The sequence below is a fragment of the Cryptomeria japonica genome, chromosome 5 (genome assembly GCF_030272615.1).
Source record: "Cryptomeria japonica chromosome 5, Sugi_1.0, whole genome shotgun sequence".
NCBI classification, from domain to species: Eukaryota; Viridiplantae; Streptophyta; class Pinopsida; order Cupressales; family Cupressaceae; genus Cryptomeria; species Cryptomeria japonica.
In genome coordinates, this window is record NC_081409.1 from 764,739,118 (window position 1) to 764,811,206 (window position 72,089).

The following is a 72,089-nucleotide window of genomic DNA, read 5'->3' on the forward strand; positions in this document are numbered from 1 at the left end:
ACAACTTTGAATATGGATTGTACAAGGCCATGTCAACTCCTTAAGCTAGACAGCACTATCTTTCTCACTCTCCTAATCAACACATTGACTATCTCATAACTATAATAAAGTTGAATTCATTTGTGACTATCTTGAAATCCATAAAACAGTTGCTAAAACATCCACTTGAATTATTAAGACTCTTTCTTTTATTAGCCTTTGTATTGAAAATATTAAATTAATGTTTAAAATATTATTCTAATAGTCAATTCATTTTGGAATGATGATGATTTTTTACTATTTTATGCTTCTAATGCCATTTATGATGATAATTTTTTAGTTTTTAAATCTTTCTAGATGGATAACATAGCCTAAATGTGGACCAAATATGGAAAAGAGATACTAAGGACAACAGTCTCTCCACATATAAGAGGTGCACGACTCGCATAAAAAGAAAGTATTAAAGATGTTAACTATGTCATTGCATAACTAATTGAGACATTAGTGTAAGTGAATGTAACTATAAGAACAAAGATGTTTCCGTAGTGAGAAAGGACCAAATATGATTTGGAAGGAGCTCTAAAATATTTTGAGGGTAAAAGATTCTCAATAAGGCTTGTAGCAAAGAAATAACCAGTTGGCCAAATGATATAACTTTCATTTCAAAGAAAGGTCCTTCTATTGTCTCATATGTAGAGGACAATAAAAATATTATAGAATAGTGTAAAGAGATGGTTGTAGTGGACCATGGTCTTGAGATTATCAAATGTAAAAGTTTCCCAAATTTATCAAACATGTTGAAACCCATTTAAAGAAGGGATAGTAAATAAATCTTGGGGGAAGGTTTAAAAGGTGTCATCTTGACTAAATGTCTTAATAGAAATAGAGCACTAAGAATAAAGTATATAGTTGCATTTTTATTTTACATGATATTGCTAAAATATCATGATGGCAATCCTTATTTTCCTCATATAATATGAGATTATAATGAGAGAATCATTTAAGCTAGGATAAATGAAGCCATGTATCTTGGATTAATTAGAACATTTTCTAATTAGTAATTAATTAGCTATTTTAATTACTTCATCCACTTTCAAGATAAACTTAGGTACTTTTTACCTTTTATTCAGTTAGGCTAAAAATAGCTTAGGTTGTCTTATTCATTATAGTTGTGACACTAGGCACTAGCTAACTTAATCTTGTTTTAGCTTCTAGACTAGAATTTCACTCATCCTTGTATTAATTCATTCATTTGTATCATATCTTTTTGTGCAAGAAATATAGATTTTTAATGTTTTTATTGAGCAAATTATTCTTGTTTAATCTCTCTGTAAGACAGGTGGTGTGCTTGTAGCTAAGTCTTGGGATTTTTAGGTTGAATTGTCAACTTCTACATGGTATCATATAGATCTACTAAGTTCCTATCATATTTTTGAGGGATCTAACCTTGAGGGAATTTTTGTGCACTTTGGGTTGAAATGAAGGTTTTCATCACATTCACAGTATCCCAAAACCTATAGATTAGTTGTTGTTTCATCAAATATGAGTGGTTGAAGTTTTGATTGTTTTTTAATTGAGGGTACAGAAATCGAGGCAAGATCCAGCATCCAAAAAAAATATGGGCACATTGGAGCAAAATAAACCTCACCATTACATTTATAATGTCCTAAAACCTACAAATGGATATTTTTTTGCCAAAATCCAAGCAACTGATTTTTTAAGTCATTTTTTCCCAAGGGTACATTTTTCAAGGTAATATCTAGGGGTTAATAAAAAATCTGAGCACTTTGGGGTAAAAAATGTTGGAAGAATGCTGCAAATATGTGCTTAAGAGATATTTGAGATATGTGTTGCCATTGATGTCAACATATTTCTTAGTCTGTGACAATGATGCAGTGTAGCTCAGTAAGTTAGTTTGTTCAGCATGATAAAGATCAAAGTTTGTGGATTAAAGGGTTTGTAGAGGGTTGTCTATAGTTGATTCAGTTCAAGTTTCATAGGTTCACAAGGATATTTGATTGAGTTATTGGTATCTGAGTTGTGGTTGGTTTTTCAGTTGTTCAGTGGTGACAGAGTGTAAGTATTTTGATCAACATTGCTCCGCATTGTAATATCTTGATTTGCAAATTTGTAGGAATGTTTGGGATATTGGTGTGTGTCCTCAATTCAAGTGGTTCATAGTTTGGAGGTTTGCAAGTGATTTTTTCAGGTTGACAGTCATTGTAGTTAGTGTTCCTAAGGTTTGATATGAAGATGTTTATGTTGTTGCGGTAATTCATGATGCTTGTGGATGTTTCTGGATTGTGTGTCTTTTGTGTTTGTGGTCCGCATTGATCATTGTGCTTGCAATTGATATTTTTCTCTAGTATATTGATGACATTCATGTTCTTGGTTGATTGGATGCTTGTAGCATGTTGTGGATGTTCGTGGCATAATTTTTGGAGGTGTAACATGTTTGAGGCAAAAGATTTGGGTCTGTGCTATATCTTGACCGACATTGTTTGGTTCGCATATTATATTGTGTTGAGTGTGGTTGTATTTTTATAATTAGGTGATGACTATTGAACTGACCTTGGAGAAATAAGGTTGATGTCATGTATAAATAATTGTAATATCTTTGTATTTAAGCAAGGTGGTAATTGAGAGTGAGTGGATGAGTGTGTATGTGCATTGAATGTATAGATCTTTCGGAGGCAGAGAAGAAGTGCAAAGAAGAAAGTTTTTTTGTGCTTCAAAGGGATTGAACTAGGCATTAAGGAGATCTTATTTCTTAGTTCATGATCCCCCCCCCCCCCTCTCAGTTGTCTACCCTATTTTCATCATTTAGTGTCAGAGAAGGTTCCTTCGAAGAAGCTTAACTGCTTGAGGTGATTCGAGATGGTGACTTACAAGAAGAACAGTTTGAGATTTGATGGTATTAATTACTCTCTTTGGAAGAATCGCATGGAGTATCATCTGAGATGAATTGGTGGACCTTATTGGTATATTACAAAAGACAAGTATACTTTTCCTGCTAATGGACCTTCAACATCGGATGAGATCAAAAGTGTTGAATAAACTATAAGGGATAAGGAAGCATTGTTGAGTGCTCTAACTAATTCTGAGATGACAAATGTTATGGAATTGTAGACTACTCATGAGATTTGGAAGAAGTTGGAAACCTTGTATGAAGGTGACAGTTATGTGAAGATTTCCAAGTTGTAGAGCCTAAAGGGAAAATTTGAGATGTTGAGGATGGGCAAAAATGAGAACATCATTTTTTTCATACAAAAAGTGAATGAGCTTATGTGCAATATCAGATGTGTCGGTGGAAAGTTAGAAGAATCAAAGATTGTTGCTAAAGTGCTCAGATATTTACCTACATCCTGCAAGCATAAAGTTGTTGCTATTGAGGAGATCAGAACTGTGACAGATGTAACTAGGGACATGTTGATTGGTAAGCTTTCAACCTTTGAGATGGGTGAGTTTGGTGATTCACTTCCTAAGGTAGAATCTGCATTCAAAGCTACTGTCTCCAGAAAAGACAAGTAGAGATATGATCTAGGAGAAAGTTCTTCAAGGTGGATGTCTAGATATGAGAACGAGAGGAAGTAAATTGAAGAAGAAGAGAAAGATCTTGAGGAGCTTGAAGCCCTTATTTCCAAGAGATAACCCAAAGGAGCTGGTAAGTATGAAGGAAATTTGCCTCTTAAATGTTTCTCTTGCAATAAGATAGGTCATTTTGCCTCAAGGTGTCCGGAAAGAGTTCCTAGGAAACCCTATAAGCCTAAATTTCAGAAGAGATATTAGTATGCTATTGATGAAGGTGTGTCAAATGAAGAATCTAATAAAGGAAATACAAGTGATAATGAATGGGTATTTATTGCTATCAAGGAAGATGATCTAATGCCTATTGATTCTACTAGCTGCATGAATGTGGAAAGAGCTTGGGTTGCACAAGTTCAAGAGAAAGATGAATGGGTGATTGATAGCGGATGTTCTCATCATATGGCAGGTGATAAGAGTAAGTTTGAGAGTTTGGAGAAATATGAAGGTGGTGTTGTGAAGTTTGGTGATGATAAAGCTGGTATAATCCATGCAAGAGGTTCCATTTCTCTTGATGGTAAGCACAATACTGACGATGTCTTGTATGTAGAAGGACTAAAGCATAATCTATTGAGTGTTGGACAGATGATTGATAAGGGTTATGATCTTCAATTCAAGAATGGCAAGTGTAGAATCTTGGGGAGTTCTAAAATTAAGATTGCATCAAGTACAAAGACTAAAGGTAATATCTTTCATTTAAATAGTGCTGGTAAAAGATGTTTGATTGCTCAGGTTGATGAAAGTTGTTTGTGGCATAGAAGGATGTGTCGTGTGAATTTTGATAACATTGTTAAGGTAATTTCTACTCAGGCTGTGAGAGATCTTCCTAAGTTGATGAAACCTACTAACACTATATGCAAGGAATGGCAGTTAGGAAAACAAACTAGAGTTTCTTTCAAGAGTAAGAAGCATTATTCAAATGGATTATTGGATCTTGTACATATTGATTTGTGTGGTCCTTCTAGAATTAGAAGTTTTTAAGGTGACATATATTTCATGTTGTTGATTGATGACTATTCTAGGATGATGTGGGTTACTTTCTTGAGGGAGAAATCTGAAGCTCTAGATAAGTTCAATATTTTCAAAGCTTTGGTTGAAGCAGAGATAGGTTTGAAGCTAAAGTGTCTGAGATCTTCCAGTGAATTTAATATATTTTGTGAAGAACATGGGATAAGAAGACAGTTGTCTGCTCTAAGAACCCCTCAGCCAAATGGAGTAGTCGAAAGGAAGAACAAAACCATTCAAGAAACTGCCAGGACAATGATGTTAGAAGGAAATGTGTTGCATGTCTATTGAAGAGAAGTTATGATTACTATTATGTACACTCTTAACTGGGTGCATATCAAAGGTGATACCGGTGAGACTCCTTATGAATTATGGTTTGGTCATGCTCCTACCATTAAATATTTCAGAATTTTTGGAAGTAAATGTTATATCAAGAAAGATGACGATCTAGGAAATTTTGATGCTAGATCTGATGAAGGAATATTTCTTGGTTATTTTACTAAAAGCAAGGCCTACTTGTGTTATAATAAGAGATTGAGAAAGATAGTTGAGAGTGCAAATATCAAGGTTGATGACTGCAATGAGAGACAATACAGATCTTGTAGATATGATTCAGATAATCAGAATGATAGAAAAAATAAAGGGAAGCAACATCAAACCCAGAATCAAGTCCAGATCATTCCAGTGAATCCAATGCCTCAAAGAGAGGGAACTAGTGCACATGTTGAAGAAAGAACACAAGAGCCTGAAGCTCAAGAAAATCCTAAGACTCCCAGGTATGTAAGATTGAATCATTCTGAAAATTAGATCATAGGAGATAGGAGTAAAGGTGTTCAAACAAGAAGAAGAATTGTTGAAGATCAAGTTGAGTATTGTTTGATTTCAAAGATTGAACCTAAGTATGTTAATGAATCATGTAAAGATGAACATTGGGTAAAATAAATGGAAGAAGAATTGATGCAAATTAAAAAGAATAATACATGGGTTCTTGTTCCCATACCTAAGGACAAAAATGTAACTGGAATCAAATGGGTCTTTCGGAACAAATTGAATGAGCAAGGTGAAGTTGCTAGGAACAAAGCAAGACTTGTTTGTAAAGGATATTCACAAATGGAAGGAATTGATTTTGAAGAAACTTTTTCTCCTGGAGAAAGAATTGAAGCTATTAGGAATCCCACAAATACTGAGAGGGGGGAGTGAATCAGTATCTAACTGGTGAGCAGAATTTCTTGAATTAAAACATGCAGAACATTTTATAATAGTGTACCGGTATGCAAGAAATAATGCAATAAACAGAATCAAGAACATCCACATGAAAACCACACCATAACACAAGGTTTTAACGAGGAAACCCAGTGTGGGAAAAACCTCAGTGGGATTTGTGACCCACAATATTCACTCACTGGCCAATAAGAGAATATTACTTACAATAGGGGCCTACACATGCAGGAAGGCCAACTGCCTAGAGCTCACTGCTCAATGGGAAGTCTCATTGACTTACAATGAGGATTATACAAATCCAATATCTTGTACTGCTTTACAATAGTATCTATAATGCCTGATCTAGTACCGGTTACTGCTCTGCTTCTTACATAAACCCTTAGCCTATATTTCGCATAATAGGTCTACCTAATATTTTTCCTTAATGGTTCCTCACTCATTACCAAATGTCTACAATGATCTCTTTTATATATAAGAGTCATTTTACAATTTTCCAAGTTGGCTTACAAAGTTTTTACAATAATAAACAAAATATAATATAACAAAATCTTGTCGGCCTCTGTGATGGTATACTTCTTTTCTTTGTGCCGGTGTCGATGTCCTGAGTGCTGGTGTAGAGTGTGATTTGCTGATGTCGGTATAATGCCTTTGCCGGTGCCATAGGATTGCAAGGTTGCCATCAATGACAAAACCTTCAATCACATACAATGTCTCATTGGAGTGTGCATATGCCAACAATTAGATTGTTTCTTGCCTTTGCTACTTACAAGGATTTCAAAGTCTATCAGATGGATGTCAAGTTAGCATTCCTGAATGGTAATTTGAAATAAGAGGTGTATATTGAACAACCAGATGGATTTCAATTGTCTGATCAAGGAGATACGGTTTAACGGTTAAAGAAAGCTTTGTATGAATTGAAGCAAGCCCCTAGAGCATGGTATGCCAGAATGGATAAGTATATGTTGAAGCTAGGATTTAACAAAGATATTTCTAATAGTAATCTATACTTCGAGATTGATCAAAGAAGTTTTTGTTGATGATATTATCTTTGGAGAGACTAATAGTGATGGTATGATGACAGAATAAGTATCTGGTAGATTACGGAGAGGGGGGGTGAATCAATAAACTAAAAAACTAATACAAACTTCCCAATCTCAAATTCAATCACACAAAGTAAACTTTCACTGTCAAGATCAATACTCATAAGAATACTCAACATCAACCAGTTAACTGTTATAACAACTTAACAGTAAACAACTTCAATGTTGTAAACATCAAAATGCTTAATCATATATCAATGTATTTCATCTCTCAATGCTTTCAGTTATAATGCCTTATCAAAATAATTAAGTAGTCAATCAAATCAACAAATAAAATCATAACCACAAAAACATTCACCACATGACACAAATATTTATACGTGGAAAACCCAAATAGGTAAAAAACACGATGAGATGAGACTCACAAGATAGCTATCTGAACTCCTTTGAAGTTCGCCCTATTAGGAGCCAAGCATGTTAAATATTTTTCAATAAGTCATTTTAAGAACTGATCCTATTACGAATCACCCGGTTAAGGGATTTATAAAATGCCTTGATGAAAAGCAAATACCCTATTAGAAGTAACCTAGGTAGAGGATTTGAGAATCCAAGCTAATCGACCGTCTTGTTAGAGGATTTAAGAAGTAACCAAGCTTGTTAGAGCTTACCCGGTTAGGGGATTTCAGTTCTGTTGTAATTGTTAGAAAACAACAGGTTTTCTTGATCTGTCTAAATATCACTACATTTGCTTGATCGGATCCTTTTAAGCTTCAATCTGCCTTTACACAAACTGCAGATCCATTCTTCAGGTAGGCAACCACACACTCAACTAATTTCTACCAACTTTGCCAACAACAAACAAAATAACTTCATCGACCTTAAATACAAATCAATTAGGTCGGTAACACAGCAAAAACCTAATTATTTCATAGAGATTACAAACAAATCAGTTCAAGTGTGACCATTGGATTTACATAGCAATCTATACACATTATTCAAGAAAATTCCAACCGCTCCATGATCACCACTTCATCTGACTTTGTAACTCATCATGCGTTATGCATTAGATGCAATCCACTTTGTGCATTCCCTAGACAATCAAACAAACACGTCAAAACAATCTGAACTTATCCTCATACAATGATCACACATGTCACTATCATTACCGCTCATCATTAGATCTTAAACCAACAAACTTTATCGGTTAGGTTTTAACAAAAAATAATTGGTGGGGTTTACCAGTTACATTGCATAGAAAGAGTTTAACCTTATACATCAGTTTACTGGTTCAACTCATAAACTTACATGCCGGTTTACAACATCTTCCTCAAAGCTCTTCCTACCGGTTACAAGATAATATCAATAACAACAACAATATTAGCAATATCATAAATACCATCACTGGTTCAATTGACATCAATGACAACATAACATATCATTAATGCAATCTTCATGCAAATGCCAACAATCTCCCCCTTTGGCATTGATGGCAATACAAATATCAAAGTCTCTGATTGTTGTTGTGATTGGTGAATAGGAATCCTCGTTTACATTACCAAGTATTCACCATCACATAATTGTTCTCCCCCTTTGACAACAATGCCAAATTGAAACTAAAACATGTAATTGCAAATTTTCACTGTGTGTTAACAACATACTGCAACTTGATGCTCCCCTTGTGGAATACATCCACTTCTTCATCAATCCATGTAAAATTTTGCAAGTGATTTAGGGACTGATGTAATTAGCATCATGCTCAACTAACTTCATGAAGAAGGACAACGCCTAGTTGTCTTCTAAGACACTCAAATTTAGTCTTAGGTAGAGGTTTGGTAAAGATATATGCAAGTTGCTCCTTGGTAGAAACATGCTCTAAGATAACATCTTTACTTTGAACTTTTACCCTCAAAAAGTGATACTTCAATTCAATGTACTTGGTGCGAGCGTGCAAAACAAGATTCTTAGAAATATTTATGGCACTTGTATTATCACATAAAATCTTTATAGGTTCTGAGATTTTCATCTTAAAACCTTCCAAAATGTGCCTCGTCTAAATAGCCTATGTGCAATTCATATAAGCTACAACATACTCAGCTCAGTAGTAGATTGTGAAGTACAACTCTGCTTCTTACTACTCCATGAAACAAGCCTTCCTTCTAGAAAGAAGCTCCACTGGTAGTACTTTTTTGGTCATTAATATTTCCTGCCCAATCAGCATTTGTGTACACCTTCAAATCAAAGTTTCCTCCATAGGGATCTACCATAATCCATAGTCAACTATACTTTTCAAATATCTAAATATTCTCTTGGTTGCTATGAGATGTGCTTCCTTTGGATTCTTTTGAAATCTAGCAACTATACCAACTGCATGGGCAATATTCGGTCTACTGTGAACAACATAATGTAATTTTCTAATCATTGACATGTATTCCTTTTCATCAACAGACTTAGATTCATCTTTCTTGGATAACTTACAACCTATAACCATTGGTGTTCCAACTGGTTTACAGTCATTCATGCCAAAAAATTTCAAAACCTCTTTCACATACTTAGATTATGTAATGAAAATACCATTCTTCATTTGTTGTATCTACAAGCCTAGGAAAAATTGTATTTCCCCTACTAAAGACATTTCAAACTCATTTTTCATTTCATCTACAAAACTGTTTCTCATGACATCATTACCTCCAAAAATAACATCATCAACAAATACTTCACTGACCAGTATTTCATCTTCTTCAAACTTGAGATAAATATTACTATCATCATTGGTTCTTGGAAAGCCTATCTTCATCAGATGTGTATGAAGCCATTCATACCATGCTCTGGGTGCTTGCTTTAATCCATACAAAGCTTTATGCAATCTACATACCATATCTTTCTCATCTGTCAAAGCATAACCATCTGGTTTCTCTATGTATACCTCTTCTTCCAATATCTCATTCAAAAATGTAGACTTAGCATCCATCTGGTATACCTTGAACTTCTTATGGGCTGCAAATGCAAGTAAAGTTATGACACCTTCCATTCTTTCTACTGGTGCAAAATTTTCACCACAATCTTCTCCTTCTTCTTGAGCATAACCCTTGCAAACTAATCTTGCCTTGTTGCGAAATAAAACACCATCTTCATTTAACTTGTTTTTTAATACCCATTTAGTACCTATAACATTCTTGTTTACCGGTCAGGCTGCCAGAGTCCAAGTGTTGTTCTTCTCAATTTGATCTAATTCCTCCTCCATAGCTTTAACCCAATGATCATCACCAAATGCCTTCTTAGCACTTCTTGGTTCAATGATGGAGATCATGCAAGAGTTCTCTCTTATTCTCCTTCTAGTTAGTACTCCACCATACTTATCCCCAATAATCTTCTTAGGACTGTGGTTCAATCTTACATACCTAGGAATAACATGATCATTCTCTTCAGGTTCATCTTCTTCATTATCATCTTCTGCTGAATTTATTTGTTTCGGTTGAACAAGTACATTAGAATTTTCTTTACCGATTTCTGATTTAACAGTTTCAGGTTCTAAAAGCAAAATGCAAGGATCTTCATCCTTTTTCTTTGAACTGGTTCCTTCTGAGACTTCACATTCATCTACTCGAACATCAGCACTCTCAACAATTCTTTGTGTCTGATTGTTGAAGCATTTGTAGGCCTTACTCTTGGTGGAATAGCCAAGAAATATGCCTTCATCACTCTTACCTTCAAACTTGCTAACGCAATCACCTCTTTTAATAAAACTTTTGATACCAAATATCTTAAAAGAGCTAACATCAGGTGATCTTCCATACCAATATTCATAAGGGGTCTTGTCCTTACCTCTTTTCACTAGAGCTCGGTTCATTGTGTAGACAGTTGTACTTACAGCTTCTTTCTAAAATGTTTTCACTACACCTCCTTGTATCGACATTGTCCTAGCAGCTTCAACCACTGACCGATTGTTCCTCTCTGCTATACCATTCTCTTGTGGTGTCCTTGGTGCAGAAAGTTGTCGCTTGATACCATTCTCATCACAGTACTTAGTGAATTCCTCATAATTAAATTCACCGCCTCGATCTGTTTTCAGACATTTTATCTTTTTGCCACTCTCTTTCTCAGCTAAGGCTCTAAATGCCTTGAGCTTGCCAAAATCTTCATTCTTATCCTTCAAGAATATGACCCACATCATCCTTGAACAATCATCACTGAAGATCATGAAATATCTATCACCTTGAATGTTTCTTGTTCTTATTGCTCCACATAGATCTGTATGAACCAAATCTAACAAGTGCTTAGCTGAGAAGGACTTGCTCTTGAAAGTTGAAGAATTCATCTTTCCTAACTGGCATTCTTTGCAAAGAGCATTAACTAGTTTGTCTAGTTGAGGCAGACCTCTTACTATCTTGGACTTTCTCACTTTAAAAATGTTATCAAAGTTTATACGACAAAATCTCCTATGCCAAAGATAGCTATCATCTATCTGTGCAATCAAATAGTTGCTAACTTTAGGATTAAGATGAAATAGATTACCTCTGGTTTGTTTTTCGATTGCAATCAATTCACCTTTGTTGTCAAAGATTTTGCACATACCATTTCTAAACTCCAGTGGGTATCCTTTGTCATTAAGTTGTGCCACACTCAGAAGATTGTGTTTTAGACCTTTAACCCAATAGACATCATCGGCACTGCTCTTCCCATTAAGAGAAATAACTCCCTTACCTTTAACCATACAGGGTGAGTCATTGCCAAATCTGACAACACTGCCATCAAATTCCTTCAAGGAAATAAATTTTCTTTGATCACCGGTCATGTCATGTGAACAACCACTATGAATTTTCCAATCATCAGAGTTATCCATCTTGGACACTAGTGCCTTCTGATCTGATATCTCTTCCTTAATAGCTACAAACACAATATCTTCACTACCATCATCATCAGATTCTTCATCAGTAATACCATTGTCAACCGCTATAAGACAATCTCTCTTGCCTTTGCCCTTATACTTCTCGAATTTGTCTCTCTTGTATTCATTTTCACCATTAGGATAGTTAGTTGCTATATGACCAATCTTGTTGCATGCAAAATATTTTAAAGGTAGTTTACCTTTGTATTTTCTAGTGCCTCTAGGCAGACATTTTTCAAACAATGCATTAAGTTTCACTAGGTTGTCTTCATCATCGGCATCTCTGCTAGATCTAGATTCTTAACCATGATAAGTATCTCTACTTTTTCTCACAGATGGGTTAGAGATAGAAGCTCTGAATGTAGATTCTGATTTCTATACACTACCATCATAGCTGTTTAATTCAAAAGCAGTAATTTTGCTAATGATAGAGTCAAGAGTTACCTTATTTTTGTAAATGGACTTCAACTCCTGAATAGCTGCAACTCAAATAGCATAGACTGGTAGCAGGGTTCTCAGTACCTTACTGATCACTATGGCATCTTCCACTTTCCCTCCTGAACTCTTTATTTCACCAACTATCTCTTTTATCCTTTGACCATACTATTGGATATTCTCACCTTCAGACATTCTCATGTCATCAAACTTTCCTCTTAGGCTCTCCTCTTTAGCAATCTTAACATGTTCATCACCACTATAAATCTCTTCAAGTTTTTTTCCATACTTCATATGCAGTTTCAAGACCATGAACATCTACATATTTAGCATCATACAAGAACTGATAATAGCCTCCAATGCTTGATTATTTTCTTGTTGTTCTTTCTTCTGATCATCAGTCAGAGTTCCAGTAGGTGTAACATACTGAGTTTCTACATGATCCCAATACTGACTTCCCAGACTCTTAATGTAAATATTTATTCTATTGCTCCATATCCTATAATTATCTTTGTTGAACTTTGGACCTTCCTTCTTCATCATGATCTACAAGATCTTTTCCTCAAGTTTTTAGGCTTTTAGATTTAAGAGGACCTAAGATTCTCTGATACCAATTGATGGTATGATTAGAGAAAAACTGAAAAACTGATACAAACTTCCCAATCTCAAATTCAATCACACAAAGTAAACTTTCACTGTCAAGATCAATACTCATAAGAATACTCAACATGAACCGGTTAACTGTTATAACAACTTAACAGTAAACAACTTCAATGTTGTAAACATCAAAATTCTTAATCATATATCAACATATTTCATCTCTCAATGCTTCTAGTTATCATGCCTTATCAGAATAGTTAAGTAGCCAATCAAATCAACAAATAAGATCATAACCACAAAAAAATTCACCACATGACACAAATATTTATACGTGGAAAACCCACATAGGTAAAAACAATGGTGAGATGAGACTCGCAAGATAGTTATCTAAACTCTTCTGAAGTTTGCCCTGTTAGGAGCCAAGTCTGTTAAAGCTTTTACAATAAGTCCTGTTAGGAATCACCTGGTTAAGGGATTTACAAAATGCCTTGATGAAAAGAAAATACCCTGTTAGGAGTAACCTCGGTAGAGGATTTGAGAATCCAAGCTAATGGACCACCTTGTTAGAGGATTTAAGAAGTAACCATGCTTGTTAGAGCTTACCCAATTAGGGGATTTCAGTTCTACTGTAATTGTTAGAAAACAACAGGTTTTCTTGATCTATCTGAATAGCACTACATTTGCTTGATCAGATCATTTTAAGCTTCAATCTGCCTTTACACAAACTGCAAATCCATTTTCTAGTTAGGCAACCACACACTCAACTAATTTCTCCCAACAACAAATAAAACAACTTCATCGACCTTAAATACAAATCAAGTAGATTGGTAACACAGCAAAAACCTAATTCTCTCATAGAGATTACAAATAAATCGGTTCAAGTGTGACCATTGGATTTACATAGCAATCTATACACACTCTTCAATAAAATTCCAACCACTCGATGATCACCGCTTCATCAAACTTTGTAACTCATCATGCACTATGCATTAGATGCAATACACTTTGCTCATTCCCTAGACAATCAAACAAACATGTCAAAACAATCTGAACTTATCCTCATACAATGATCATACATGTCACTATCATTACCGCTCATCATTAGATCTTAAACCAACAAATTTGATCGGTTAGATTTTAACAAAAAACAACTGGTAGGGTTTACCGGTTACATTGCATAGAAAGGGTTTAACCTTATACACTGGTTTACCGGTTCAACTCACAAACTTACATACCGGTTTATAACATCTTCCTCAAATCTCTTCCTACCGATTACAAGACAATATCAGCAATATCATAAATACCATCATCGGTTCAATTGACATCAATGACAATATAACATATCATTAATGCAATCTTCATGCAAATTCTGACAAATAGTTTTTCCAAAAGGTTTGCTAATGTAGAATGAATTTGACATGTCCATGATTGGAGAAATGAAATTCTATTTAGGTTTTCAAATCACATAGTCAGAAAAAGGGATCTTTATATCTCATTCCAAGTATGTAAAAAAATTATTGAAGTGTGGTTTGGAAGATTCAAAACTGGTTGGTACTCTTATGATGACTGGATGTAAGTTGACTAAAGATGATGATTCTCCTAAGGCAAATAAGACTAGATACAGATCTGTGATTGGTGGATTTCTCTATTTGACTCAAACTAGAACTAATATCTTGAATTTTGTTTGTCATGTTGCTAGATTTCAAGTTGATCCTAAGGAATCTCATGTTGTAGCTATTAAAGGAATTTTCTAGATATTTGGAAGGAACTGTTGACTTTGGTTTATGGTATCCTGAAGATGATGATTTTACTTTGAGTGCTTTTATTGATGTTGATTGGGTAGGAGATGTGGATGACAGGAAAAGTAATAGTGGTGGTGCATTTTTCTTGGGAAAAAGATTGGTTTCATGGTTGAGAAAAAAACATAACTATATTTCTTTAGCTACTGCAGGGGCAGAATATATTGTTGCTACAAACAATTGTACTTAGGTGGTATGGATGAAGTAGATGCTAAAAGATATCAAAGTAGTGTATGATGAGCCTATTGCTATCTACTCTGACAATTCAAGTGCAAATAAAATTTCTAAGAATCTGGTGTTGCATTCAAAGTAAGCATATATCAATCAAGTTTCACTTTTTGAGAGAAAAGGTAAATTAGAAGGAAGTCAAATTGGAGTATGTGTCTACTAAGAAACGGAATGAAGACATATTCACAAAGCATTTGCCTAAGGATAATTTTGAGTATCTCATATGGAAGTTAGGGGTGATTGCCCCTCTTGATCAGAACTAAGATGCATTCGTATGCATCAGTCTGGTGCATTTCATAGTCATATCTTGTGATTTGGATTGATTAGTGGTGGCTGCTACTCAATGGGAGTAGTCAATTTTTATGAGTTAGTGTTGTGGTTTGATTGCAAATATGTGCCTTTGCCATTGATGTCAAAGGGAGAGAGTCATGTGAAAAATTGTAAAGATATAAAAAAGGAGAAGAGTGGCATGCAAGGTCTAAGGGGGAGTTGTTGATTTATTTGTCATTGATTGTTTTTCACATCATATGTTGCCATCAATGCCAAAGGGGGAGATTGTTGGAAGAATGTTGAAAATGTGTGATTAAGAGATATTTGAGAGATGTGTTGTCATTGATGTCAACATATATATCTGTTTGTCACAATGATGCAGTGTAGCTCAATAAGTTAGCTTGTTCATCATGATGAAGATAAAAGCTTGTAGATTAAAGGGTTTGTAGAGGGTTGTCTATGGTTGATTCAGTTCAAGTTTCAGACGTCCACATGGAGATTTGATTGACTTACTAGTATCTAAGTTGTGGCTGGTTTTTCAGTTGTTCAATGGTGACAGAGTGTCAGTATTTTGATTTGCATTGCTCTGCATTGTAATATCTTGATCTACAGATTTGGAGGAATGTTTGGGATGTTGGTGTGTGTCCTCAATTCAAATGGTTCATGGTTTGGAGGTCCTCAAGTGATTTTTCCAGGTTGACAGTCATTGCAGTTAATGTTCCTGAGGTTCGGTATGAAGATGCTAATTGTAATGCCCCGCCAGGAAACCCCGAAGGGATAAGCCGAAACACAAGAATAGAGTGCAATAATTTTTTATTTTTTTAAAAGTTACACCACATTAAGATACAACAAGATAACAAAGATTCAGATTACATAGCGGAAGACATCAACTAACACCTAAAGAGTTTCCCAACGAGATTACTTAAATTTCACAATTCACTTAACTCACACAATTAATCCAATAAGCTGATTATCTTAATAATGAGATAATTCTTAATCAAGATAATTTCTTTCAGAAGATGGAAATATAAATCACAAGCAAAGATTCATCCATTAAGATCTATTCATAATCTTCAATCAAGCTTTTCATTAAAATACAAGCCATACATCTAATATTCTAACACACTAGAATTTCATCATAAACATATGAGATCTTTTCAAGCATACTTAATTTCCTTAACAACAACTGAATATATTCCATTACTCTAAGTTACATTCTTTCATATTCCAATTTATTGCATTTTAAAGGACGATTGCATACATGCATCTACAATAAATCTCATCTAAACCACTTATGCATTCGATCAAATGGCATTCAAGAAAGGACTGAATATAAGCATTTAAAGTTAATTCCATCTTATCCACTTATACATTCTAACATAAATTATTCATACATGATAAAGTTGAATAAGGGAAACATAAGAGAATAACATCACATAACACCATAATGATCTCGGAGTTCACCCCTAAAGGGCTACATCTCCGGGTCTGCTCAACTGCAAGACCCCTTTGATAATTAATAAAGTTAAGAATACAAGAGGTTACACCATTTACAATCCTGCCATCAAGGCGAAATATAAACAATATACAAATGACCACATCGGTCAATTAATACATAAACGATCCTTGAAAAGGAAAGGATCCAGCTGAACATAATCAAAGCTAAAACAAAGGTCCAGGAGAGCATCCACAAAACTGAGTCATCACCACCCAAGGTCTAACATGAAACCAAGTACTCACAAGGGCATAGACAATAGGGCGACCCACAAAAGTGCTCCTAACAGGACAAAACGACAACACACTAGTGAACGTAGGGACAAGTGTCATCACACAACCTGGTATGGTTACCATGGCAAGTCTTCATAGGTCCCGGCCCCATACACTGGGTTACCCTGGCAACCTAATCCGAGCTTCCGGCCCATCCAAGCCTCATGTGGACCCACACATCCTCTCGTGAAGACAAGGATGATGGATTGCCATTTCAGGCCTTCTCACAGCATGGCGGGTCTATGTTAGCACTCGTCCCATGTGTGAGGCACATTTTATCTTACTTAGAGATTACATTCTAATCTACTGATAGGTTATCACTTATTAGACTCACTTTCGACGGGTTACCCAACAGCCACTTTGGGCGCGGCCCCCAATCGAAAGCCACTTTCCCATACGACACTAGACTAAACTCGAACAAACTCAAAACCTAGGAATAGACATGGTCAGATGAACGGAGTTCAAGAAGGAGGGAACAACCATCTTTTCAAACATGACTCAAAAGAGGTACACTACTGACAGTACTCTAACCAGAGACCTGACCAACTATGGTCCACCACGAATCATCATTCGACACCCACACAAAGGATATGACCAACTATGACACCACCACAATACAACAGTCAACTCGGGACCGAGGACTGATACAGGTACCCCAAATCAATCCATACGACAGGGTCCTATCAAACAAAGCATGACTTGCCATTACATAAGCAAAAGCGAATACAGAAATTAAACTCGCATAGGTAATATTCAGCAGATACAATCTTTTCCGAATGGATCTAAACATTAAAAGTCGATCAAGTTTTCTACATGATCTATAATAGATTGTAGTTATCTACCTCATTAAGATACATGTTGTCCTTGGTTTTCTAACTCTCTAAGGTTCATTGCATCGAACATACAAAAATACGCCATAACGAGTTCTTTAACCAATTTCACAAGAATATAATTTAAACAACCATTAACCAATTAATTAAGATATTTAATCTTCAATTAAAACATCATTGACGTACTGATTCAAAATAAATCCTACATATTTGTCTTTTCCAGAACCAATTTACACTATACAAATCAAGGAAATATACATATTTAGGGAAGCCAAATAAAGGAAATCCATTCCCAGATTAACAAATTGTTTCCTTGAGCATATAAAGGAAATTACTAAAATTAACTATTAATTAATGAATATATTTAATAATCCACGATTAATTAAATATAACAAATTAATAATTAATAACGGAATTAACAAATTAAGTATTTTATTACAAAAAAAATATGCATTAATAATAAGATAAGATTTGAATATTAATTATTGTATATTTAACCTTATACAATTAATTAACAACAATTTATACTTGAATTATTAATTAATGCCAATATTTAATCATAATAAAAAAAAACTTAATTAAAATTTACCATTAAATAATACTAAAATATTATATATTTTATTTTTTGAATTAAAAAAAAACATACAAAAAAAAAACATTTTTTTTTAAACTAACAAAAAAAAAACATTGAAATGGGGGAGGGTACCCACGTGGACCCCCACGTGGGCCCCCCCCTTGGGAGCTCACGCTGCCTCCCAATGGGAGCACGCAGCCCCCATGGGAGCGTTGTTGTTCCCAAAGGGAGCACGCAGCCCCCATGGGAAGCGTTGTTGCCCATTGGACACGCAGCACCCCTCCACGTGGTGGGGTACTCTCCCACGTGGTTGGGGTTTCCATTTTTTTAATTTTATTTTATTTTTTTTTTAAAATTGATCACTGTGCAACACAGTTAAAAAAAAACAGTCTCCCAGAGACTAAAGAATAATAAATTTTTATTTTAATCACCCATTTGCAATCCTTTTTTTTTTTTAAATACCCAGATCAGGAAAGGGGAAAATTTCTCCAAAACCAACAGCATATTGGTCAAGCAAGATTGATCTTCACAAATTTAACATCTAATCTGCCAAACCCCCAACTAAATCTCAATTTTATTTATTTTAAATCATTCTTAGCAAACCAGAAATTGATTTGAAAACAAAGAATGAAATCAAGGAGGGATAATTCAAGATCTTATTTCCATTCTACTCTATTAATCAATCAAACCGATTCTTCAATAACAAATTCATTTCTTTCAACCAGAACAGTAAATTATTTTGGCAACAAGAAAACAATTTAGAATCCTACCTTCATACGCAATCCTGGAAGAGATTTACTGAAGAGCCCAACCTGCAAGCTCAAGAATTCCTCCTCCTTCCAAAATCCCCAAATTTCATCCCAAAAATCTTTTTTCAACAAAGCATTTTTCCAAAAATATCCATCCTCCAAAAATTTCCAAAAAGTCTAGGTTATAAGGAAGAGTTGACCAAAATTTTATTTTTTTGGAATTAAAATTTTTATTTAAAATAATTCTTTTCTAACTATATCAATAAATTGAATTGCTTTTCCCATTTAAAATTGATTTTCTCACTCAACTGAAATCTAACCTTTCCATTTCAAAAATGCCAAAAGATTAAATTAATTCTATTGCAATTAAATTTAAATCTTTCTTTTTCAACAACATATACAAAATGCATTTAATATTCAAAATCAACCATTTAATTGAACTTACTCCCAATTTAAGATGAGCAATCCAATATCAACGATAATCACATAACGAAATCCCAATTAATTTAGTCCATAATCTTTAATGCACAAACACATATTTAATCAAATTAAATACTAAGGACTAATTAATCAATTAACCAACACACCAAGCACGCAAACCAAGAAAGTCAACCAGACAGGCGACTCGCAAACCCAACCAAAAGGGAATGCCGACGACGACTGACGATGCTCACTTGAGCATGACTATGGTCAACTAGGGTCCTCCGACCACCTAATCCAACTCTAAGGATAAAAGAGGTACACTCAAACCTGCAAATCCAGGTGAAGACAAACCTCGCACTCATGCGGCATTGTACCTGAAATCTCCTGCAACCAAGAGTCATACATGCATACATATATAAACTTAATGAAAGCGTTAGCCCGATATTAATACCACGAAATAGGAACACTAAACAACTTGCATACAACTAGTGTGAAAACCACATCAACAACTATGCATTAAATCAAACATCTGACTATAACATTATATTAAGATAAACTAACCAAGATTAAACCAAGATTAGAAATTGATTAGGGCAGGGGTACTACATTCTCCCCCCCTAGGTTCCGACTTACTCCTGGAAGTCGTAAGGCTAGATGGAGAACATGTCGTATGCATCAGCCCTGAAACTCATTCAACAAAGATCAAATTGCACATAGAAATCTTTCCATAATCAAATGAAATATTATTGCAAAATCCTTTACAAACTCCATTATCCATTGGCAAGATACATCTAAATCCATACATTTCTTATAACATTCTAGAAATTGTCCACAATCATAGCAAAGAACAAGAATTTTCTCCCTTTCATTACACCAAATTAAAGCATTACAAGGAGGTAAACAACAATTACCATAATCATCTACCAAAATGACAAGAAAACATGCCATCATGATCAATTTGTCTGTTACCAATACATCCTTATCATAAAATTTTATTGCATAGAACTAGCTTAAAATATCAATTTCTACAACCAAATTAACTTGCATGAAATAAGAGCAACGTAAATAACTCAATTGTTTACACTTGCCAAGAATATAAAAACCTTTCCAAAGACTATGTCCCATAACATAGTGACAAGTTAACACAATTTACTCCATGATACAATTAATAACCATCCACATAACTAGAATACATAACTCAAAAGGCCACATGTGAGCATGTCTAATGCTCGGTCAAAGATAACATGCATGATTAGCATCTCTATGTCTGATCTCAGAACAACAATATGATCATAAATATCCAATATCTCACTCAAGGCTCGATGGTGCTAGGCACACCATAGTGGTGCTACCTTCCATACAAGACCTTTGTGAATATCCCTTGTTGAGCAAGGTGGTTAGCCTCCAAGAGATAGTCACCACACATAGGTAGGTAGTGGATCCTAGCTGCATCACAGCCTCACATACCCCCATCCTCAAGGTTCCCTACGTCTACTTCCTCGCACACACTCTACCAAATCCATATCATACATCCTTGGAGAGGAATTTCACATTTCAACACAAGACCAGCATACAAAAACAATAAGGATAAACCGGTTTAGCCACCAAAGTACAGATGAATAAAGATAATAAATCATCAATTCCAACAATAAGGCAAGAAAATAATCCGGAATTGCAACACCAAATCAAAAGTGCAAAAGATCACAAGATCGTGGCTAAACCTTCAAAGTCAAAGTAAAATAAATTGTTGATCCCCAAAGAAATATAAAGAATATCACAACTGCACATAACATCACTGTGTGACTAGCATCTAGCCACTAACGAGGAAGGAAGGAACAACTGACTAGCTATTGCAGTAGCTCATCATGTGGTGCGACATAGTCACACTACCCACATGGCATGGCGGTGTGCACCTCGACATCACCCCGCATCACGTCGTCACGCGGCATGGCAATACCCCAAGTGGAGAACACACGCAATGGACGTATCCCGCATGGTAGTGCACCTCACGGAAAAAGCACGCGCAGGTCACATCCCGCATAGCGACGTATCTAGAAGGATACTCGCCGTAAGTCAGAGGTATACATGACTAGGGTCCACCCACATGCCCACCAACACGTACTAACTGGCAGCACATGTGAATAAACCTACCTTTCATGAAGATAAGGCAAAGGATCCTCCAAATCACACCATCACACTATACACAAGAATCACCATCCATATGCTCAAATAAAGGCGATGAATAGGCTGTCACATATAAACCTATAAAATAGATTCATCAAAAGGGAAAGTATTGAGTACACCTTTGATACAGTTTAATAGTACAACTATATCATTCCTCGAAGTAGAGAAGCTAAAGTCGCTTCACGCCGACATTACTCGTACGCCAATCCATACTATTCAAGGAACGGTTACTTCGAATACTACCCCTTAACATACTGAGTTACCCACAACCCGAGGTTTGGTACTCAGTAGGGAAACAATTAAGCAACATCACATAAACAGTATGGTTTCCCATACTCATAAGCAACATATCCTCCATGGTTGATTACTTCACCAATCCATGGGCACATATAATAAGCACTGGTTTCTTACAATACACACGAAAACACCAGTACTGGTTTAGTCACATTTACGGGGAGTACTTTTCAGTACGCTAACATCTATACAAGGAAGATTTTATTTATGCTTTCTATATGAATGACAGAATCAAGTTTACTCTAGATTTAGGTACTGAAATTATTAACAATTCACAATTATATGAGGAAATAACATCATTCCTATATCTTTATCAAATTTCACTAAGCATTCGTAACTAAATTACTAGCTAAGCAAATTCATTTCTAAAGCTCAAGACTTTCATCTTTCAATATGAAGCCAAAAAGCAATAGTACAATTTCACATGTTTTATAAACATTTTATTTAAATCAATGCATTCTTTAATACCATTTCTAAAAATCTTATGATTAGGCAAAGAGAAGGGAAAGAGAGTTTGATGACCAAACTATTTCCTACAAAAACGCAAGATCAACAGATCACACTACATTATAAAATTTCTCACTATAAGCCTAACATTTTAATTGCACGGTTTTCATTTCGCTACCATTTAGAAGGATGACAATCAGCCTAACAAAAAATTTCCAATAATTATGGTTGCAATAGAATGTTCTAGTTTTCCAACCAACAGAGATCAAAACAGTCAATCCTTTCGATAATACCAGACCTCTTGAAAACACTCACTTATAATAATACAATACAGACACATGTCATAATTTGCAACCTATTATAGAAATCACATTACGATCAAAAGATAAGCAAGGAGCTATCACCCAAATAAAACATATTAATGCATACACATCAAACAAGCTTTTCATTCGCACTTCCTAACACATTAAGGTAATTACATATACCCAAAAGTGAGTTCAATGGAGCATTTGCTAAAATAAATCTTCAATCAAACTGGTTTAATGAAACACATAAAACAATCTTTCGGGGAACACATTAATACTCTCTCGAAGCTACAATAACATGCTCCTTTTAATACTTCTTCTACAAACCAAGCAGTTTCACATAATTCAACTATTCGCATAGTATTGCACCTTACTAAAATAGAATTTAATTATGCTACTCCTACAAAATACACATGGAGAATTCTTTAAACGTACACATACAGTTTTCTCCCAATAACCAAAATAAATTTTTAAACCCATAGCCCTTTAATAATCTAAAAACATAAGCGTCATAAGGCTCACACAAGGGTTCAAGAAGTCACACCCTTTTCTCTCTCGCAAACAAGAAAACTCGAATCAAAGATAATTACACATATATCCTAATCATTTTAATTTCTAGAGAGAGAGAGAGAGGAATGGTGATGATCATTTAATTTTCTACAAAATAAGCATTCAATAATTGCCATTCTAGTCCTTCAAGTGGACAACACTAAGTTGGATCATAATCTTAAACAAACACAATTCGCACTTTCAGATTCAAGACAAGCACTTTCAAAAGTTTTTAGGGGGTCCACAGACCCCCATCCCGTACCTGCGTGTGTTGCAGGTACGTACCTCCCGCTACCGCCGCCGGCCGCTATGCCTCCAACCTACCACCGGCACCCGACCTCCGGCAGCAAACTTGCCGCCGGCACCAAGTCTCAAGCTGCCAGGACCCCGCCACGCGGCACACACGTAGCCCAGTCAGCTACCCAGTCCCCACCATGTGGAGCCCAGTCAGCTGCCACATCACCCACCATGCAGAGTTGATGCAGACCGCCACGTCAGTAGTCCATACGCCCAGTCAGCTATCCAGTCACCGTGCCCAGTCAGCAGTCCGTACGGTACGGATGCCCAGTTAGTAGGGAGGTGAAGTTTTCATGACGGTCACACAGCCGTCAAATTTAAGATTAGAAATTGCTGACATCAGCACCACATCAGCAGACTTTTGAAATTTTTTGACCCCCTCTTCATTGAGCTTTTCAGTTTTGCAATCCAACTTTGAAAGGCCATATCTTGCTCATTTTTGCTCCTTTTTTGGTGCAATTTTTTTTGAAATGGGCTAAAATTTCATGATCTTCATAGTGGTGTGGTTATTTTCTGATTTTGGTGCATAGGTTTTTCAGAATTTTTGGATTCTCTCAGCTGTACCTATCCAATCCTCAATTCTACAACTTCAAAGGCCTTGTTTGAGCTCATACAACCTCCTTTTCAGGTGCCGTTTTTTTTTAAAGTACATATTTTTTCGTCTACTTTCATAATCTATGATTAGATTTCAGATATTTTGAGTGGAAATTTTACTTTCAGATATTGATCTTATTTGGCCTATTAGGTACTTGTAAAGTGCTTGGATCTTAGTTAAGATCTCTTGCATTCTTGTTTGAGTCTCTTTTGGCCTTATTGAGGTAGTTGTAAAATTGTAATCAAAAGTCCACTTTGCCATTTTTTGCAAGTGGCCCATTGTATACGCACTAATTATAAAGTGCCAAATCATCACTTTTGGGGGGGTTCTTTGATTGAGTCAATTTGGGGGGGTGCCTTGTGTGATTGTGCCTCTCTTTGTGCTCTTTCATTTTTGTTGCAATGAGTCCTCATAAATTTCCACCTTTAACTCCACATAATTATGCATCATGGAAAATTAAAGTATGGAGTAAATTAATGGAAAAGGGTCTCACGCATTACATAGATGGAACAATAGTAGCACCACCTGATCCTAAGGCTGATCCTAATGCTCAGTTAGAATGGCTCACAAATAATTGCATGGCTCTTGGAACTTTGTGCAAGTATGTATCAGATGACCTCATTTTTCACATTGAGAAGTGTACAACAATCAAGGAGGCTTGGGATATGTTTCAGAAATTGTATGGTCAAGTTGATGAAATCAGAGGCTATAAGATTGACAATGAGCTCACCAACTTGGATCCCAAGAGTTTTGATACAATCCAAGATTATGTCACCAAAGCAAATGAGCTAAGAGCAAAGCTTAAGGATTGTGGAATTGACAAAAAGGATGCTTAGTTGATATTCAACTTGTTGGACAAGCTTGCACCAGAATATGCAGCATTTGTGTCTAGCTTCCAAACTCATCGTTTGACAATGTGGAGTTCCTATGTTATGCCTTCATTTGATGCTTTCACAGAAATGTTGATATTGGAACAATCTAAGTTGTTGAACATGGGACTTCTCCAGTCTTCAAAGTCTAAGGCTTTAGTGGCTAATCAAGGGAATCAAGGAAATCAAGGCAAAGATTCCAACAAGAAGAAGAAGTAATCCAAGTCTAAGCCACACCAGGAAAAAGGACAATCATCCTCTCCATCACAAGGTGATTTTTCATCCTCTTCCAAGAAGGGGACACCACCTAAGAAGGATAAACCAACTTGTGCATATTGCAAGAAGTATGCTCATGATGAGCATCGATGCCACGCAAAGCAATTTGATGAGTTAACTAATCTTCTTAAGAAAAACATCAACTTCCCATCCACCTACACAAAGAAGGATTCATCTCCTTCCTCTTCCTCACATTCTAAGGGAAAAGGGCAAGCATTTGTGGCTACAACAGGTTCTTCACAGCAATGGATACTTGACTTAGGTGCCTCATATCACATGGGTTCTACAAAGGAGCAGTTTTCTTCATTGGAGCCATCAAAGGTACCTCACATTTACAGAGGTGATGATACACAAGTAGAGGTTGAAGGGAAAGGTTCAGTTGACATGGATGATGGAACATTTGAGAATGTTCTCTATGTTCCTAACTTGTCTACTAACCTTCTCTCTATCTACCAAATCACTCACTATGGGAATGGGAAAAAGGTTGAGTTTACACCAGATTCAGTTGTGGTAAAGGAACTTGATGATGATGCCTTGGTAGCAGTGGGACAAGTCAATGACAACTCAAAACTTTATTCACTCTCCCACTTTGTGCCAAGTTCACCTTCTAGGGCCTTGCTTACTCGTTCAAATTTAGAAAGTAAGCTATGGCATGAGCAGTTTGGTCACCTCAACTACCACTATCTTCAGCAGCTCAGCACTAAAGACATGGTCACAGGTCTACCTCGAATTATTTTTTCAGAGGCTGTATGTTCAGGTTGTTCCATGGGCAAGCATCCCGAAGAGAAGTTTGATAAGGGGAAAGCTTGGAGAGCTTTGGAAGTTCTTCAACTTGTTCATAGCGATGTAGCAGGTCCATTTCCAGCACCTTCATTTAGTAAGGCCTGCTATGTCCTCACCTTCATTGATGACTACTCCCGCTTCACCTGGGTCTACTTTCTTATTCATAAGAGTGAAGTATTTGACAGATTTCAAGACTTCAAGACTCGTGTGGAGAAGCAATCAGGGAAAGTGGTCAAGATTCTTCGTACAGATAATGGAAGGGAATATGAGAACAAAAGACTTGAGGATTTTTGTACATTTGAGGGGATTGATCTTTAGCATTATGTTGCATACACTCCATAGCTGGTCGGAAACCGATTGTGAGACATTTCAGAGTCTTTGGGTGTCCAGCATGGGCTTTCATACCTCCGTAGAAACGCAAGGCATTGGAACCTCAGAGTTAGCCTTGCATATTTGCTAGATATCTTGAGGGTGTTAAGGCATATAGATTGATGGATCCTGAGACACATGAGGTGTTCATTGAGAGGAGTGTTCACTTTGAGGAAAGCTCTCCTAGCTTAGCCTCTCTACCTCCTCCACCTTCCTCCATTGTGGATAGTGATGTTAGTGATTCAGATGATGAGACTCCTTCAACTTCGATTTGCAGGGTTACACCTCCGCAGGGTCCACTTGCAGTTGAAGAGCCTCGTTCTCCACCTCCACCTAGACCTCGTTGGGCTCGATAGACACTTGAGTCCACGAGTTCTCTTGTTGGGGATCCTTTAGATACATGGAGAACTCGATCACAACATTAGGATCTACCACATGCATTCATTGCTACAACTTTCAATCCACAGACATTTAGGGAAGCATCAGGGGTTCCTGAGTGGGACCAAGCTATGGAGGAAGAGTATAGTTCCTTGATGAGGAACAACACATCGGATTTAGTCCATCTCCCTAAGGGGAGAAAGATGGTTCGATGTAAGTGGATCTATCGAACCAAGTTTGCAGTGGATGGTAGTGTGGACAAGTATAAGGCTCGGCTTGCTGCGAAAGGTTTCTCTTAGGTTGCAGGTGTTGACTATATTGAGACCTTTGCACCCGTAGCCAAGATGAACTCCATTCATTTGACACTTTCTATTGTTGCAGCTCATGGTTGGGTTGTACATCAAATGGATGTGAAGAGTGCTTTTCTTCATGGTGATCTTGATGAGGAGATTTATATGGAGCAGCCACAGGGTTTCATCCAGGATACTTCCTTGGTTTGCAGACTAAGGAAATCTCTCTATGGCCTTAAGCAGGCCCCCGGGGCTTGGTACGCCAAGATGGATTCCTTTCTTCTCTCCGCAAGGTTCACCAGGTGTCATTCTGATCCGAATGTCTACATTTTGCAACAAGATGACTCTCACTTGATACTTGTGCTCTATGTTGATGACTTGATCATTATAGGGAGTACCGCATCCATCATTAGCAGGGTCAAATCTTCTTTGCATGATAGATTTGCTATGACTGACTTGGGTCTTTTGCACTACTTTCTTGGGATAGAGATTTCACAGTCACCTTCCAGGATTACACTATCGCAGCCCAAGTATGCTCTTGATCTACTTGCATGCTTTCATATGGCTAATTGTAAGCCTTCTCTAACTCCCTTTCTTTCAGGAGTCAAGCTTGAGGCTCGGTGTTCTTCTCCACTAGTTGATGCCACTTTGTATCATCAACTTGTGGGTAGTCTCATCTCCTTGACCCATACACGCCCTGATATTTCATTTACAGTTGGCATGGTTTCCCGCTTCATGCAGGAACCACATGAGCTTCATTGGAAAGCCGCCAAACGCATCCTTCATTACATCCAGGGTACACATCACTATGGGATTCACTATGCAGCAGGCATAGGACTTCACTTGGTTGGTTACATAGACTCCGATTGGGCTGGCGATCTTGTTGATCGTAAGTCTACTTCCGGTTATAGTTTTCACCTAGGTTTGGGCCCCATTTGTTGGCAGAGCAAGAAGCAACATGCTATTGCTCCCTCTTCGACTGAGGCTGAGTATCAAGGCGCTGTTAACACAGCGACTGAGACCATTTGGCTCCAGCAGATTCTCACAGAGTTTGGATTCACCACTCCACGGCCGACAGTTCTACATTGCAACAATCAGAGTGCTATTACAATCTCAAAGAACCCGGTCCAGCACCAGTGGACCAAACACATCGAGATTCATATGCACTATATCCGAGAGCTCATTCAGGAGCAAGTCATTGATTTGTAGTATTATCCTACAGTGGAGAAGGGTGCTGACATATTCACCAAACCTTTCACCGAGAGTAAGTTCCAGCAGTTGCGAGATCTCTTGGGGGTGTGGGCTGTGTCATTAGGGGGGGTCAACTGACTTCTCCTTCCTCTCTTATGGGGGGGACTTTTTCCTCTTTGAGGTTTTGTCCTTCTTCTTTGAGAGTCTTTTGTACTTTCATCTCTCTTTGGGGGGGGAGTTTTTTCCCACTGGGTTTTCTCCCTTTCTCTATTTGTGAGAGATTGCATTGCATGGTTTTGCTTGCATTGGCATATTGTACATGGGTACCTATCATGGCCTAGTAGCCGGGACCCATCTTGCATTGTTGACTTGAGTCTTCATTCCCCTAAGTTGCACTTAAGGGGGGGTGTTGGTGTAAATAAATATTTATTTTAGATATTATTACACTTTACTTAAGTTAACTTAGGATAATGCATCTCTTTGTAGTTTGGATTTGAGACACTTAGGGAAGTGTGCACATAGGGATAGAGCTTGTAGGAGAAATTCCACCTTTTCTGGTCTTATTTTGCTGTTACACTCCACATTCGGTGGGTCATCCACCTCTTGTGGAATATTATATTATTTCTCCTACCTACCCATAGTATTTCTTACCTACCCTTGTTTCTCATTGAGCCACATGTCATAATTGTGTGCTCGTACATCCATATGGCCTTGCCTATATAAGAAGGCCTATATTCATTGTATTGGTTAATCCAGTTGATCATTTTGCATATTGATGAGAATACAATTTTGTTCTTGTCATTCTATTGTCTCTCCTTTGATGCTTTTCATTGTGCCCTTGATCTTGGCAAAATCCTACAGAGGCCATTATCAGTTCCTTGTCTGATTCAAAGTATGTTGATGTCCATGGTTCGGAGACTACTTATGATGTGTGGAAGAAAATTGAGGATATCTATAGCAGTGATGAGCATGTGAAGATTGCCGAAGAAGAGAGTCTAAGAGGTAAATTTGATGACATGTGAATGGTTCAAGGTGAGAATATTCAATACTATGGTCAGAGGATCAAGGAGATAGTCGGTGAGATCAAAAGTGTTGGTGGTAAGGTGGAGGATACCACAGTGGCTAGCAAGATGTTGAGAAACCTTCTACCGGTCTATGCTATCTGAGTTGCATCCATTCAGAAACTAAAGTCTATTGATAAAACAAAGGTAACTCTTGACTCCATCATTGGTAAACTAACTGCATTTGAACTAAATGTTTATGATGGTAGTGCTCAAAAATTGGAATTTGCATTTAGAGCTTCAGTTTCTAACCCATCGGTGAGGTAAAGAAGAGAAGCCAGTCACAGTTATTAGTCTAGATCCAGCAAAGAAGTTGATGATGAAGATAGTCTTATTGAGCTTGAAGAATTGTTGGCCAAGCGGTTACCCAGAGGTACTAGTAAGTACAGAGGTAAATTACCTTTGAAGTGTTTTGCATGTAACTGGATTGGCCATATTGCATCTAATTTTCCTAATGGAGACAATGAGCATAAACGAGAGAAGTATAAGAAGTACAAAGGCAAAGGCAAAAGAGATTGCCTCATTGTAGTTGATGGTGGAATCACTGATGAGGAATCTAAGGGAGATGTTAATGAAGACATTGTCTTTGTTGCCATTAAAGAGGAGACAACAGATTAGAAGGTATTAGTCTCTCGTATGGATAGTTTTGATGATTGGATAATAGACAGTGGTTGTTCACACCACATGACGGATGATTGAAGTAAGTTTCTTAATTTGAAGGAATTTGATGGAGGTGTTGTTAGATTTGGAAATGACTCACCCTGCATGGGAAAAGGAAAGGGAACCATTTCTCTTAATGGAAAGAGCAGTGCAGATGATGTCTACTAGGTTGAAGGATAGAAACACAATCTTTTGAGTGTTGCTCAACTCAATGACAGAGGTTATCTATTGGAATTCAAGAATGGAATGTGCAAAATATATGGGAGCAAAGGTGAACTGATTGCAACCAGCAAGAAGACAAAAGGTAACTTGTTTCACCTAAATCCTAAAGTTGACAACTGGTTCATTGCTCAAGTAGATGATAATTGGCTTTGGCATTAGAGATTTTATCATGTAAACTTTGATAACATTATCAAAGTTAGTAAGTCCAAGTGAGTAAGAGGTTTTCCTCAATTGGACAAACTGGTGAATGCTCTGTGTAAGGAATGTCAATTAGGGAAGATTGTTAGGCCCAATATGGAAAGCTAATGTACTGAGAGGGGAGGGGTGAATCAGTACTTCAAAACCTTTCTTTAATAATAACCTTACTATTATGCATAAACAGAATAGTGCAGTAACATAAAATAAAGTTAAAACAAATAGATAACAATCATACATGATTCACTCCATCACATATATATTTTGGTCACACAGAAACTCTTGGTTAGAGAGAAAAACTGCGGTGGGGATGGCACCCACAACTTCACTACTGCAATAATAAAGATTGCTTGGTTAGAGCTACATTTAGCTATTTCTGATAGCTTACCCTGTTAGGAGTAACAAGATCTGTTAGATCTACCTTACTAAAGGATTTCACAACACTATATAAATGTTGCACCTGGTTAGAGGATTTACAATTTATAGACTTGGTTAGAGTCTTTTACCCTATTAAAGGTTTCTCTTACAACTTCAAAATATTACAATAAGACTTTACAAATGTCTGTAACTCTACATCTAAAATGCTATAGCAGATTCTATGTGCTCAGAATAAGATTACCTAGCTTATAGCATACCTTGGTAACCCATATTGTAACTCGATAAACCCTTCTGTTTACTCTGTTCTTTGACTGTTCACTGATAACCTTCTCAGTGACCTCTTTGTGTCTCTGTAACAGTCTTCCTTCATACATACACACACATATCTCGCATTCACATATCTGTATAAATAGATCTCTTAAAGCGGTGATCTAATTCATTGCTTCGATCTTACAAAAAAATTCCTTGAACGAATAACTAAACAAAATATTTCATTGGTTAGATTGACCTTGAAATCATACACAATCTTCTAGTGCAATTTCCAATGTAATAACGGTTAGATGTGCCTCGATCTTGTAACACGTTTTCATGTGCATGTCTAGGTTCAATGTATCTGGTAAAACGTTTCACTCGGTGAATATCAACTCGGTGAGTTAACTTTACTACGCGGTAGCCATGAAACAATACTCGGTAAACAGCTCGATGAATACTGCGTTCTATGACTGCTTTCTTCTGTAACCGACTAGACTATTCATACCGACTTCTCTGTGTGTACCGACTGCATGATTCGGTAATACTAATCGACTAGAATATATAGTATGATTTTGAATATAAAACTAATGGCAATTTGATAAGTAGTAACAATCTCCCCTTTTGACATTAGTTGAGATGTTTGACAAAAACTACTTTCAAAGTCATAACTCAAAAACTATATACTTGCAAAATGACTACACTTGACAATATATACAGTAGTCAATGAAATAGTATATACAGATATACTCCCCTTATCATTATTCTGTACATAACTCTGAATTTTGCATGTTCAGTTTTGTTATGTGCTTGTGTGCTCTGAATGCTCTGTATATTCTACTCGGTATACTCCCCTTGTATACAATACTCAAAACTGTGTTACCAAAACTGTATCACTCTCCAAATATAGTATTACTCCCCCTTTGTCGAGTATTACTTTCCTCTATGTAGTATAATAATATTACTCCCCCTTTTTTACAAACATCAAAAACTTAATTTCCATCAGGAGGCAGTAATTGATCAAAAACAGACTTATACTTGGTCCGAGCGTCGGTGAGGGCAACTGATAGTGAATCCTTTACACTTTCCATTAACGAATTTTGTGCTTGAATATCAGCTAAGAGGGATATTAAGCCATCAAGAGTGCTTCCCTCTTGTGTAGTTGATAGGCGTGTAGCTCTGTTGATCTGTTCTTGTACTGATGAGAGATGAGGAAGAAATAATGTCTGAAGGGTCATTATGTCCATCCTGAATTTATGCTCTTCATTCCTAAGTTCTAACTATTGAGCCATGAGTTGTTGAAGCTTTGTATAAAAATTATGAACTGAATTAGGCTCGGTGGTCAACTTAGTTGAGAGATCGGTGATCTCTTTCTCAATTGCATCAGTTTTATTTTTTATATCTTTAATGAATAAGGAAAAAGTACACAGTTTCTGGAATAAATAAAGAATATGCTTGAGTTGAGGGGACAACTCAGCAATGAATTTGACAAGTTTTACCTTGCCAACAGCAATGGATTTATGTACTTCCTCTATCATTTTAGTAGTTAGCTCCTTATCTTTTAGTTTGCTCAAGTATTCAGATGCATCTACTCCAAATGTCTCAATCTGATTTAGGAGTTCATCCAATTGAATATGGATGGCTGCATCGGTTGATACTATAGCTGAAGGTAGCATATCTGTTAGTAGTGACTTAACCTTCTAAAGTACTTTATTATTCTTTTGTATGGCCAGTTGCTTCTCCTATTCAGCCTTTGCTTTGCACAGTTCACTGAATTCAGTGAGTTCTTTCCCTTTCAATTTGGAGATATCTACATCGGGCAACACTATCAGTTTAGACAAGTCAAATTTGAAACTATGCTTTCTCACCTTCCTTTCTTTTCCTTTGGTCGGTGGCACTAAGACAAGTGCTTATGAGGCTTGCTGACCCTTGGTAGGTTGCTCGGTAGATACAACACTTTGGTCGGTTCCTGTAGCCATTGTAGTGTCCCTGGGTGTCTCGGTGCTAGGGGTCTCAGCTGTAACATTTGCAGTGCTCGACGGTGCTTGAGACGTTTGATCTTTGGTTGTATCTTCTACTGCTTCAGATTTGGTACCTTTGGTGCCTTGCTCTGTGTCCTTGGGAGCTTCGGTTGAGACGGGTGGCTTCATCAGCGGATAAGGTTGAACTTGTTCTAAGACAGATTCACTAGATACAAGTTTTTCATAGGTAGTGCCTTCAATCATTTCCTGCTCCAGTGCTGCTTCATCCATTACATCTTCATCAATTTGAATAGTGTCAACTGGGTCTGGACCTTGCTCGGTGACATCTAGATCTTGCTCGATGACATCAACAATTTCAATTTGAGATTGTTCACCGACATCCTTTTGTTTGAAGATCTCCTACCACTTGGATTTTGTCTCATTTTCCACATCTATGTATAGCCCATTCATCAATTTTAAGGCTCTCTGTTTGACAAGAAATTTAGAATTGTATGTGGTCAAATGCTCCTTGATTTCTGCTACAAACATATCAGGGAATAGATGGACTAGACTTCTTTCTCTTATTTGTCTCTCTAAGTCCATTGCATATTTCCATCTGTTATCAATATGTAAGTATAATTCACTCGAAAGTGACTTTGCTAGTTCTAATGGAGCTAGCCGAAACTTTAGAAGTGTACAGATGACAGCTTCTTCAATTTGTTGCTTCTCATCATTATTCCTAGTCTCATACTTAACATATCTAAATCCTGCAAATCCACCGTATTCTTTAAGATTGGCACAAAAAATTTCAACACTATGAATATTTACCTTTTTGCTTTTCACAATCTGAAATTTATTTGCATCATCAAATTCTGTATCACTCGACTCTTTTGCCAAAATGAGTCTCCGAGTAGATTTCTTATAGGTCTTGGTTACCTTGGGTGTAGTAACACTCTTTTGTTTCTTACTCAGTGATGTAGCTGATGCTCTAGTGTTGGGTCTCTTTGTTGGTGGAGTCGGTAGGGCCTTTGTAATGTCCTATTTCTTTCTTTTTCAGAACTTTACCCTTAGGCAACTCTGCGCTTAATGTTATTGCTACCTCTTGAGCTTCTGATTCCTCTTCGGTAATGGCACTATTGCCTTTGACAGGTGTAGAGGAGGATTCTTCTTCGAATTTCTCAGATAAAACCTTTATCATTTTTGTAGCTTTTCTTGTAGCCTTAGGTACTACAATGCTCATTTTTACTTTTTCCTTCACCTCTTCATAGGTTCCATACCTAAGTTCAGTTGCATGCCTTGGCAATGATAAAAAGGCATCAATTTGCTGCTATGTTATATCATAATCAATCTCATAACCCATTGGTTGCAACGATTGAGTCCTCGGTTCAACAGCATTCACATAACAATAATCAGTGTCTACCTCAAAACATATATTATCCTTATATTTTTCTACCAGCTGTGGTGGAATCCTATACCTGTTGTGCATATTCTCTTGGAACTTGCTGAAGTAATCATCCATTATATCATTAAAGTTATCACCTAACTTCTTGATGAAGTCATTGATCTAATGGGTGATAGGTCGATGTAGCTCCCATACTACTTTACCGACTGAGGGAAAGAACTTCTCAAAGTAGAAAAACATGCATACAAGAAGTGAACCAGATTTTAGTGTATTGTTGAGTTGTTCTTCTTTGGCTTCCTTATTGTGTTCAGGTTCTCAAACAAGTTCTTCAGTAGCACTTCACATAAATCTACTTTCATTCCCTTCTTCACTATTTTGTAGGCCAAGTCAACTGCAGCACATGGTACACTATTTTCCCTTGCAGATTGGAAGAAATAGTAACCAATTACTCTAATTGCAAACTAGAGTTCTGCATCAGTGACATTATTCAATTTCAGTCCTCGGTAATTAGATTCTACTCCAGTTAGACTGATTAGCTCTTTTTGTGATATCATTTTTTGTGCTCGTGCATGATCATAGATAGGATACCTGGTGATCAGATGAATGATTTCCTTAGTGATCTTAAACGGTTGCTCTTGTAGCCACATGAAATCATCATGTACTCTTCTCAATACAAACTTAACCCACTGGGGTTTGAACACACGGGGATAGACTAGGGCTTCAGTTAATCCCTTGATTTTGATATGCTCAAATTTGCTATCCAGTTTGCCATCAGTGCAAAGTTCATCATATGTGTCACTAATCTCGACATGACCGAGTTCCTCAACACGGCATTTGGTGAAGAATTAACATCTTCTACTAACAAGACTCGATCCGAGATGAGTGAAAATACAGTTTTGTCATCTGGTTTAGAGGCAACTTTGGGAGTTAAAGAATATTTCAGCGAGGGCTTCTCCACATTTTTGACAACTACGGGATCTTGGATCTTGGGCGCCATTGTAGGTTTCGGGTAAGATTTAGCAAATTATCCTTAGGGTTTACAAATGACTGATGCTTCACACTCGGTAGACAATAGCAATTTGACTAGATCGGAAACAAGCTTAACAATGAATAGATTTGATGTAAATACCTCAAAATTCGCTCTGAATGAAGTTTGATCGCCTTGATTCGCTCTGCTCTGCTTCTTGAAAACTTGGTGAATGAAAATGACTGCGAAAATACTTTTAAGTACTCAAAAATACCTTATCGAGCTCCGTGCTAGTTAGGTCAAAACATTAAATGCACTTGGTTCACCTTTTACCGATTGACTCTTTTTTTTGTTTTAACCGTTTAACCAACTTTCCTTTATTAACCGACTTGACAGGTTTCCTGTAAAGTATTATAAACTAACTAATTGCATCTTAACTATGCAGATTTTGAATTTTGTACATAATAGAATAGGAACTGTTATGATTTAACCTTTAGAGAATGCAATCCCTTCATACCTTTTCCTAACTAATTTGAAATAGGTGCACCTAACTCGGTAGGTAAGGTGCTTTCTTCATCTAACATAATTTCCTTCTTTTTCCAAATCATCTTGAATTTTTCTTTTATCTCTTCAATGTCTCTTCTAGGTTGATCTTTGCAGTCTCCAACTAAATGTCCAACTTTGTGACAATGAAAACATGCCATACCAGGATTTCTCCATGATCTTCGGTTGTTCATTCCAAACCTTATAAAAAAGTTGGCACTAATATGTCCATATCTTCCACAACATTCACACCATATCCTTGTATTGTAATCCCATGGTACTGCTGCATATTGTTGGTAAGGATTTGTGTGAGTTTGGTAACCTCTAGTGTTTGCTCGGTATGGATACCACACATAGTTCTTTTGCTTAGACCAACACTTCTCGGTACTATGTCCATATCTATTGCAATTTCTACAAAACCCTTTGAATTTTGCCTTCTGATAATTGTTAACAGACTTTGTCCTACATTGATTAGATGTGTGACCATATTTATTGCAATTGTAACAATATCCATTGGACTTAGTGATATTCAGTTGCTTACCTTTTCTGATCTGGCATATGTTGGCAGTATGACCTTGATTTCCATGGTAGTAGCAAATAGGATTCTTCCTTTTGATGTTATTCCTGTTTCTAGCTTGCTTTGATGATTCTCCTCTCTCGGTAGTATGAATTCCTTTCTCGGTTGATTCTTTTCCTTTGTAACCAAGTCCTCCATCTTTGTAGGCTCTTCTTGTATTCAGTTGCTCATCCAACATCTTTGATGCTTCATAACTTTTCTCCAATGTTTCTTTGGATTTCTTCTCTGTTTCAAGTTCACCAGCCAACCTTGATACTTCAAGTTTCAATGATTGATTTTCATCATTCTTTAGAATTGCTTCATGATGTGCATAACCTAGTTGATCTGTCATATTTTGTTGAATCGTAGTTAGCCTTATGATTTCATCATCCTTATCAGATACTAGAGCTTCAATTTGTTGTTTCTCTCTTTGTAGATCTCTTGCTTTATCCTCAGTTATCCTTAATGCATCTAGATTTTCAATCATTTGTGTACTGAAATGTTCATGTTCCCTTTTCATTGCTTTTAGTTGATCAGCCAATGCTTTGTTCTTTTCTTTCAACATTCCAATCATTTCTTCAGTCTCTTTAGATATACTATTCTCAGATGATGTCTCAATTTGTTCCACTAACTTTTGAGAATCCTACAGGTCATCAAATAATCTTCTCCTTACTTTCAGAGATTTTTGCATTTGTCTTTGCATGTCTGCAATCACTTGATTTGCATTATCCAGCTCTTCTTGTAGATACACAATCCTCTGAGATTGTTTATAGCCTTCCATTGATAAGATCTTTCTCTTTAGGCAGTTAAACCCTTTTCCAAGATTCAAGCTCTGATACCAATTGTTAGGCCCAATATGGAAAGCTAATGTACTAAGAGGGGAGGGGTGAATCAGTACTTCAAAACCTTTCTTTAATAATAACCTTACTGTCATGCATAAACAGAATAGTTTAGTAACATAAAATAAAGTTAAAACAAACAGATAACAATCATACATGATTCACTCCATAGCACATATATTTTGGTCACGCAAAAACTCTTGGTTAGAGAGAAAAATTGCGGTGGGGATGGCACCCACAACTTCACTACTGCAATAATAAAGATTGCTCGGTTAGAGCTACATTTAGCTATTTCTGATAGCTTACCCTGTTAGGAGTAACAAGATCTATTAGATCTACCTTACTAAAGGATTTCACAACACTATATAAATGTTGCACCTGGTTAGAGGATTTACAATTTATAGACTTGGTTAGAGTCTTTTACCCTGTTAAAGGTTTCTCTTACAACTTCAAAATATTACAATAAGACTTTACAAATGTCTACAACTTCACATCTGAAATGCTATAGCAGATTCTATGTGCTTAGAATAAGATTACCTAGCTTATAGAATACCTCGGTAACCCATATTGTAACTCGGTAAATCCTTTTGTTTACTCTGTTCTTTGACTGTTCACTGATAACCTTCTCAGTGACCTCTCTGTGTCTCTATAACAGTCTTCCTTCATACATACACACACATATCTCACATTCACATATCTGTATAAATAGATGTCTTAAAGAGGTGATCTAATTCATTGCTTCGATCTTACAAAAAAGATTCCTCGAATGAATAACTAAACAAAATATTTCATTGGTTAGATTGACCTTGAAATCATACACAATCTTCTAGTGCAATTTCCAATGTAATAATGATTAGATGTGCCTCGATCTTGTAACATGTTTTCATGTGCATGTCCAGGTTCAATGTATCTGGTAAAATGTTTCACTCAGTGAATATCAACTCGGTGAGTTAACTTTACTGCTCGGTAGCCATGAAACAATACTCGGTAAACAGCTCGGTGAATACTGCGTTCTGTGACTAATTTCTTTTGTAACCGACTAGACTATTCATACCGACTTCTCTGTGTGTACCGACTGCATGATTCGGTAATACTAACCAACTAGAATATATAGTATGACTTTGAATATAAAACTAATGGCAATTTGATAAGTAGTAACAAAGATGACATCCTCAACTTCTAAGAGCAAATCTTTCTCAGCAGAACATTTGCTAGATTTGGTTCATACAGACCTCTGTGGACCAATAAGGACTAGAAGTATTCAAGGTGATAGGTATTTTATGATCTTCACTAATGATTGCTCAAGAATGATGTGGGTTACATTCTTGAAGGACAAAATAGAAGCCTTTAGTAAGTTTAAGGCATTCAGGGCCTTAGCTGAAAAAGAAAGTGGCAAAAAGATAAAGTGCTTAAGAACTGATCAAGGTGGTGAATTTAATTCAAAGGAATTCACTAGATACTGTAAAGACAATGGAATTAAGAGGCAAATTTCTGCACCTAAGACACCACAGCAAAATGGTATTGTAGAGAGGAACAACCGGTTAGTTGTTGAAGCTACTAGAACTATGCTAATACAAGGAGGCATTGCTAAAACGTTCTGGAGAAAGGCTATCAGCACAGCTGTCTACACAATGAACTAGATATTGGTTAAAAGAGGTAAGGATAAAACTCCTTATGAATACTGGTATGGTAGGTTGCCTAATGTTAGTTGTTTTAATATTTTTGGCAGTAAGTGTTTTATCAAGAGAGGTGACTATGTTGGTAAGTTTAATGCTAAGAGTGATGAAGGCATATTTCTTGGTTACTCCACCAAGAGCAAAGACTACATATGTTACAACAACCAGACACAAAAGATCATTGAAAGTGTTGATGTCCGAGTGGATGAGTGTCTTGAAGTTATAGGAGAAACTAGTGAGGAGAAGAAGGAAGATGAACCTTACATTTTGATTTTGGAGCTAGAACCGATGAAGCCAGAAGTTGAAGTGAGTATTGTAGTACCAGTTCAACCGGAATAGGTAGATTCTGCAGAAGATGAAGATAGTGAGGAAGAAGAACCTGAAGATAATGATCATGTTATTCCAAGGTATGTAAGACTCAATCATGATCCTGATCAGATTGTTGGAGCTAAGATGTTGGAGTATTAACCAGAAGAACAATTAAAGAGAATTTTTGTATGATCTCCACTATTGAGCCTACAACAGCAAAGGAAGCCTTTGGAGATGATCACTAGATCAAAGCTATGGAAGAAGAGCTTGACCAAATTGAGAAGAACAATACATGGACCCTAGTACCTAAACCGGTGAACAAAAATGCACTAGGTACTAAATGGGTATTCAGAAATAAACTAAATGAAGATGGAGTAGTAGTCAGAAACAAAGCAAGATTGGTATGCAAAGGTTATGCACAGGAAGAAGGAGAAGACTATGGTGAGACATTTACACTAGTTTCTAAATTGGAAGGTGTGTGTGTGAAAAGTGGACCTGTAGCTATAAGCACAACACTTCAATCAAGTCATTACATGCATGGTTAATCAGATATAATCAATGAATAATAAACCATAACAAATCGACCCATTGCCTTCTAAAAGATGCGAGTATAAGATTGCTCTCAGATTATAAGCAATACCAGTGACTAGACAACATCAAGGCGAAGGATTTTATCTATATGAACATGATGAATGCTAGATGGATGCAATATTAATCTAACAATATTTTTGCAATATTAAACTAAATGATTTAAATCAATATGTAATAATTAATATGCAATATCTCAACGAAATCCTAGAGCAAAAACAGTATAATAATAATATATTCTCCAGCCTCTCTTTGAATGAGAGATGAGCCTGAATTTATAGAAAATTCAAAAAGAAACCAACGGTTGAGATCAAATGATGATGAGTGGTCAAGATTTTCCAAGAGGAAGCACAATCCAGGTGAATTGATGTGATTGGATGCTTTTTTCAGTTTTAAAGGAAATTGAACTAAAATTAAGATTAAATCAAGAAAAAACTGATTTAAAGGAAATTGAACTAACATTAAGATAAAATCAGGAAAAAACTGATTTATTATCTATTTCATTTAATTTTAATATTTAATTGTTTTAATTGCTTTCTTTGAGACTATTTATCAATTTTTAATTCTTTTTTTCAAGATTGTTGCCAATTGATTTCTTTTCTCAATTAATTCCTTTTTTGATTTATTTCCATTTTTGAAGATTTGTGCTCAATTGATTTATTTAATTGAATTAATTCCTCTTTCTTGATTTGTTTCCTTTTTTGAAGATTTATGGCAATTTGATTTATTTAATTAAATATGCTAGGATATTTAATTAAAATAAATAAGATAATTGTTTTAAATGATTTACTTGGAATGATTTAATCAATTAAATAAATATTTAATTACTATTGAGTGATTGATTTGCCATGTGACATTTGATGATTAAAGAATTAATTGTGTGCTCAAGATTTATTTAATTGCCTTTGGTTAGGACCTTGGTGACGTTGTTGAGATTAGGGGCTCATGGTTTAGATGATCATTTTTAGGGTATTATAGAAGGTGTTAGGACTCTACTTGCATTTGCAACATATAGGGGATTCAAATTATATTAAATGGATGTGAAGTGAGCATTTCTAAATGGAATACTGGAAGAGGAAGTTTACATTGAACAACCAGATGGCTATGCTTTGACTGATGCAAAGGATATGGTGTGTAAACTACACAAGGAACTATACGGTTTGAAGAAAACACCAAGAGCATGGTATGAAAGACTACATTCACACTTCGTGAAGATAGCTTTTCATAGAACCAGTGAAGACAACAATATATATCTCAAGACTGAAGGAGATAAGATACTGGTTAGTGAAATGTTTGTGGATGATATCATTTTTGGAGGCAATGATGACATGAGTGATGACTTTGCAAATGAGATGAAAAGTGAATTTGAGATGTCTCTATTAGGAGAGATAAAATTATTCATAGGTTTGCAAATTCAACAGATGAAGAATGGTATATTTATCACACAGTCCAGATATGTGAAAGAGGTATTAAAGACATTTGAAATGGGAGACTGTAAACCAGTTGGGACACCAATGGTTACAGGTTGTAAACTATCTAAGGAAGATGATTATGCATCAGTTGATGAAAAGGAGTATAGGTCTATGATAGGGAAACTGCATTATGTTGTTCATAGCAGACCGGATATTACTCATGCAGTTGGATTAGTTACCATATTTCAGAAGAACCCAAAGGAAACACACATGGTAGCTACTAAAAGGATATTCATATATTTGAAAGTTACTATTGATTATGGATTATAGTATCCATATGCATGTAACTTTGATTTGAAAGTCTATACAGATGCAGACTGGGCAGGAAATGTTGATGACAGGAAGAGCACAACCGAAGGTGCATTCTTTCTTGGAGGAATGCTTGTATCTTGGAGCAGCAAGAAGCAAAGTTGTATATCATAGTCGATTGTTGAAGCTGAATATGTTGCAGCATATATGAATTGTACCCAAGCAATCTGGATGAAATACATTCTGGAAGGTTTCAAGTTGAAAATCACATAACCAGTAAGGAATTTATGTGATAACACCAGTGCAATAAATATTTCAAAGAACCTGGTGTTGCATGTTAGAACCAAGAATATTGAGCTGAAATATCATTTCTTGAGAGAAAAAGTGCAGAGTAAAGATGTGTTACTGGAGCATGTATCTACTAAGGAATGGCTAGCAGATATCTTTACTAAACCTTTGCCTAAGACTACTTTTGAGTATCTTAGAAGTCAGCTATGGGTTGTGCCCCTACATGAGGTCAGTTGAACAGATATGGAAGACATCAGACTCGGAGTTTATTGAAGATCTTGAAGCGAGATTGGTGTAGTGTGGAGCTACTCCACAGGGGGAGCAACTAGTTGCAGAATAATGAAGTATGGCACGGCATGTTTTACTTTCACTTTGACATTGTTGTTAAAGGGGGAGAAGAACTGTATGATTATGGTGAGAAGAATTGTATGATTGATAGAGAGAAGAATTGTAGCCAGTTACCAGTTGAAGACATGGAGACTCAGTTGAAGGAGAGTACATGGTAAAATGTAAACCAGCATTTCTATACATGTGTATGTGCATTACTCTCAATCATCACAATCAAAGGGTATTGATATTTGTATTGCCATCAATGCCAAAGGGGGAGATTGCATTAATGAAGTTTAAGTGTTGTCATTGATGTCAATTGTAACCGATAATGGGGTTGTTTTTGCAACCGGTAGTTGAGTAAGTGAAAGAAACCAATATTATTATTGAAGCAGTGAGATCAACCGGTAACCATACCTGTTGATATGCCAAACTCTAACCGATGGAGCTTGGTGAATTGGTTGTGTTCATCTATGATCAAATGGTGATCAAAGATTATTATGCCACGTATGCATGATGCATGTGATGAGTTTCAAGTAGTTTTTGGCGCGTAGAGATAACTGTTTTATCTTGGGAATGAGCAAGAACATTGCATGAAGTGGAAACCATGTGATGAGTTACAGGATTCGATGAGCAATAATCAAGGAGTGGTCGAGGTTGTCTTGTACAATGTGTTGATGATTGCTATGTGGTCTAACGGTCATGTTTGAACCAATTTGTTTGTAATCTCTATGAGATCTTAGGTTTGTGATGTGCTACCGACCTATTGTTTTTCTTATAAGGTCGATGAGTTGTTTTGTAGTAGTGTTGGCAATTTTGGTTAAGTGTCAGTTTGATTGATTGCCGAACTAGAAGGAGTATCTATAGAATGTTTAAAGGTAGATAGGAGCATGAAAAGGATATGATCAAGAAGAGTAGTACTATTTACCATATCAGCAAAACCATGTTGTTCTCTAACAATTACAATAGTTAAATCCCTTAACCGGGTAAGCTTTAACAGGTTTAGTGCTTTCTAAATCCTCTAAACAGGTGATCCATTAGCTTGGATTTCAAATCCTCTATTGAGGTTACTCCTAATAGGGTATTGCTTTTTACAGGGCATTATAGTCAATCCCTTAACCTGGTGGTCCTTTACGGGAATTGTTCCTAACATGACAATTTTTGTAAAGCTTCTAACAAGGCTTGGCTCCTAACAGGGCGAACTTCAGAAGAGTTCAAAATACTTGTGGGTATTCATCCCCACTATGGTTTTTCCCATTTGGGTTTCCACATCAAAAATCATTGTGTCAAGTGGTGAATGGTTTTTGTGGTTATGTTTTGATATGGTTAATTTGCTTAACTGATAAATCCACTTAGATGTGTTAAGATGACCGACAGTGATCTAAATAATGCTTTTACTAATGTTAGTAAATTGGTTTGATGTTTTGGTTAAATGGTTTGAATATTTTCAGATCTATTATACTGTTATTTTGTTATGCTAGTCAACCGGTAAACTTGGCAGTGCAATTGCAATTTGTAGTTCACTGATTGATTTATGAGTTGGGTTTGATTTTGGTGAAAGTTTTTTTTTTCTATCTAGTGATTCACCCCCCCCCCCTCCCCCCACTCTTAGTAGTTGTTTGGATCCTTATTGATTCATGATATCATCACAATCAAGAAGGTGTCTTCTTGATTTACGAGCCTCTTGTCATATGGCTTCATCTAGGGGTATGTTCTCTTCATACAAGCATTGCACTTTAACACACATCAAGTGATGGGTAATGACACTTATATTAGTGTTACTAGGAGAGGTTATATTAAGATTGAGGATGGCACATTTAATGATGGATTATGTGTTCCTTCTTTATCATCCAATCTCCTTTCCATTTATCAGATTACTCGTGGTGAGCAAGGTAAGATAGTAGAGTTTACACCTGATTTAATTCTTATTACATATCTTCATAGTAGGGAGCTTATTGTAATTAGCAATGTTTATCATGAATCACATTTGTATGAGTTCTCACATTTTTCTCCCATTGAACATGCAGTTCCATTGACTAGTTGTAACTCTCATCTATCTAGATGGATTAGATAAATAAGGAGAGATTTGGTCACTTGAACCTATGTGTGCTTCAATCATCCAAAGTGGTTCCTGAGACATCTATTGGGCCTTTTCATCTACCTCCTACTTCTTCAAATATTAGTTCAATCTATCATGTTGATAGTTCCCTTCCAATTTCTGCTTTGTGGGATGAATACTTGCCAGATATTGTAGGGTTGTTTGATAAATCACAGACTCCAGACATAGGAGACACGATTAAGGATCTTCACTTCATCTTTGATGGTAGCTTTAGCATTCTTTCTATCTCATATCCAGTGCCTTCAGAGGTTTTCCATCAAGTATCTTCACAGTTGTTTTATCTTGCTTTGATTAATTTAACATATCATGATTCATACATGTGGACATTTGAGATGGCTTTTATAACACACATCATGAGACTATTCCTTGCACCTCCTTTCATGGAGTTGTTTCTACCTTGTCCATTGGATTTGTTGCTTCCCAAGGGGAGAAACATGGTTTTCCAATCTTGGATCTTCATTAACATTCATCCTTGAGCCTTCATCTTTGGCATTGGAGCTTCTCTCTTGTGAGGCAATACATCATCTCTTCCTTTCTCTCTTATGGAGGGGATCTTGATAATACCTATGTGATTGATTCAGTAATTGAGGAGACATTTGGAGTCCTTCATGCTTAGTCACATTTATTGTTTTGTGTTTCTTTATCTCTATTTTGGAGAGGATTTTTCTCTCACTGGGGTTTTCTCCTTTTCTTTGATTTGTGAGAGTTGCATTGGTTTGTACATGGGTACCTAACCAGGCCTTTTTTGTTGGGACCCATTCATGCTTGCATTTTGCTTTCATCCTAGCTTTTTAGATACTCCCTAAGTTAATCTTAAGGGGGTTTTGGATTAATTAGGGCATTATCTAATTATTAATTAAGTAGGTCCATTAGTTACTTTATTCATTTAAGCTAAACTTGGGTGTTTTTTAACCTTTACTTAATTATTCGAATAATAGCTTAAGTTTTCTCATTAATTATGATTGTGACACTTGGCACTAGTTAACTTAATCTTTCTTTATGGTTTAGCCTAGGGTTTCATTCATCCTTTCATAAGAATTCATTCATTCATGTGTATCTGTAGCGTCCTAAATTGTGATCCCTTACAATTTAGACCATATTTTGGGCCCTCACTTTAGTGTGCATCCCCTAATGCCTAATTATGCCTTCACCATGCAAATTTGGTCTTTCCTTCATTCAACACACTACATAACCCCTTAACCTGGCCCCAAATTAGGGTAGGACTAGAGCATGGCGCTTTGGTCCTGATTGGGATCAGAGCGCCACACTTCGGCCCCCTTTAATTGGGCCCTTTCTTGGTCACCTCTTGCAACTTCAAAATTGAGTGGGAAATATCTCCTCATGTCAACCTATGTCAGAAAATTAACACATTTTTTCATGGGAAATTATATAAGGAGGTTTTCCCCTCTCATTTGCATAACAACACATCATAAGAGACAGACGAAATTATAATCATCAAGCATTTATAGAGGTCTTGAAGGTTGCATTCTTTATTCATCAATTATGGATCATAATTATATCATTTATTTGTAAGCATGTGTGTGTGTGATTATGGTTTTGTCATGTTCATGTCATTTCATACAACATATGTGATTACATTCAAGGAGCAAAGCATCATTATCAGTCATTACAGATCTGAGGTATATCCTTCCATTATTTATTTTAGTATTTGTAATATTTCAATCGAGATTAATTCTTAAACCAAGGTTTGACTTAGGCAAGCCCATATTCCCTTTCTTTCTATGTGCAGAAAACAAGTACGAAGTTGTGATCTTCATAATAGGCATTATTTGTAAAGATGAATCAACCCTTTTTGGTGTGTGAAAAGTTAGGAGGACCAGAGTGATAGGCACTCTGATCCTAACATTTTTGGAGGCATTTTCGGGGATCAGGTCCAAATATGCATATATTGCTCAAATCCAAGTGTGTGCCTCATTTTGACGACTCTAGCTCACTATTTCCATATTTTTACCCTCGTTTTCAGCACTTTTCCCTAATTTCATCATTTCAACTCACAAAAGAGGGAAAATCAATTCACACCCCCTTGAATCAAATTAGTATTTCAGTTCTTGTCATTACTGATTTGTGACTAAATCTATTGGATTCACCCCTCTTTTGAATGTAATGGTAAATTAGCGATTTTCATCCCTCTCATGGTGGAAACCCTAATTTTCCACCCATTACAATATCATATTTTTTTGTGCAATCAATATAAAATTCTCGAATTGCGTTGAGCAAATTATTCTTTCTTGATTTCTCTTTGTGATAGGTGGTTTCCTTGCAGTTGATTATTCATGGGATTGTGAGGTTGAATAATCAACTTCTACAATGTAGGAAATAGAGAAGAGGAGATCATATATCATTCCAAAGGGAAGAGAATAGATTACTATATTATATTGTGTAAATATTGTCAATAGAATTAAACCCAAATTTATTTATTCAAGGGTGAAAGGTAACTAAAATGTTATATTATGGATCATGAACCAAGTACATATATAACTCCTAAGGCCATGCATGGATGTCAAAATAATTGTTTCTCAACTAGCTGCATCACTTTGTAAGATTGGTTCTATGGTATTTCACAAGAATATGGAATTTTTTTAAAAATGTAAGGCCATGGAATCCATGTCACTATCATACCAATCTAAGAGGAAATCTTATTTGACATTGAATTGAAAACATTGGCAACACATATTTCACACAAATGCATTCTAATTTAATATTTAAAAACTAAAAGTGTAGCATGGGTAGATTGAATATAAAAATTAAGAGGGAAAACTTGGTAGTACTTGGAAACAAAGCACTTTAAAAATCATTAACTATTTAAAATATAAAATCAATGAGACCATGTAATCCTAATATACTTATGAAGGAAATACATCATACTGGCACATTTTAATGTATTTTAAGGATAATGCTTCTATAGTGCACAATATTTTGAACCTTTCAAGAGTTGATGCCTTAAAATTGGAAGTTACAAACAATTTACTATGAAGGCTTACAAGGGGTTAAATAACTCTTGAAATACTTTGACTAGTGCTAGAGGAAATCAACGAGGTAACATAAAGTAGTTCTTCAGAGGTTCAATTTGATAGGATTAGCAAGAAGATGGACTTGAGTCTTCCCTCTTATCCAATACAACAATTATGCTAAATAAAGGGAGATATAATTTTTGAAATTACCTTAGATTCCCACCAATAAGAAGAAATGATTTACTTTTAATGTCTACCACCAACATTGAATGTGTCTAAAATGGCACATTACTATATTGATTGTGGATTTTGGGAAATCCAACAAAATTCTATAGACTTGGGAGAAAGTTAAGATAATGGAGGAAAATTTCTAGCAAGGGTCAACATGGAAATCATAAAAAAATTTAATCAATAAGTTGGATCCCAAACTGAGTCAAACATTAGTCAATTACTTAAATTTAATGTTCAATATTATGAAGAAGAAACCAAAGAATTTAAGGGGGAGTGAAATTTGATTAAGCTAACAAACTCAACTTATAATATTAGAATATTACAAAAACATTGTGATGGAGCAAGAGAAAGGGAAGAAAGAAATTCAAGAGTTGAAAGTTAGAAAGAGAGAAAAAATAAATGACAGAAAGGTAGAAATCATTAATACAAGAAAAAGGAATGAGCAATAAAATCTAGATAAAAATCTTCAATGACAAGAAAGAGAACAACATAAAATCATGCAAAGGAAAAAAAGGAACAAGAGACAATCCAAGTGGAATATCAATAAAGAATGGAAAAATAACTTGAGTTGACAAAGAGGTCTTTCAACATGCATAGGTGTTTGATTAATCCATTGAAACCTTTACCTAAATATATGTGTAGTTCCCCTCCATGCTTTACTTCAGAGATATACTACTTTGGTTTATTAGACTATGTTTGATTCATTTTGAGTGGTTCATTTCACTGAACTATGTGAATGATTACATTCATGTGATTTTTGTTGTTAGACTATGTTATGTTACTTATGTATTGCTATATGTCATTGATGCAGTCAAGGTAGGGAGATCCAATGAAGGACAACCCATCCTTGCATCCTAACACAAACACCACGCAAAATATACCAGTAACCAGTAACGCAATGCCAGAAATAGCAGAAAGAACTGTATATGGTGAAAGTGGATAATAATAATAATGATATTGAAAGGCTAAATGAATTCAACCACAAAACCCTAGCCTAACAACAACAAAGATCCACCATAACATATGAAGATTACCTAAGACAATGCAAATCAAATGAAATCACAAAGATTATACCATCACATGTCCATTAGGGTTTGGATCTCCATTCTTCCTATCTCCATTGATCTTGCTTGATATATTTGCTCTCAGATTTTATGTCAACAAGAGCTCAACAAAGAATGGAATGTGGTTGCAAGTAGGATCGTATATGCTCAAAAAGCATAGTGTAGTCAAGTGCATAAATTGATTAGGGTTTAATAATGAAGGAAGTATCTCCTTATATAGAAGACACAATATGAAATGGAGGGATAAGATTGAGAGGTGTAAAAGGAGGTCGGCTATGATTAGAGGGTAGGTAAAAGAAATAATAAAATAATGATAGGGGTAGGTAGTGTATGAATTAAGAGATGAATGACATGTGTCATGGGTAGAAAAGGTTAATGAATTTAATTAAATAAATAAAGATTTATTTAATTAATAGAAGAAGTGGGATCAATTAAATAAATAAGATATTTATTTAATTTAAGAAAAAGATAATTTAAATAAATAAATGTATTTATTTCAATGAGAAATAAGGCTAGAAGAGGATAAATGAATTAATTAAATAAATAAAGATTTATTTAATTAATAGAAGAATTAAGCTTAGATAATTAAATAAATAAAATATTTATTTAATTAGACTGGACAATTTTGGGTGTCTACACTTTGCCCCTCTTTGAGACAATGCAGCTTGTCACGTTGTTTCAAAGAAGATAATATGAACTAATACAGAGTTGCCCCAAGATGGGAATGATATGCCCCCTTGAGAGATTGGATGAAAATGTCTGAAAAGATTGTAGACAATCTCTCGATAAGAAAGAGAGGCTAGAATGGACTGACCGGATAAAGTGACAGAGTCACGGGATAATGAAGACTGACTTGGGAAACGAGGGCTAGGGCAGTCTATAAGATAGACCATGAGGGAAATACATCCTCATTTTCATCTACACCTCCAAGAGATTAGAGTGCAGAGAGAGAAAAGAGCAGCAACAGTCAGCAGCAATGGCTTTGGTTCACAGATTCGACCGCGTTCGCCGATTCCAAAGGCCAGCAGAGGCAGGAGAGCCAGTAAGTACCACAAAACATCCTTGTACTTTGATGCATTTATTGTTGTCATTAATGCATACTAGGTAATGTAATAAATGTGCGTTTATGTCAGGAAAGCGCGTTTGTGTCCAAAAATGTGAATTTTTGTCTTCTAGGTCAAATCGGCAGTTCTGTGATGAACATACGCTGTCGATTGGATAAGCTGCTAAGATGAGGAAACTACTCAAGAGGATTCACTCAAGCATAGGCCCTAGGATAGGATAGATCGAGGCACTTTGTGATGAACAGTGAGTACCAAGATATAGTACTTTGTGATGAACAGGGAGTACTAAAATATGAGCAGCACTTTGTGATGAACAGTGAGTGCAAATGTGAGCAGCACTTTGTGATTAACAGGGAGTGCCAAACACGTAGTACTTTGTGATGAATAGGGAGTACCACTAGGATAGAAGCAACACTTTGTGATGAACAGTGAGTGTCACTAGGACTGAGATGATTGATTTGTGTGACTGCAGGAGTATCTGCCTATGCTAGAGTCATGAGAGAGATTCCCATTGACTCAGAGGTTGCGACCTGAGTTGACAGCCGAGGACCGAGTTGCGATTGAGGCTATGGGATTGAGACATATTTTGTATGTGCCTGAGTTTCAGGCGAACATGGGACTGCTGACTGCACTGGCGGAGAGGTGGCACTCCGAGACTTGCACCTTTCATTTGCCGATGGGTGAGATGACAGTCACCTTAGAGGATGTTTACAGGATTCTGCGGATACCGATCGATGGGGAGTTGATTCCGTACGATCGAGATAGAGACAAGGATGCCCTTAGACGAGTGTTCTAGGATCCAGGACTGGAGATGAGGGTGGGACATGTGGCATGGGATACCATGACATGGACAGGATTAGCACTACCAACAGTGTTGGCAGGAGTTATCAGTGGGTTCCTCTGTCCGGATAGGGTGACACGAGGGGTGGCTACAGGATCGGGGAGGAGGAAGAGAGGAGGAGGATGAGACAACTAGGCTTAGGAGATAGAGAGGATAGGAGAGATGATCATGGGGCGGGTCCTTCTATGGCTCAGACTCCGTCAAGGCTAGCAGACTCTGAGGGAGGGAGTTCATCGTAGCCGTAGAGGGCTCCCTAATTTTGTACCATTTTGTATGATGATGTAGACACCTTCGGGTGATTGTAGCCATATGATTTTGACATCATTGTATCATGACACTTATGATTATATATATGAGATGATTCATCTTTGTGGCAGCTATATGCATGCATACCTATGTGATGAGATGTTTCATGATGTATGTTTCTATGTGATGAGATGTTTCATGATGTATGTTTCTATGTGATGATTATGATATGGATGCAAATATGTACATGATGAAATGCAATATTTTTTTTGTTCTTTTATGTTTTTATATGTTATGCTAATGCAAATGTGAATGTATGAAATGAAAATGAATATGATAATGCAAATGATTATTTACATGATGAGAATGTAAAATGTGCTAACAAGTGTTGTGTGCAGGATGTGATGCAATTGTGATATCTATATGTATGTATGAAATGCTTAATATGTGGTAATGCAGGTGCAACTATATGAAATACAAATGTTTTTGGCGTGTCATTATACTCAGTCATGTGATAGCAGGCTACACGGACTTCAGAAGGACGATGGAAGTCAATCAAGAAAGGGGGATGAAAGAAAGAAGATATGAAAGTGAAAGAGCTTCTTGTGCTTTATCATCACTGAGCTTTATTATGGAAAGTAGGTTATGACAATCGAGGCATATGTTTCACCCAGAAAGTCATTGTACCTGTTTGCATGGAGATAAGATAGTCACAAACAAGGAATGCCCCAATTCATACTAGACTCACAGTGTCCTCATATCCTTGGACAAGTCATAGCATTACTAAGAGACAATCCACAGACAGCAAATACAAATAGGTGACGATACCCCATCCTCGCCTTTCTAGTCAAAGACATCCTGGAGATAGAATCTCTAGTCAGAGACATCCTAAAAAAGCTAAAAGACATGTCACCAAAAGATAAAATCAAAAGAAAACCAAGACTCGACACCAACATCCACTGTAGTCCTCAAATTTAGTGTCTCTTGTCACTTGTATAAGTCTATTTGATTGTGGTCACAATGTTTACTTTCACAGAAAGGATAGATAGCACTGAACCATATGTTGTCTGAGTCTGTTGAAAGATTTGATTTGTTGAAGCCCATTGTTGTTGTTGTCTCATTTGAAACTGACTGAATCCATGAAACTAAAACTTTATTGCGGAGAAGATGAAACTTTATTGCGAATCTGTGATGCAAATGTTGCTTTATTGTGGATTGTGCGCGGATAGACTGAAGGAAGCTGGAAGAAACTATACTCCTCGAAACATGTGATGTTTTCAGTTCCACACCCATCACTAGATGCAGGATTTGCCTTAGCCACAGATAGGATCTGATTTATTATGGATGGAAAGGGAGGTGAAAAGGGAGGTTTATTATGAATGGCTAACCAATCTTGGGTAGATCCATAACAAGCCATGATGGGAATGGGTAAGTTTATTATGAACGAATAGGTTGTGAGTGTGTGCAAAGTGAAAGGATAAAAGTGAATCCTAAAGGAGGGAGGAGCAATGTCTCTACGCATGGCGCTGGTGACCCAGTTTTCACCATGGTACTTGCCTAGGGCGCCACCGAAGTGGTCATCGTTGGACGAAATTATTTCTCTTTACTTTTTTCAATTTTTCAATGTTTTTTGGTGTCACAAGGCGCCTGTTTGCCAAGTTTTCACCAAGTAACGATTTTTTTAATTTTTTATTTTTTTTGGTATTTTTGAATTAGGATATTCCAAAGAGCTATGTGTAGAACCTGCGAAGGTGCATGTTGTTGATAGGATCCTCCAAAGGTTCACCTTCTGTAGTTGAGAGCTGATATGCCCCAAATCCATATGCTGCTGTAATGATGTAAGGACCAAGCCAATTTGGTTTGAACTTGCCCTTCTCTTTGTCTTGCTGATTTTTAGGATTTTCTCTGAGAACTAAGTCACCTACCTCAAATGTGAGAGGCTTGACTTTATGATTGTAGCTGCATTATTCCTTGACTGAATGATGTGTAGCTCGAGTGACTATCTTCCTTGATAAAGGAATTGAGATAGAAATACTAGTGTGTGGATTACACAGTCCCATATGCGTGTCACCTAAAGAAGTTTGGGCATCTCTGATAACGAAGTCCTTCGAGGAAGCTCCATTAAAGGTCCATGATATATCGCCAAAAGGGGATGGATGTGTGGAACAAGTGGATGAGTTATGAAGGCTTATGATTGTGAAAAGAAGTGAAAGTAGGATAGCATGATGGAGACTTAGGATCAACAAGTATGTTGTATGACTTAAAATTGTAGAACTTTTGCCCCCAGTTATTTTGGTATTAGGGGAGATCATCTCTTGTTCTTTTTTCTTCATATGATTTTTATCCTTGACTTTGATTTTTGCAGAGTCCAATAACTTTTGGTTTTTACTTGGACTAAAGTACTTTTCTTTATTTATTACTTTTAGATTTTTCTTTTGAAAGCTTGATTTTTGATCCCCAATGAGTAAGGGCCTTTGTAATTCTTGTTGATCCAAGTGTAGAAGTGGAGTGGAAATGGAAGGAGTGGATCAAATAGTAAAGCTATGTGAGTTCTCAAGAGGGCTGGCGATATGCTCAATAGATTCTTTGTTGGAACCACTCTTACGACTTTTGATATCAAGAGTTGCTTGCACCACTAGAGAAGATTTGTATTCAAACTTAGTAGCCACAACACTAGGTGTTTCACACCCAATTCCTTGGCATTGCAAATTGTTTGTAGGTTGTTCTTGTCGACTAAATACCTTAGGAGATAGTGGGAGTTTCTCAACATGAAAGATATCCTCACCACATCCCAGGTCTTTAACCTTGAATTTTTCTTTGAGCTCTGTTTGTTTTGATGTAGAAGCTTTCAATGATTCTGGATCCACATATGCTAAAGATGGAACAGCTTCTCAATTAGTTGGAATTGTTATTTATGATCTAGGCCACAGATTGTTGAAATATATGAATGGATTTGGGTCAGCATTAACTGTTATTTCAACTCCATTGTGAGGAAACTTAATGCATTGGTGATATGTAGACGGGACTGCCCTCATTTCATGAATCCAAGGACGTCCTAGCAATATGTTGTATGTGAGATCCAGATCAAGTACTTGACAAACCACATCCTTTGTAACTGGCCCAACTCTGAGAGGTAAGGTGACTGTGCCCTTGGATGAACGCTCTTCATCGTCATATGCCTTGATGGTGATTTTGTTTGTAGAATTCACAACTTTATCAGAATATCCCAATTGTTTAATTATGCTCAATGTACAAATGTTTAGACCGGCTCCTCCATCTATCAGGACTCGTTTGATTCTATGTTTGTGTATGAAGGCTTCAATGTATAATGGTGCATTATGTGGCTGACTTACGGAGGCATCATCGGCTTCTGTGAATGTAAGGGAGTGTGGAATGGAAAGGTATCCCACCATGGCTTGAAACTAGTCCACATTCAGATCAATAGGAACGGCAGTTTCTCTCAAGATTTTGTCAAGAATGGATTTATGTGCGGGGGATATGCGTAGGAGCTCAAGAATGGAGATGAGCGCGGGTGTCTTCCCTAATTGTTCTACAAGGTCATACTCGGGTTTGGTTGATGAGGAAGCGGTGTTCTTGGCTAGAGCACCTTGCAAAGTGATTTTACCTCAATGGGTTGTAACATGACATTCAGAGGTAGGTTCGGAAGAAGATCCAACACCTTTTAAGACAATCTTGGGTCTCTGGGTAGAATTCTCAGGGTTTTTGTCCTTGATGATAATGGTAGAGACGTAATTGTCCATCGAGATGTGATTGATAGTTGAATCATAGTTATAAGATGCTCTTGTATAGTTGGTTTGGTCATCTGTGGCTTTAGCTTTTCCCTTGTCATGTTTTGGGAATGGTTCCTTAAACATTTCATGTTCTTGATTGGATGAGTGTCCTTCAATCTCAATGTCACCTCTATCAATAAGGTCTTGTATGATGTTCTTCAGTCGATGGCAGTTTCCTATTTTATGTCCCTTGCTTTTATGAAATTCGCAATACTCATCATCATTCCACCAATTTGGTTTGACCTTTGGTTCATATGGAGGAAAATCTGGAATTGTGATTACGTTGTTTGCCACTAGCTTCTTGAAAACTGACTCAAGTGGTTCTCCCAATGGGGTGTACTTCCTCCATGATCTAGAAGTTGTTTGAGTATTCACTTGATTGTTTGTAGAGCTTGATCCCAAAAAAATGATTTTGGGTCGAACTGTATTGGCATCAACAACACCATCATTGATTGTGTTCTTGTTTTTATTCCAAAATTTTGGCTTATCTTTTCCTTTAAAGTCCTCTTTGTTTTCTTTGAATATCTTAATGACTCCTTGTTCAATTAGGACTTTCTCTATTGCTAAGCCTTTTTCAATGACGTCCTTGAAGGTGGACAAACAAGCTTTTCTTAGGTCATAACCAATGTCTTTGTTAACATTTTGGGTGAACATTTCTACCATTTGTTTTTGTGGAATTTCACAAGAGCATCTACTGGCTAGATTCCTCCATCTTTGTAAAAATGATGCAAAAGACTCTCCCTCTTTTTGCTTGGTGTTGCACAAAGTAGTGACTAATATGTCTGTCTCTATGTTGTAGGAGAAATGTTGGATAAATGCCTCAGCTAAGTCACCCCATGACTTAATTCTAGGTGGGAGTTGGGAGAACCATTCCATAGCTTGATCGCCTAGGCTCTGTGGGAATAATCTCATCAAATATGTCTCTTCTGCTGCTATCTCAATGCAAGCTGTGAAAAACTGTCTTATGTGTGCCTTAGGATCCCCTTTTCCTCTATACTTATCAAATTTAGGCGTCACAAAGTGTGTAGGAAAAGGAGGCATTGGAAAGCTCTTGTCAAATGGATAAGGACATATGTCTCTCATTGTGTATGTTGGCTTCGGTGTATTTATGTCCTCCATTTTCTTTTGTAAGTCCCTGATTTGTTGCTCCAAATTGGTCTTAGGTGGAGATCGACTTCTTGGACCATACCCTATGCTTGAGGCACCAATTGGAGGAGGAGCATATTGCATATATGGATGATATTGATCATACACATGTTCATATGGAGGAGGTCTATAGTGATGCTGCATATATGGACCACTTGGTATAGATTCATGTTGAGGAATGAAATATCTATTTTGTCCATGTATACCATACTCTACAGGCATGTCATGTTCTAATGTGTTGCCCCCAAATTTGACACGGGGTTTCCTTGTGTCCAAATTTTGAGCATGCCTTTGAATATCCAATTTCTTTGGTGGTTGATCCTTAGCATTGATATGTGATTGAGCATATTTCTCTACATAAGACTTCCATAATGGTCTGCGAAGGTGAGTATCATATGCTTGACCATGTGTATGTGGGACCTCTGGTTTTTGAAACAAAGATGATGGTGATTCAGGTACTATATGTGGTCCTCTATTGCCTCCACTATTAGGCCTTCTTTGATCCATGTTGGAGTGAGTTTGTTGCAAAGGTCGATTTTCCATTATTTGAGACATGTCAAAATCATGAGGTATCTTGGCTCCACTTTGTGCCATCATTTGTAAGAAGTATTGTCTATCCCTCCTCATTATTTCCTCAACCAATCGATTGAAACGGGGATCCATAATGGATTCTTCCACATCTGCTGAATGTACTAAAAAGTTGTCCATATCATCATTGTGTGTATCATTGTTGTTTGTAGTGTCCATGTTCTCAACATTTGGAATGTTTCTATAAGCATCCATGTCAGGTAATGTAGTATGATCCGAATTGAAAAAGATATCATTGTCATACTCATAAGAACTCATGTTTGCGGACTCTTGAGCCTCTTTAGTTTCTCTCCTAGATTTTTGAAGACAGGTTTCAACCATGAACTAGGTATTGACCGAGATGTGTGAGACTAGATGAAAAATGGAAAAAGTATGGAAGACCAAGAGTTGGATGGAATGTAAATGAATCTGAGGTGTACTTGCAATGTCCAAAGTGTAAGACCAAGTATGTATGTAGTAGAGTAGGTGTGAAGAGTAGGTGTGACTTCCAAAGAGAGGATAGTTTCTCTTGATGAGGTAAGTTGACCTTGACTCTAAGTAAGACCAAATGAGACCCAAAGGTGATAGACCTTGATGAGGGACCACTTAGCAAAATGTTGTTGTATCTAGTGTGTTGACAAAGTATAGTGAGGACAAGCAAGTGACCTTTTGACTCAAGTTTAGACAAATGTGTATGTAATGTAAGGTGTAAAGCAATGATGGACTTTGTGAGACCCAAAGATAGGTTGAATGCTAGATGAAAACCTGGAGAAACAACCTAGGAAGCTCAAGAATTCTGAAACCGATTACTCTTGTTTGCTGGACTGTAAAATTTTTCCAATTTGTGAAGTTGTTGGTTGTGACCAAATCTGAATGTTTGACAATTTTTCGTGACAAGAGGACACAATGTTGATGAGGACTCAATGTTCGCAAGTGTTTAGACTGACAATGACTCCAAGAAAAGTGTGTTGTTTGATGTAAAATTATTTTGCATACACTTGAAGACACAAAAAACACAATGTTTTGTTGTTTGGTCTTGAATGTTTGAATGTTTAAAATAAGTCAAGCACAATTCTTATGGCTGGCCAAGACAATAGTTGTTGATCCCACATGGGGTTTTACCCCCGAGGCTACGCTATTCAGAGCGGATACTTAGATGCTTGACCTCACTGGATCCACCCTCCGCACTCACTTCTCAGGTCAGTGAAGCATCAGTCCTCACGAAAACTCCCCGTGGCGAACTTTGTATCTCTACTAAGAACCGTATGTGTGTGGGCCGCTACCAGAGGTCCGACCTCCTGCCCCAACAACTAGAAGGATTTGGGCTTCTAAAATAAAAAGATGCTAGTAAGGGCATCCGCTCGTGTGGCCATACATGCAGCACTTTCAGCTCTATAAATACAGAAGGCTCCCAGCCAGTAGGGGTTACGCCCTACAACTGATCAAATAAATTTGATCAAACGGGTTTATGGGGAGACATAGTGTCGGTATGAACTAATCAACACACATTATCCATAGTTTTCACCATGAATACAGTTGTTTATAGTGGTTCAGAAGAGGTGGGTTTTCCTCACTACCACTTGGGTCATTCTCTTCTCACTAGTAGTCCTAATGACCACACGGGAAGACAGGTCCTCTAAAGATTAAACAAAAAGAGCCTATTGCTCAAGACACAAAAGACAATGATTCAATTTTAGTGCACCAATTGAAGTGTTTGCTAGTCTATGAAAACAAGGCACACAATAAAAATCCAAAAACCCTTGCCCAGGACCTGCAACAAAGATTTATTAGTAGTTTGGATTGTTTGAAATAATCACCCCTTCCTGCAAGCACACGAGTTAGGTAAATTTTAGATCCAAAAGACTTTGTGAAATAGGGGTCTTCAACAATGCGTTTTGTTGACCAATTCAAATATCTGATTCATCATAAAAAAAGACCATCTGTAAAATTTCAAGAGATTTCCAGAAATGTAAGAAAATCCAAAAAAATTGCTAATTTGCTCCAAAAATTATTTTTTTATGAAAACTCATAAACAATTCATATAAAATGCAAAATCGATCCAAAAAATCTAAAATTTTTACTGGATAGTCCTGATGGTCTTCCAAACTTTCATAAAAAAATTTCTGCAACAAATCCAAGCAGTTTGTGAGATATGAGTAAAATAATGCAAAATCCTAATTTTCAAAGATCTAATTTTTTAGGAATAATTTTGGATCAAATTGAAAATAACAAAGAATAGGTCCTATGTATAATTATGATATATTTCCAAAAATGTAAGAAAATCCAAAACAATCGCTAATTTTTTCTCAAAATTAATTTTTTATTAAAACTCATAAAAAATTCATATAAATTGACAAAATGATCCAAAAAATCTGAAATTTTTACTGAATCCTTTTAATACTTTTCCTGACCTACACAAAAAATTTGATGTCAAAATTCAAAGCCGTTTGTGAGATCTGATCAAAATAACGAAAAACCCTAATTTTTAAAGATCTGATTTTTAGGGAAATATTTTGCATCAAAATTAAAATCACAAAGAATAGATCCTATGTATAATTCTGACTAATTTCCAAAAATGTAATAAAATCCCAAAAATTCTCTCATTTTCTCTCAAAATTATTTTTTTATGAAAAATCATAAAAAATTCATAGAAAATGAAAATGTACTCCAAAAATTCTGAATTTTGTATTGAGAGCTCCTGATACTTTTTTCAACTTGCAAAAAAAATTTGGTGCAAAATTTCGTAGCCATTTGTGAGATATGATCGAATCTCTCCAAGATCTTGATTTTGTGTCCAAAACCCTAGCTGCACAAGATTATTCTCCAAATTGTTTTACAAAACAACAATATGGGGTTAGAAAAATCTACAAAAAAAAACACAGATCTAACAAAAATCCATGTCCCACGGGGCATGCCAAAATGTATATGGTGAAAGTGGATAACAATAATAATGATATTGAAAGGCTAAATGAATTCAACCACAAAACCCTAGCCTAACAACAACAAAGATCCACCATAACATATGAAGATTACCTAAGACAATGCAAATCAAATGAAATCACAAAGATTATACCATCACATGTCCAATAGGGTTTGGATCTCCATTCTTCCTATCTCCATTGATCTTGCTTGATATATTTGCTCTCAGATTTTATGTGCACAAGAGCTCAACAAAGAATGGAATGTGGTTGTGAGTAAGATCGCATATGCTCAAAAAGTGTAGTGTAGTCAAGTGCATAAATTGATTAGGGTTCAATAATGAAGGAAGTATCTCCTTATATAGAAGACACAATATGAAATGGAGGGATAAGATTGAGAGGTGTAAAAGGAGGTCGGCTATGATCAGAGGGTAGGTAAAAGAAATAATAAAATAATGATAGGGGTAGGTAGTGTATGAATTAAGAGATGAATGACATGTGTCATGGGTAGAAAAGGTTAATAAATTTAATTAAATAAATAAAGATTTATTTAATTAATAGAAGAAGTGGGATCAATTAAATAAATAAGATATTTATTTAATTTAAGAAAAAGATAATTTAAATAAATAAATGTATTTATTTAAATGAGAAATAAGGCTAGAAGAGGATAAATGAATTAATTAAATAAATAAAGATTTATTTAATTAATAGAAGAATTAAGCTTAGATAATTAAATAAATAAAATTTATTTATTTAGACTAGACAATTTTGGGTGTCTACAAGAACAACCAGTAACATCACAGAATACATAACCGGTAAACAGTATGAACAAATCTTATTACAGTTTGAAGAATTACACATGCCACAGGCTGGATCACAGTCCAGGATACAAACAATGCTTACAACACAATTATATAATCCACAAATCATCTACACATTAGATCAACCTACAGAAACAGTCTGTCATTTCTACACTAATCCGGACCTTAGCCCTTTCAGCTTCAGTCCACCTGAATCTCACCGGTTCTACATCTTCGCTTGATCTCTAAACTCTACCTTATATCTTCTATCTTCTTTCATCTCAAATGATTCACAAACCTCTATTTATACCATCTGCAAATAATAATAACTTGATCAAGTTGGCCTAAAGACCAACCGGTTCACGAAATGTGTAAACAATAACAACTCGGCTCAAATCACTAAGAACAACTTCCAGAATGCATAAAACACCACGCGGTTCTCCAAGAACATCGAACAAATCACAAGAAACATAAATCAATGATCTGCAAGTCATGGAGATCAACCGCAACCTAATCCAACTTTGCTCAACACTCTACCAGACTAACCGGTAAGAAGATATCAACCGGGCCAATACCAGAATTGATAACTCACCGGAATTAAAGCCAAATGCCATGAAACTCGAACACGATAAAGATCACAAACACAAGGGAATAAATTCAAATCCACAATGCTAAAATCTCAAACAAGAAGAAATGCCACGATCTCCAAGCAATTCCACTGCTAAGTGCTCAACCAATAAGAACTACATCGGTGCTCCTGCATCAGACTCTCAGGGTTAATTAAAAAGTGAGTCCCATTACTTGATCCAGTTCAGTGATTTGTCAGTAAGTACTTGCAACTGCCTCAAGGGTTTCGGCGATCTGACTACAGCTTCTGGTTGCCTCTCCAAGATGATCTACTAGTCCAACCTATAGCTTGCCTCAATCGGCGATATGTTTCAAGTCTCCACCCACTAACTGTCTCAAGATAAAGCTCTAAGATCAGAAATCTACCTGCAAACCTTACTTTGGCTCACGTTCAGGGATTTGACAAAGTCCACAAGTTGCCTCAACTTCCACTCCAACCAACCGATGCATAACCGAGTCTTCCTCCAACAGCAGGTTTACAAACCCGCTCTGATACCATTTGATGCAGTCAAGGTAGGGAGATACAATGAAGGACAACCCATCCTTTCATCCTAACACAAACACCACGCAAAATATACCAGTAACTGGTAACACAATGCCAGAAATAGCAGAAAGAACAACTAGTAACATCACAGAATACATAACCAGTAAACAGTATGAACAAATCTTATTACAGTTTAAAGAATTACACATGCCATAGGTTGGATCGCAATCCAGGATACAAATAATGCTTACAACACAATTATATGATCCGCAGATCATCTACACATCAAATCGGCCTCTGGAAACAATTTGTCGGTTCTACCCTAATCCGAACCTCAGCCCTTCCGACTTCAGTCCACCGGACTAGAATCTCATCAGTTCTACATCTTCGTTCAATCTCTAAACTTTGTGTTCTATCTTATGTCTTTTGTCCTCTCAAATGATTCGCAAACCTCTGTTTATATCGTCCGCAAATAATAATAACTTGATCAAGTCGGCCTAAAGACCAACCAGTTCATGAAATGTGTAAACAATAACAAGTCGGCTCAAATCACTAAGAATAACTTCCAAAATGCATAAAACACCATGCAGTTCTCCAGGAACATCGGCAAAGGCACAAGAAACATAAATCAATGATCCGCAAGTCGTTCACGGAGATCAACCGCAACCCGATCCAACTTTCGCTCAACACTCTGTCAAACTAACCGGTAAGAACATATCAACCGGGCCAATACTGGAATCAATAACTCACCAGAATCAAAGCCAAATGTGATGAAACTCAAACACGATAAAGATCACGAACACAAGGGAATAAATCCAAATCCACAATCTTAAACTCTCAAACAAGAAGAATTGCCACAATCTCCAAGCAATTCTACTGCTAATTGCTCAACCGTTAAGAACTACACTGGTGCTCCTACATCATTCATTGAGTTGGATATTGATGTTATAATTGAGATACTTATGGCATGGATTCTATTTTGATGCATTATGTGATATGAATTTATGTTTTGATGATATCATTTGATTATTGTTGATGTGAGATTATATGCATTGTTTTCTTGAGGTTTAGGGTGATAGGAATAATTTTGTATTACTCATTCGTGAGCTCCATACAACGTCACGATTTCCTATCACTAGTTGGGATTAGAGATTTTTATTTTTATTTTTGTGTGTGTGTGTGTCTATATATATATACACATACACATACACATATACATACATGTGTATGTGTATGTGTATGTGTATGTGTATGTGTATGTGTATGTGTGTGTGTGTGTGTATATATATATATATATATATATATATATATATATATATACACACACATACATACATATATATATATGTGTGTGTGTGTGTGTACATACACACATACATATGTGTATGTGTATGTGTATGTGTATGTGCATGTATATGTGTATGTGTATGTGTATGTGTATGTGTATGTATGCATGTGTGTGTGTGTGTGTGCATGTATGTGTGTGTGTGTGTACAACATGTTTTGGTGCAGGATTGCAGGTACTAGACATCGACTCCACCTGGTATAACAGGTATGAGCATGTCTTTATAATTCCCAATGATGGTAAAAGGAGATAGTGCAAGGCCCAAATTATACCTAACCGTAGCCATTGTCATAATTGAGGGACAATTATCTAATTTTATTTTATCCCATCAAATTTGTCATGTGGACAATATTTGATTACCCAATTGTCAGTCGAGAGTCTTGATTATATGTTGGCACTATTTTATAATTTATATGAGTATGATGTATTTTATGTAATTATTAATATTAATTATAACCTATGTGTGTAAATTATATTAATAATTAATTAATGATTATTATGGTTTTAAATATAATTTTTTTAATTTATTTTTTAAGTGAAAGTGTTAATATTAATACCCAGTTCAAGAGCTCCTCGAGGAAAGAGCCAGTGAAGAAAACCTCCATTCCTTGCTCAATTACATATTATAGATATGTCACAAGACTATCAAATCTCCGCTCATGCAAAATATGCAGAGTTCACAAATAATTCAGACTACCAATAGTCCAATAAAGGACCATATCCAGAAATATTCTAGCCCAAGAGTAGTAAAATTTTCTTATGTTTGATACTTGGTTTTCAAAATAGGTCTCCACTAACATTGCATGTTATGTGCCTTCGTTGTTTCACTGACTACGTTCCCGACATTTCCTTTATCCTCGCAAAATGACGAATGTGACCCACATTGCGTGTTATGTTCCTTTCTTTGTTGTATCGCTGACTGTGTACCCAGCATTTCCTTTAGCCTCGCAAAACGGTGAATTGTGTGTTATGCACCTTTGTTGTTTCGCATACTGCATGCCCGACATTTCCTTTAGCCACGTGAAATGACGAATGCAACTAAAATAGCATGTTAGTCATCTTTGTTGTTTCACAGACTACGTGGCCGTCATTTGCTTTAGTCTCGTGAAACGGTGAATGCGACCTACATTGCGTGTTATGCACTTTCCTTCGCTATATCGCTAACTGTGTGCCCGATATTTCCTTTAGCCTCCCGAAATGGTGAAATGTGTGTTATGCACCTTCGCTGTTTCACAGACTGTGTGCCTAAAATTTCCTTTAGCCTCATGAAACGACAAAAGAGACTAACATAGCGTGTTATGTGCCTTCGTTGTTTCATGGACTGCATGGATGGCATTTGCTTTAGTCTCGCACAACGGTGAATGCAACCAACATTTTGTGTTATGCGCCTTCATTGTGTAATGAGAGGAAAATGGTCGTGCCCAAGTATTGCTATTATGGCATAAATTTTGCATAGATTTTGCTTCTAATTTCTGAAGATAGAACTCTGCCTACATTCCTGGCAACATGCTGAAATGGGTGAACATTCTAGACATCAAGGGAGCGCTTGATACTATCAAAATTCATCTTCATTCTGCAAGTAATGCCTAGGAAACAATCCTCCAACCAGAGCATTTCCATTCCAAAGGTCATATGACCGAACTACAGCAAGAAGATTATCCCCCACCGCAAATTCCTCTCTAAAGTTTTGGAGGCTACATTTTGAAACTTGTTCCAACATTGTAAAACATCAAGCACATTCGAAAGAAAATCGAGACTAGCTGGGATGGAAAAATCAGCCTCTTTTCTTGGGGATATAAAATATCATTACCTAAAATGCGAAGAACAAAGCGCTTACAATGTTGGCACTGTAGTTTGAATGTTTGACCAAGCTGAACATCTGAAATGTGGTCCTCAAAAGGTCTCTCCCAATCTTCAATTTTCAACTACACCCTATAATTTCTTGAGGAGTATTCCATTGTGCAGTAAGGGTCGGAATAAAAGAACGATGATGAGTAGAAGTCTTACAAAATGTGAGGAAGAAAGCTTTGTCACACGCTCTGTAAATGAAGCCTTCAAATAATGTCAAATCATGTTAAGGACATTTCACATACTTTGAAATCTCCACAAAATATCTTACACAAACTAAATTCACTGCTTCTGAGATTAGTTACAAACACCCCACATGAATAATGTACTTATGATTACCGATGCACATAGGGGAATTCTGAAGAAGTCATCCACCGCTAACACCAATCTACAGACCATAGAAAAAATGGAGGGCAACCATATCACCAGACCAATTCCAAAGTTATGACTTCTACAAGAGGAGGAAAGTCTTCGAATTTATGATGAAGAACAGTAAAATCTACTTCAACTTGGTCACACCCCAAATTTGCTAGAACATCTGCAACTTTATTGCCCTCCCTGAGAGTATGAGACATAACACATTCTTCAAATGAGTCTATCAATGTCGAGGCTTGATGAAGAATGTAGGATATCTTCCAGTTATAGGATTGCCTCTTTATGCTAGCATTGATAATAACAGTTGAATCTCCTTCTATGTGAATTTTTGAAAATCTTAACTTTTTTGCCATAGCCACGCCACTTAACAAGGCCTGAGCCTAAACCATGTTATTTGTACCAGAAGGAATAGCAGATGCTTTGAATGCCAAAGGATTACCTAAATGATCTCGAATGCACACTCCAATCCCTGAGGCTCTCGGGTTACCTCTAGAGGAACCGTCAAAATTAACTTTCACAAAATCTTGATTTGGAGGTTGCCAACAAATTTTTGACCTATCAACTGGTGGTTTGTCACTCCCAAAAGAATATATAAAACAAGGGACACATAATATTTTCCAATCCTTAATAATGAGACTATCCCAAGTAGTAAAAAGATAGTTACTAGTTCTGCACTTCACAAATGCATTCACCTACTCCGAAATATATTTCTCCAAACCATCCAATATCACTTGCAAAGGAGAAGCAACTTGTCTAAAGATTATCCTGTTTCGTTCCAACCAAATTGACCATATGATAGTAGCTGGAATACACCTCCAAATGCATGCAAAAAAAGAACTGGAAAAAAGGATGGGCCAGGATTGAAACAGTTCCCATAATGTGTTAGGCAATGGCATTGACAGATTAAGCTTGTTCATAACAAAACACCAGCATTGTTGGGCTAAAGAACATCTTAAGAACAAATGATCAATTGATTCAGCAACCTCATCACATAACACACAATGAAAGGGCTGAGCAATATGTAGTTTAACCAATTTATCACTGGTTAAGATACTCTTTCTTAAAGCTAACCAAGCAAAATAGCCAGCTTTTGATGCCCTATGCTTAAAATGTAGATTTTCCATACCTCTAATAGCAGAATAGTCGGCTTTAATCGAGTAGTTGTCATCTTTTGCAGGTGCCCAAACTAACTTATCTTGCTTATTTGAAATATATACTACTCTATCCAATAATATCTTTTGAAGACAAGCTTTTGGTTCATCATCAATGGGCAGCTTTGAAGTATCCTTCCAAAATGTTTTCCTTGAGAAAAGATCTATTCCACATACATAGTCTATCAAATAAGAACCCCAATAATTCTTGACAATCTGACTAACCTGAAGCAGAGAAGTTGTTTGGACCAAAGGTGGCAAGCCATTCCAGGAATCTTCCCAAAACAGCACACTTTCACCATTGTGAACCTCTCAAGAGACATATCTTGTTATAACTTCTTGAGTTGATACCAAGAAGTTCTAGACAATTAAATCCTTTGGCAGATCTAGGATGGAGATAATGCGAAGAGGATTAGAAGAGTCCAAATATTTCTCTTGCATAATCTTACACCATTTCTTACCTGGATTAGTAAACATTTGCCATACAAGCTTCCCCCCAAAAGCTATGTTCCTCTTGGAAAGATCCTGCAATCCTACTCCCTCACCTCCTTTATCAAGAGACATCTCCTTTAGAGATATTAAAGGCACCTTTTTTTCCTCTATTTTGTTGTCCCTCGAAAGAAATTCTCTAATCAATTTTTCAATTTGGCGGATGACTCCACTAAGAGCTTTAATTACTGACATATAATAATTGGGAATAGTTGCTAACACCGATTTGATAAGAAAAATTATGACTGATAAAGACAACCAGCAAACTTTCCATACTTATACTTTGTTCTTAATTCTTTCAATAATAGCCTTCCAATAGGAGGTTTTGTTGGCTCCCACAAAAAAAGGGATGCCTAAATAAGTGGATGGCAACGTCTCCTAAGGAAAACCCATAATTTTCACAATTTTTTTGGTTATAACTGAATTAGTGTTAAAGACATATAACATTGACTTTTGGGCATTGACCCGCTGTCCTTAAACTTCCATATAAATATCCAATGTTTTTTTTATTTGCTTAGCCTCCTGGACATTTGATCTACCAAATAAAAGAGTGTCATCCGCAAATAAAGAATGTGTAACTGAAATTGAAGTACCTTCAATGTGATCCCCCAACTAATCCCCATGATCACTTCTAACCTTGATAATTCTACCGAAGGCTTATGCCATGATTATGAATAGCGAGGGAGACAAGGGATCCCCTTGTCTGACTCCTTATGTAGCAGCAAAGAACCCAACTAGAACACCATTGATTATGATTGAGAAATGAGCACCTATAAGACATGATCTAATCCATTTACACCATTTCTCATCAAAACCAAATCTTCTCAAAATTTTAAAAAGGAAAGACCAATTAAGCTTATCATAAGTCTTCATCATATCAAGCTTGGCTACAAATGTTGGTGTATGAGATAAAGTTAACGAATGCAAAACCTCATGAGCCACTAATGCCCCTTCCATGGTCTCTTTCCCATAATTTTGATTTATTGTTGGACAATATTTAATAAATGATTTATGATTTATTGTTTATTGTTTATTGTTTTTATTTATTTATTATTTATTATTTATTATTTATTATGTATTGTTCATATTATTTATTATGTATTGTTTATTATTATTTATTGTTTATTATTTATCATTTATTATTTATTATTTATTATTTATTATTTATTATTTATTATTTATTATTTATCATTTATGATTTATTATTTATTTACTATTGTTTACTATTTATTGCATAATTTTTATTATTTATTGTTTATTATTGACTATTAATTGTTTATTATCTATTGTTTATCATTTATTGCTTATTGTTTATTGTTTATTTTTTATTTTTTATTGTTTATTGTTTATTGTTTATTGTTTATTGTTTATTGTTTATTGGGTTTTATTGTGCAAGTGGTTATTTTATTATTTATTTATTTGCTTTGAGGTGGAACTAATTGTTCGGTCTAGGGGGGAACTAGTTGTCTTATTTTGTGGATAATTATATTTTAATTGTTACTTATTTATTCTTTTTCCAATTTTTGAGGAGTCAACTTTTTAATAGAAGATTTATTATTTGTTAATATTTTATTGTTTTTATGGGGATTATTATTATTTTGGAATCTATTTAATATTATTTAATATCTATCTATTATTTTAATATTATTTAACAATTATTTATTATTTATTTATTTAATACTTTTAGGTGTAGGTTTTTTCTTTTTCGTTGTGTGCTTTATTTAGGAAATTGTATTTTATTTATTAGGTATTTATGAGAATTTATTGGAGAGATTATTATTATTATTTTTTGTTTTCAAAGTTTTGGGAAAAAATTTTGAGGACAAGAATTTGCAATTTCATATTTTCTTTCAAGCGTGGTTGGAGTTTCTTAATCTTGATTGTTTTGAGGACTTGGTTGTTGATTTGAGAGGATTTTGTGTTTTAGAATTCATCATCAACATTCTCTTCTCTCTCTTTTTCTTTCACAAGTTTTCAAGTAGGTACTTGTTTTACTCTGTTGTTTTCAGTTGATTTATGTAGTTTGTGTTTAAATTATTATTAGGGGGAATTGAGGTTTTGATTGAATTATATTTATCACCTGTAATTGTATTCTATTTGTAATCTGCAACATTTGAGTTTGCATGAAATTCATAATTTAGTTTTGTAAACCGAGCTTGATTTCGTGTCTATGTTGGTTTGTTTATTATTGGATTGAATTTTTACCTAAACCTTAGGTGATATGTTAGCTAGGTACATTTAGGGGGAGTGGCTCACTATGGGGGTTGGGGCCCGAAAGTGGCTGCCAGGGTAGCCCATAGGTGAGTTTAGTAATAAGTGATAACATTAATAAACTTTGGGTTGGGTTACACACTAACAAGCTAATTATGTGCCCCACTTACATCTCATGTACTCGTATAGTCAAAGGGTGAGATTGGGAAGGCTTGTCCATCTGTTCAGATATTGAGTTGGCAAGATCGTGCATTGTCTTGTACTCACGAAAGGAATGTATGGTTCCACATGAGCTATCAAATGGGGGTCGAGGTCTAGAGAGACTACCATGGTAATACTTTGTCGAGGCTATGCAATGACACTCTTCCCTTTGTGTGCCCTAGTTTCCTATTGTGTTAGTCTTATGTGAAACCCTCTAGGAGTTTCTTTAGATGTCTTTGATGGTCTTGTGTTATGGTATTTTCTGTCTTTTGGAAGTATGTATGTTCTATTTATCTTCCCTAGCCTTTTTGGTTGTGTTTGGGGCCTTGTGTCTATCTCCTAGCACAAGGGGTGGGCCTATGAGTACCACATGGTTGGGTGGTGATGCTTTTTCCCCCCATTGGGAATACTTCAGAGGACTTGCATGTGAGCAGCTAAGTGGACCTATTCCTTGTGTTTCAAAATCTTCACATCTTGGTATGAGATGGTCTACCTTTATGATGTAATTTGCAATGTATCTTCCAGAATGTTGTGGGAGACATGTAAGTTGCATAATTGTATTTGTATTCAAGAGTTGTTGATGTTTTTTCAAAAGGAAACGAATGTAAAATATATGTGTATCATTGGATGTTTTTGCATGTGTTTTTACTATCAATATATGCTTATCATAGGAATATTTATTTGGTGTTTTAAAATGAACATAGAATATATATTTGTGCAATGAGTTAGAAATTTTTATTTTTTTTTTAATTATTTTCAATGAAATTGAGTTATTAGTTGTTTATTTTTTGAGCTCCTAGGTAGGGTGTTAGAATATTCATTATTTAGAGAGATGATGAACATTCCTAACCCTTAATATTTCATTGTGATGAATTATGTAAATCTTACCCCATCTAATATAACTACCATGTCAAATTCATCAACAAGGGAGGATAATGTGAGTGGGATAACTTTGTCAAGAAGAAAAACAATGTATAGCTCAATGACAACAATTATGTTGTCTTTTCCCTAATGGTTTTAGTGAAATTGGTTCACTACTTTTAGAGCTACAATAATTTTTGGAAACTTTTTCTTAATCTCTATAGTAGATATTAAGATATCAAGTTAATTTGTGACAATCTTCTATTCCATTTTTTAACTATAATGATTGTTAATGATTAGGCTTTGTTGGTGTAAATAATTATTCATCTTGGATATTATTACACCTTACTTAAGTTTACTTAGGAAATGTATTTCATAGTAGTTTGGGTATGAGACACTTGGGTGTTTGTGCCACATTGGGATAGTGTGTGTAGGAGAATTTCCACCTTTTATGGTGTTGATCTTGTTGTTACACTCCACATTCAGTGGGTGATCCACCTCATGTGGAATATTATATTATTTCTCCTACCTACCCACATCTATTTCCTACCTACCCTTGTTTCTTATTGAGCTACATGTCATGTTTGTGTGCTCACATATTCATATAGCCTTGCCTATATAAGCAGGCTCATATTCATTGTATGTAATGCTTAATGATCCAGTTGATCATATTTTTCATCTTGATAGAATACAGTTTATTTCTATCATATATTTTGTCTCTCTTATTTGTGCTTTCCATTGCCTCTTGATCTTGGCAAAATATCACATGGTATCAGAGCTGGTCCATGTCTCACATGGTATCAGAGCCATTAGAGTGTCATTGGTTTGCTAATTGAGAGAAATTTGATGCTATTTGGGGTTGTGTATTTTGGAGTTTTCTATTGCAGGTTATTATTGAAGTTTGATGGGTCAAATCTGAGGTTACCATTGGATTGAGGAGGACCAGGAAAGTCAGTTTTGCCTTTTGTTTCATCCAAATCGGACTTCGGAGGCCAAATCTAGAGGCATTTGAAGTTTGACGCTACGACGGAAATTTTCCAGAAATTATAATTTTGCAGGCAATTTTCAAATAGCGATATCTCACTCATCTGGACTCGTTTTTTTGAGCAATTTTTTTTGTTTTGGGGTAGCATTTCATGATCTATACAGTGGTGTAGAATTTTTCTGATTTTCGAATACAAGGTTTTCGGAAATCGTGAAGTCCCAATTTTTACAACTTTGGAGGCTTCGTTTGGGCTCATATGGACTCCCTTTTAGGTGCCATTTTTTTTGAAAGTGCATATTTTTTCATCTATTTTCATAATCTGACATCTATTTGCAGTGATTTTAAGTAGAAATTGTACTTTTAGTATTTGGCCATTTTTGGCATATTTGGTACTTGCATTTTGCTTGGATCTCAGTTTAGATCACTAGCAGTATTTGTTGAAGTCTCTTAGATCTCATTTTGAGAAGTTGTAAATTGAAATCAGAAGTCCACTTTGCCTTGTTTTGCAAGTGGCCCATTGTATACGCACTAAGTATAAAGTGTCAAAATCGCCATTTTGGGGGGATTTCTTGATTGAATATTTCAGGGAGGTGTCTTGTGTGATTGTGTCTCTCTCTATCTTGTGTTTTTTCATTTTGGTGCTATGGGTTCTTCTAAATTTCCACTTTTATCTCCTCATAATTATGCATCATGGAAAATTAAAGCATGGAGTAGACTAATGGAAAAGGGACTCATTCATTATGTAAATGAGACTATTACAGCACCACCTGATCCTAAGGCTGATCCTAACGCTCAAATTGAATGGCTTACTAAGAATGCTATGGCACTTGGAACACTTAGAAAGTATGTATCAGATGACCTCATTTTTCACATTGATAAGTGTACAACAATTAAAGAGGCTTGGGATATTTTTAAGAAATTGTATGGTCAAGTTGATGAGATTAAGGGCTACAAGCTTGATAGTGAACTCACAACTTTGAATCCCAAGGATTTTGATACAATCCAAGATTATGTCACAAAAACAACTGAGTTAAGAGCAAAGATAAAGGATTGTGGAATTGACAAAAAGGATGCTCAATTGGTTTATAACTTGTTGGACAAGCTTCCTTCAGAGTATGCAACCTTTGTATCTAGCTTTCACACCCATAGGTTAGCTCAAGGTTCCTCATACACTTCTCCCTCATTTGATTCATTCACAGAGATGTTGATACTTGAGCAATCTAAGTTGACCACGATGGGGATTCTCAAATCTTCAAAGTCACAAGCTTTAGTGGCTAACAAAGGGAATCAAAGTAATCAAGGAAAGGGCAAGAATCAAAAGCAACCTAAGTCTAAACCACAACAAGATGGAGCACAATCTTCCTCTCCACAACAAGGTGATTCACCATTCTCACCTAAGAGGAAATCATAGAAGGACAATCTTTTTTGTAGATATTGCAAGAAGTCAAGACATGATGAACATCATTGTTATAAGAAGGATATTGATGAGTTGAAGAATCTTCTTGAGAAGAATAGAATCAACCTACCTTCTAGAATGTCTACATCGGCTTCTTCTTCCAAGGATAAAGGAAAGGATCACTCTTTTGGAACAGAT